The 71,030-nt window shown below is 34.7% G+C and overlaps 5 protein-coding genes and 1 long non-coding RNA gene across 9 annotated transcripts; 2 read left to right on the top strand and 4 right to left on the bottom strand.

Annotated features, from left to right (window-relative positions):
• Positions 1-20,368: 20,368 nt before the first annotated feature.
• Positions 20,369-26,683, bottom strand: LOC132056439 (uncharacterized). Its single transcript, XM_059448647.1, has 6 exons — positions 26,318-26,683; positions 26,141-26,194; positions 25,632-25,705; positions 24,977-25,094; positions 24,082-24,140; positions 20,369-20,899 (listed from the first exon to the last, which is right to left on the bottom strand). The coding sequence occupies exons 1-6, from the start codon at positions 26,414-26,416 to the stop codon at positions 20,821-20,823; spliced, it is 483 nt and encodes a 160-aa protein (XP_059304630.1). The 5' UTR covers positions 26,417-26,683; the 3' UTR covers positions 20,369-20,820.
• Positions 26,684-30,927: 4,244 nt separating this feature from the next.
• LOC132056438 (splicing factor SF3a60 homolog) lies at positions 30,928-40,286 on the top strand. The gene is made up of 13 exons (XM_059448646.1): positions 30,928-31,110; positions 31,195-31,308; positions 31,393-31,500; positions 32,613-32,755; positions 33,018-33,114; positions 34,118-34,282; positions 34,393-34,464; positions 34,599-34,757; positions 34,985-35,062; positions 37,155-37,283; positions 38,059-38,205; positions 39,697-39,877; positions 39,956-40,286. Exons 1-12 carry the CDS (start codon positions 30,937-30,939, stop codon positions 39,841-39,843), a joined length of 1,533 nt encoding a protein of 510 aa, XP_059304629.1. The 5' UTR covers positions 30,928-30,936; the 3' UTR covers positions 39,844-39,877; positions 39,956-40,286.
• Positions 40,287-42,242: 1,956 nt separating this feature from the next.
• Positions 42,243-49,061, bottom strand: LOC132056437 (probable plastid-lipid-associated protein 14, chloroplastic). Of its 2 annotated transcripts, none has more exons than XM_059448644.1 (14): positions 48,906-49,061; positions 48,170-48,488; positions 47,720-47,763; positions 47,552-47,630; positions 47,338-47,454; positions 46,862-47,044; positions 46,682-46,768; positions 45,923-46,029; positions 45,743-45,830; positions 45,589-45,669; positions 44,719-44,795; positions 44,024-44,159; positions 43,499-43,561; positions 42,243-43,001 (listed from the first exon to the last, which is right to left on the bottom strand). In XM_059448644.1, exons 2-14 carry the CDS (start codon positions 48,473-48,475, stop codon positions 42,360-42,362), a joined length of 2,010 nt encoding a protein of 669 aa, XP_059304627.1. In that variant the 5' UTR covers positions 48,476-48,488; positions 48,906-49,061; the 3' UTR covers positions 42,243-42,359. The 2 variants fall into 2 exon arrangements, with proteins under 2 accessions (XP_059304627.1, XP_059304628.1); XM_059448645.1 differs by having other exon boundaries at positions 48,902-49,050.
• Positions 49,062-50,410: 1,349 nt separating this feature from the next.
• LOC132056435 (uncharacterized) lies at positions 50,411-53,123 on the top strand. Its single transcript, XR_009414770.1, has 3 exons — positions 50,411-50,691; positions 52,510-52,690; positions 52,843-53,123. It is a non-coding gene; the product is annotated as an uncharacterized LOC132056435 (long non-coding RNA).
• Positions 51,420-61,573, bottom strand: LOC132056434 (histone-lysine N-methyltransferase ATX4-like). The gene is made up of 23 exons (XM_059448643.1): positions 60,088-61,573; positions 59,955-60,010; positions 59,661-59,874; positions 59,318-59,431; positions 59,142-59,210; positions 58,957-59,025; positions 58,769-58,860; positions 58,597-58,692; positions 57,780-57,915; positions 57,053-57,158; positions 56,704-56,803; positions 56,272-56,396; positions 56,006-56,151; positions 55,100-55,204; positions 54,665-54,729; positions 54,295-54,502; positions 53,559-53,645; positions 53,384-53,440; positions 53,209-53,298; positions 52,884-52,970; positions 52,718-52,792; positions 51,880-51,980; positions 51,420-51,774 (listed from the first exon to the last, which is right to left on the bottom strand). Exons 1-23 carry the CDS (start codon positions 60,913-60,915, stop codon positions 51,684-51,686), a joined length of 3,117 nt encoding a protein of 1,038 aa, XP_059304626.1. The 5' UTR covers positions 60,916-61,573; the 3' UTR covers positions 51,420-51,683.
• A 3,565-nt stretch (positions 61,574-65,138) lies between these two features.
• On the bottom strand, positions 65,139-69,600 carry LOC132056433 (zinc finger protein CONSTANS-LIKE 10). 3 transcript variants are annotated; one of them, XM_059448641.1, is made up of 4 exons: positions 69,285-69,600; positions 66,942-67,421; positions 66,316-66,465; positions 65,139-65,504 (listed from the first exon to the last, which is right to left on the bottom strand). In XM_059448641.1, exons 1-4 carry the CDS (start codon positions 69,387-69,389, stop codon positions 65,412-65,414), a joined length of 828 nt encoding a protein of 275 aa, XP_059304624.1. In that variant the 5' UTR covers positions 69,390-69,600; the 3' UTR covers positions 65,139-65,411. The 3 variants fall into 3 exon arrangements, with proteins under 3 accessions (XP_059304624.1, XP_059304625.1, XP_059304623.1); XM_059448642.1 differs by lacking the exon at positions 69,285-69,600 and adding an exon at positions 68,104-68,538; XM_059448640.1 differs by lacking the exon at positions 69,285-69,600 and adding an exon at positions 67,805-68,068.
• Between the last annotated feature and the right edge of the window lie 1,430 nt (positions 69,601-71,030).

Here is a 71,030-nt window from a genome sequence, read left to right as displayed (position 1 = left end):
TACTAAATTGAGAGATAGGAAACAAAGTTGGATTTATAAAATGAAGTACAATGCAACTACGAGTTTGTTTTACTTTTATGGTGTGTTGATTATGTGAAGTTTGAATTACACATTTTTACTCATATAAACACATTATCTTTTTCATAGTTCTTCACGCTTTTTGCATCTCAATTGACAAAAAATAGAAAAGTATAAAAAGTACAATATTTTACTCTACTTATCCTTACAATTAAAATGTGAATCAGCAAAAGTTATAATTTAACCTTGAAACAAGGGCATGTTCCAATCATTTACCCCTCGTTTGGAGTGAAGTGGGTCAACTCAGTGCTAATTTCTAGTAAAAAAATCATTTTGGGCTTTCTGCAGTAATTAGCTAGCTAGTTTATGAAAAATAATTTAATTTTGATTTCAAGAGTAGAAGGTTAGAATATTTCCTCTACTTACAAACAAAAACAAAACGAGAATCTTGGACGTATAAATTAAACTTATAATTAATTTAACCTTAAAGAAATATAACATGTCCTCATCGTTTTCTCCACCATTTTGGCGATGTGGGTCAAGTCTCTATTGATCTCCAGTAAATATTTCATCTTGGGCGTTAATCTCCAGTGAGTAGGATCAATGATGAGTAGTTTTAGAAGAATGTTGTGATTGGTTTTAAGTCGTAAGAGTAAAAACAAGTATGACTACACTATTATATGAGTAAGTTTGCATGTGCGGTATCGAAAATTCCTGAGTAGGTCGAGGTCTGTGCATATGAGGAGAGTGAGGGGAGAAAAGATTATTACTATATACATATATTGTTGACAAAATAGAAAATGAATTAAGAAATTTCTGTTGTATTGATGTAAAACTGATGAATAGTGCTCTACATTCTACCTCATTATATACAAGCAAAATGGAATCAAGTGTAACAAACTATGCCATGTGACTATTCTCTATTTGCTAAACCATCACTATCTCTATTTACAATTATTGCCTATACACAACTGATTTTGTTATTTATCATAATGGGGCCAATTATCATTTTGGGCCTTTCATTTGACACAATCAGCTGAAGCCCAAATGTACTTTTCAGCCCATGTCTTCTATCTTAGCCCAATGCTAATAGGAGCTTCTAGAATGCCAACACTTCCAAAGCTTTGAGTCAAACACTTTCATTTCAAACTCTCTTGTGTTCTTGACCGGATAAAATGGTGGAAACTTCTCCAACAATTGTTACATATGAATGTGATCTTAAATGATTGTGAATGTGACTAGCAACAAAATGAAGGCTCCTTGGCAAGTTAAAGATATCATTGATCAAATCATCACCCTCTACAGTGAATGACCTCCCATAGCCGGAAATCAGCGTAATCGTCCCAATTTGTTTGCATCTTTTGCACTGAATGTGAGAAACAAATTGATTAGAGATATGTGAAGTAAAATGGGATCCATAAAATGAATACAACCTGGAAATTGTCTTACTTTAGGACGTGATTGACAATGTCACACCCGTAGTAGACCGTCTCGAAATACAAATACACTGCTTTTTCAACAGTTCGTCACAACGTTCACATTGTAGCTGGAACGGAACAAAAATAGAAGAGTAGAGGCAATCAGAATATTTGCTTTATAGCTATTTACAAACAAATACAAAATGAAAATCTTGGTACAAAACTTACATAAAAGACGTACTTTGATTTGGCAAGACAAAGTTTAAAAAATAAAGGAAATTTGAAATGTGTTCAAAAACAAGTTCTTTAGATATTTGTGTAATAAAAATCATCTCATAAAGTTAAATTGTTTTAAATATAAAGGTGTCAATCTTTTTGAGGCTAAAAAAGAAAAGCTATCTGATTAATTTGACCTTACAGATATTGAGCCTGTCCTGATCATCTGCTTCATCATTTGGAATCATTTTTCATCTTGAGCATAGTTTAGGATAAGTGGTTTAGGAGAATACAATATTGTAATCAGTATGAAGTAGTGAGAGGAAAAGCAAGTATGTCTACACTATTATATATATATATATATATATATATATATGGAAAATTTCAGTTATAAACAATTTATGGGTCAAAATTATATATTCATAGCCCATATTTTAAATTACAAACCTACAGCCCAACATTTCATGGCACAATTGAATAAGTTTACGGGTGTGGTTTGAGGCTTAGTGGAGGATCGTTCGACACCCCCCCCCCCCCCCCCCCCCCCCCCCCCCCCCCCCCCCCGTCTAGGCGGTTTACATGGGGTCCGCTATTCCATATAAGAGAGTGGGGGAGAGTTTCCAACTTGAATATTCACCTTTATACAACAATATACAACTTTATACACCTTTTGTAGATGAATGTATACACCTTATATAAAAGTTTATAATAATGTATAAGACTAGTATACAATATTATACAACAATATATAACTTTTTACATCTACTGTAGACAATGTATAAACCTTGTATAATAATGTATAAGACTAGTAAAAAGCGGAAGAGGAAAAAAATGGCTATGGCGGGTAATTTGTAATTTAAAAAAAAAAAAAGAGCTAAAACGGGTAAATATTTTGTAATAATTGGCATACAGTGTAAAATTCCCATATATATATTCGATCTCAAGTTTCATGTCCAAATGAGGGGTTTTTGGGGTTAACTCACCCTCGCGGGATCGCGACCCTTTGTCCCCGCCATTGTAGCACGTGTGTTGCCCAGGATATATATATATAGAGAGAGAGAGAGAGAAAAAAAAATTTACATGTGAGAGATCGAAAACATCATAATTAGTGGTCTAGGTTGGGGTCCGTGCATATGAGAGAGTGGGGGAGAAAAGATACTTTGCTATTACGAGCCCGTTTGGATTGGCTTATAAGGCTTATAGTAAAAACGCCTTTTTTATATCAAAGTCATTTTGTCTTAAAATAAGCTCAAAAAAATAATTGGACCCATTTAACTTAATTTATCTGACATAAAGTGAAAATGAAAAGCCAAAAAAAATAAGATTACCCCAACTTATTTTTTTTTACAATTTTAATCCAAACGGGCTCTAGGAGGTGTCATACATGCACTCGATGTGATATATATGTATTTTTACATATAATATTTTTACGCATGGCAGATCGTGAAGAAAGATATTGCCTCGGTGGAGGCAGACTAGTAAAAACATATATCAAAGCATCTTAAGAGGAAACTAGATCTCAATTATGTCAATGAAAATATAGTTGACTATTTACAATTTTTATCCAAAACAATGTGAAGTAGAATTAAAAACGGTCCATTCTACAATCCAAATGAGGAAATCAGTTTGCAACATATACATAGCAAAAATATCAAGTGAATAAAGGAACTAATTAAACAAAGGGGTCAATAAAAACAATATTTAGTTAGGAAATAAGGTTAAATCAAGATTCTGTGAGTGATGACAAAACTGAAGATCTACAAAACAGGCTAAAGATCACCATACTCATGTTAGTTGCCCACGAAGTTGCCGCCCACTAACTTACCTTGATAATCTTATTGGTGTCCTACATGCAATACAATGATCATCATGTTAAAAACTAGTCGACATAATTAATATTTTTTTCTCTCGAAAATGTAAGTTATAAAACTAACAATGATAAGCTTCCAACCCCCGTTGAAGGAGTAATAATTTTTTATATTTGTGTAAAACCCTAAATTAAGGATTCCCTCTTTCTTGTAAAAGTCATTGAAGGGTCCCTAAATTTAAGCATAATAGCTATCAAAATCAATCACGTTCTTTCCTAAAAATACTCTTTATCTTATGAAGCCTTCTAAAACACAAATTTATATTTTAAAAAGTTTTTTTTTTCCCTAATTAATTTAAAAAAAGAATTAGTGTTTGGTCAAGCTTTTAACAAGTTTTTATGCGTATTTTTTCAAAAGACTTTTCAAAAAAGTGCAATCACATTCTTTCCAGAAAGACTTATTTTCTCCCAAAAGCTTGGCCAAACACTTCACTTTTTTCAAATAAAGCACTTATTAAAAAAATAAGTATTTTGGGGGAAAATCAAACAACAGTGCTATTAGTCTCACTCCCTCTTAACTCCCCATCCTCCTTTCCCAAAATGGAATATAGCAATTTTAGTCCCTGAGTTATAGTCATATTTCAATTTTAATCCCCAAGTAATTTGACTATTTAACCTTCAATTAATATAAACTTGTTATTTTAGTTCCTTAATCTAACACAAGTTAGAAACTTAAAGGAATAATATGTAATAGCCCAATCCGCTAGTGATATTGTCTGCTTTAGGCCTAGACTCTCACGGCTTTAAAACGCGTCACTAAGAGGTAAGGGATGCTTACTTATATACTCAGCACCTCTCCTGTGTTATGCTGATGTGGCGTCTCGCTGAGGTTTGCCCCACCGTATGGGATTTGCCTAGACTCAGCACTGAGGTTTGCCCCGCCTACTCGGGATTTGCTTAAACCCAGTTGAACTCTGACCCACCATCGATAAGGCTGACACAGGAGTGGCTCTAATACCATCTATAACAGCCCAACCCGCTAGTGATATTGTCCGCTTTAGGCCTAGACCATCACGGCTTTAAAACGCGTCACTAGGAGGTAAGGGATGCTTACTTATATACAACCTTTCTCTGTGTTATCTTGACGTACTGGACTTCTTCTTTGGGGTGTCACAAATGTTCAATTTATTAAAAAAAAAAAAAAAAAAATCAAAAGCGAAGAATAGTGATTAGTGTTGTGAAGGTTAGGCCACCATTGACACGATCATTGATGAAGAGTTCGCCAGATTAACTCATCCGTTCCAAATGTAAATCATAATCAAATTAGTTCAAAAATTCTCTTTGTTTTCTTCTGTTATGGTGCCCCTTATTTCTTTAAACTTTGTATTCTTTTGGTCTTCTTGCTCTACCAACTTACAGAACTTACATATCCATGCCTCACTGGAGTTAAAGACTTTTCCCACAAAGAGCTTTCACTTGATAATCATTTGTTCCTCATCCTTTCTTAAAGATCCATCTCAAACTGTATGATAACTTGGTTCATCCATTTATTTTATTCTTGTCTATGTTTGAAAGAACACTACTGTATTTTGTTTTCTAACTTTATATCAATTTATACATTTGACAAATTTAATTGTCTGATTCTTGTTATCTTCACTATTCGGGGGGGATGACTAACATTATATGGTAGACGATCATAACTATCAAGAAGATCTAATTCAACAAAAAAATTTTGACAATTTTAATCTTAAACTTTTCCTACCAGAAGATGAAGATCAAAGCTTATTATGAAGGACCTCCCATCTTTTGAGCATCTATCCCTCATTTCATCTTCTTCTTTTTTAAAATTATTTTTAAATATTGATTCTGTTAAAGCTTTTAACTATCATTAGTTTGAGGGACTAAAATCATATCTTTACATTAATTGAAGGTTAAATAAGTTCAGTCAAATTATATAGAGATCAAAACTAAAATAAGGCTATAATTCAAGGACTAAAATCGTTGTTTTCCCAAAAATTGTTGCTACAGCTACTATGGGTTCGTATTATCTAAGTATATAAACAATGTAGGTAACATTTTTCTACTTATATACATACTACAACATGAAGGTAGTATGTTAGCATTCTCCCCACTTTTTGATTTACTTAAATACCCTTAAAATAAATTAATAAACCACATTAATGAATTGGGTATTTTTGTCTTTCCACATTAATCTTCTTTCCCGCCCAACCTTTCCTGGATTCCCTTCTCTTCTACATCTGCTTTGTATTTTTTTTTTTTTTTCTTCAATTTGTTCCAGGTGAAAAGAAGGTAAGCAAAAATTTGTTCTTATTTTATAATTTTTCGATGCTACCACCTATATCGCAGAAAGCTCGTGAGCTGCTGCCTTGTCTTCAACTTTGGTGAGATTCAAACAAGTTTTGACTTATGAGTAGGCCAATCCAACATAAGAGTCTATCTTTTCAACTCTGTATCTATCGCCACTAGCAAATAAAGCCAAAGCTATACTAGCTTGTTTCAGTTTTAATTTTTAATAGACCCATTTAGATTAAAGCTTATTGATAATCAATGTTTGGTTGATTTTAATTTTTGTTCCTTATTTTAATTGGCGATATATGTTATCTAATGGAGATCTGTTTCAAGTTAAATTTACTATGAAGAGATGAATTGGATTTTAATATTCAGGTAAAAATTATTTAGCTATTGGTACAGCAAGAACGACTAATGGCATTTTAATGGCAAGCCCCACTGGAGCTACTATTCCATCACTATTGAGGGAGAAAAGAAAAGAAAGGAGGGAGAGGAAATTTGGGTTTATATTTTTGGATAAAAAGACAATGAAACCCCTCATTTTAATGTCCTGGAAGATTAAGTAAAGGTACTTAAGTGAATCAAAAAGTGGGGAGGAAGCTAACCTACTACCTTGTGTAGTATGTTAGCAAGACCCATATATATATATATATATATATTGGAATGCTGGCGCATTAGTATATACTTCCTCCGGTCAATTTTACTTGTCATTTTTTTGTGCACACCCCTTAAGAAAACGTTAACTAAAAGAGTAATTTGACTAAATTATCATTATCTATTCTTTGATCTCAATTAATACTACTCTCTTTTTCACCACATTAATCTCTCTCCACATTTAATTAATGAGTAAGGGTAAAAATGAAAACTAATAATTAATTAAATCTTGGTTTTCTGAGATGACAATTATTTTGGATTATCTATTTTTAGTACGGACAACAAGTAAAATGAATGGAGGGAATAGTGTGTGTGTATATATATATATATTAAAATCACGAATGGCTTTAGAAATGTTGATTGAACTTTTGCCCTTCTTTAAAAGACTCTACAATAGACAAAGTTGTCATTTACTATTTTTCCTCAAATTAATATACGGAAAAGGGTCAAAAATACCCCTAAACAATTGAAAATGAATCAAATATACCCTCCGTTAGATTTTGGGGTCAAAAATAACCTTACCGTTAATTAAATGGACCACATATACCCCTCTCCGTTAACAGACTTCCAACTCATATAAAAACCTTTTAAAAATTATTATTTTTGCTGACATGGAGTTTTGGAGTTTCCAACTCAACGTCTTATCATCATTAACAATTAAAGGTCGTAGCCTATGCACCAGAACACACTGTACTGCCTACACACATCAATACATCATATTCATTTCTTCAACATAGTCATCGTTTGCCGACTCCAAATTTCATCAATCCAAAAAATGAAAAGTCCATCTCAATCGTTCCACCACCATAAAATCGCCAAAAAAGTTCCACTCTAAATCCTTCGACCACCAAACCCAGATCTCCCTCAATTATAGACTATCTCGATTTCCTCTTCAACCACAAAAGCGTAAAAAGTTTTCACAGTGTTTATTGTAAAGCCCCAAAAAGGTCGAGCAAAATTCACCAAATTGTTACAAAGATTGCAAAAAAATTCTTTTTAAAAAAAAAAACACAAATTTAGAATTAGATTGCACAAAGAAAATGGAAGTATTTTTCTGTGTGTGAGAACGAGGAAGAGAGGTGAAGCAACATTCGAATCATATACTCGAGGATGAATCTTGTTCATCATCTTGTGTATCTGTTCCGGCTTAAGTTGGGTTCTTTTTTCTTTATAAAGTGCTTGTACAACTCGAAAAGGAGATAGAATCCCCTTTAATTTTTTCTGGCGAGAAAATTGTTGGGTTTACTGGTGAGTGAAGGTAGAGGAACACGAACGGAAGAAGAAATTAAAAGAATTTGAGGAAATGGTGGAGAGCGTATATTATATTACTTGAGAATAGCCATTGAGTTAATCTGAGGAAACTAAACTAATTAATTTATGTGAGGTAATATCACTAGATTATGAAGCTGTGTTGTGCAAGATTTGAACAATGTGTTGGTTTTAAGTTTGGTTTCTTGATGAATTTTGTGCAAGTACCTTAATAATGAGGAGGATGATGATAAATGAAATCTAATCCCAAAAAGGTGAAAAAATGGAAAGAAACAGGGATGAAGAAGACACATTGGTGGAGATCAACTAATGTTGCCCAAGTTGGAAACTTCATGTCAGCAAAAATAATAATTTTTAAAAGGTTTTTATATGAGTTGGAAGTCTGTTAACGGGGAGGGGTATATGTGATCCATTTAATTAATGGTAAGGGTATTTTTGACCCCAAAATCTAACAGAGGGTATATTTGATCCATTTTCAATAGTTTAGGGGTATTTTTGACCCTTTTCCGATTAATATACATAAATATTAATAATATATATCAATTATTTTTCAAATATTTAGGACTTTAAATTCAATTAGAATTCTGTTTGTTAAATCGTTCCTTATTTAATCTATTTTATATCTTTTCTAATGAGAGTATCTATTTGAATTGGAATCACTTTTATATATATTTTGCATAAACAAATATATAGTACGTTAAATGCAGCTAACAAAGTGTACCTTTTCTCGCTTATGTTTTATGACCTTTCCAAAAATTTCTTACCTTTTTCATGCAATTAATAATAGAAGAATATCCTTATATGGAGATTTTATGCAGCACGTTATTAGCGATGATATTACTTCTTCCATATTTTCTCTTCCTTTTTATTTCAGCTACAAATCAGCATGTTCAAGAAGTGCAACCTAAAACGTAGTAAGATACAAAATTTTATCACTACCTTTGTCCGTCTCAATACATTTTTGGTTAATGTTTCAAATTTCTAATAATTTATTAGAAGTAAGTTGTAATTTTTAGGGTAAGACGTTGTTATGATGGTTGATTTATCATATTTTCTCTTCAACTTTTGAAGTACAAGACAACATTAGTTGTTTAAGGCCTCGTTTGTTTGCACTTAATGGAGGTCTGAATCTTAATCATTAAGATTCAGCCCATTAAGTGCATTTGTTTTTAAGGTCTGAATCTTAATTATTCAGATTCAATTTAAAGTGCATTTGTTTTGTTTCCTTATAAAACCTCTTAATGGGTCTAAATGGATCTGAATGAATCAGATCTGCAGCAAAGTCTTAACACCATTCAAACTCATTAAAATATTACTACGTCTTATTCACAAAATTCACAAAATTTTCCCCGCCTCTACTGCACTTCTCTTCTTGGCAAATTTTCACGCGTGTCACTCTTCTTTGATCAAATACCATTCTTTTCCTTCTTCTCGACAAAATCTTACTTATCTTTACCCAGTTCATAATTAATTTTGCAAAAGATTAAATATATGATTATTCATGTGCAATAAAAGTAAAAGTTACTTCTTTTTTTTTTTTTTTTGTATAAATCCACTTTGAGTGATTAATCCTCCATGTTGTGATGAAAACATGCCCAATCTTATTTTTTGCCGTAAGAAATTTTCCAATTTTCCTACAGCGTTTTCTCTGTTGAACAACTTATGGGGAAAAAAAAGACTTTACCTTCTGGGATTAAGGTCTTTTGCAAATATAGCATTGTTAAATATTCGGTTACAAAAATATTAACTTTTTGCTCAATTTATGGGTGATAAGAAACTTTGTTTCTTGTTTTTGAGGTTCATCAGTGTTGATGATTAGTACTGTGATAGAAATTTATGAGTTTGGGATCCATGGAAGATGCACGCAGTTGGGGTCTGGGGGGTTCCACTTTCTGATAAAAAAAATTATTAAAAGATTAACTTATGTTGAGTTTTAAAAAAAAATCAGGTTACCTGGTTACAATAATATTTTATATTGATATATAAATTTTATTTGCATTTCAGATAGTTTAATCTTTTTATCAAATATAAATATTCAAAATATTATTTTCTATAAAAGAATTATTTGTTGAAATGAGATTTTTATAATATTTTAATGAAATAGTGTAATTCCACATGCACATTTAGATATTGAAAACAAACAGTCTTAATCATTCAGTGTTCAGATTTAGATTCTATATCTTAATAATCAGATGTGCATTCAGATTTAGATATCTAGATCTTAATACACATCTTAATATTCAGATGTGTATTCAGATTGTACGTCTTAATCTTAATAGAAACAAATGAGGTCTAAGTAAAGAAGTAGCTCATCAAATACTTGTTATTCTTCTTGGACTTTAATTTAAAGTCGACTATATATGTTTTAAAAATACTAGTATAAGTACCCACGCGATGCGCGGTTAATAGTTAACAAAAGTAATCACAGTATAATTAATTGAGAGCTACCGTAATGAACCAAAATTAATTAATTGTAAGATAAATGTGATAAGAGAATAACATTTAAGTCCTTCAAATTGGTACAATTTAAAATCTCGCTTGAAACAAATCAATACACTTAAGATATGTGTCACTAAACTCACGTCATCTATCATTCAAATGGTACTAAGATAAATATATGCATTTTTGTCTTTGGAAAGTCGCATATCCAAACTTGCTTCACTATACTAATATGCTTCTTAATAGAAAAAATGATAGAGAATAGGAGCAAAACTATCCTGCCATACAAAATTTAGAAATAAATGAGACAAACATGTAGTTACAGTGAAGGCAATAAGTCGTAAGCAAAACCATGTTAGATTTATCTGACAACAGGGCAATAATGCCTAGCATCAGTAAATAATATTAATATTTTAATGATATTTTAAAATAATAATTTTGAAAGGTCCATGCACACATAATATGCTGATTACTTCTCGTTGTAAATCTCTAATGGTCTCTCAAAATTTAACCTATCAAGGACCAAAGAGGTACAGCTAAGATCGATCCATTTTCTTATATGTTCTTATATCCTACTCCTCTGAAATATTCATATGTATCTTGATCTAGCAAGCTTCATATCATGTAGTTAGTAGTTTAGCTCCTTAAAGAAGGTGGGAAATGACAGAATAGTAAATTGTTAATCTTTTTCCTGGTTATCATGTATTTGCTCTTATCCTTTTACTATATACAGAAAAATTATATAATTAAAGGCTCAGTCTAATAGCAAAAACTTCAAGGTAGACATACTTATATGCAACCGAGTATTCATCAATCTCAGCTTCCAATCCTGAGAAGTTATGAAGGTCCATGAACCCAATCTCTGTGCATTTCAAGCAAAGCAAATGAGAACCTTCATGATATGAAATGTGACCTTTTCTCCATTAGGATTTTTGTGATGTATCGACTGTCGTTGAAGTGATTTTTCTATGTGCATAATTTGGTATCTTTTTGTCCTTCCCTTCAACTTTAATCTGCACTTGCCATGGCAAATTTTTAGAAGTTTTATCCTTTATCTTAACAATACGGCCGTAGGTTTAATCTGTTTTATGGCAATCATAATCAATTTATCCATGTTAAAATAATTCACCTAGTGGAAAAACATCAACTTTATGTAGGGCCAATATATTTTCACCTCGATTTTGTATAAAACCGAACAAAGTAGCTAGACTCAACTTTTGCACTTTGATTATTATAAGAAGCTTGAAACAATATGTTACTTCACCATCAATATCTCATATTGATTTTGAAAAAAGACAGATTAATCCTTTGAGTGATTTTGAAGAAGTAAGACTAATACTTTGGTGTAACTAAAAGTTGATGTTGTGCTTGCATAGAAAACCATTCATACAAATAGATTTATGTTGAATTTTGAATACTCATTGAAATCACACCAGTTACTGCACTACACCGACACATACACACACATTAAGAACATAGCGTTAGAGATGAGTATAAAAGTAGAATTCTAACCTTTTAGTTATGCAGAACCACTTAAGTGAGAAATAATTTTCTGATCTCTCTCAATCCGGAAGTTGCCAAAGTCGCACCACACGAACCTTTAAATTCCTTTGACAAACAGTAGTTCCAATAGTAAATTGTAAGTTTAGTAATAAAAAATTACACCAAAATTGTATTCCTAACTAACCAAAATGAAGATTTAAAAAAAAAATCTTAGTAAGAGTAAGCAAGATCCCTTCTTCTCCTTCTAGCTTATTCTATCCAAAAATTGGCCAAGCTTTCTTATGTTGCAGTAGAGGTGATACCCTCCCGTTGTACATCTCATATTCTCAGAATTTTTTTAAATGATTATGGTTTTCAGCAGTCATAACACACATCTACTCGAGAAAATCATATCTTTTGAGAAATAGTCTGCTGCAAGATTCCTTAACTGTAGGGTTGTACATCGAACTACACAATATGACTAAATGTTAGATAATGTGCTTTGTGATTGATCTAAGCACTGCTCTAAGATGTTTCTAATTAGCCAGAAATTTTTCTTAAAGCCACAAACCAAATCTTATCTTTTAATCCGAACTAATATCTAAAATAGCTACTGGATGCAAAGAAAAGTCGATATTTTAAGACTATTGGGAAGGTACTCACTCTTTCGGGAAGTGCATGTGATTTCTGAATATTTAAAGTAATGAAGTCAAAATGAAAAAAGCTACATTGGCTTATAATAGCAGTTTCTGAAGTCGTACGTTTTGCTTGAAACCATTTTATGACTTGAAGAAACTAAGGCTCAATAAAGTGTTGTCAGATATACTCATCTAAAAAATATAGAGTATCAGTAGCTCAGTAGACAAGCATCTATTTGAATCATATGTTCATAGGATATCATACATAATTGTAGGATTCCCATCTTTTGTGTTTGCAATTGGAATAATTATCAGTGAACGTCCTTACTGCAAGGAAGTCTTACTATAATTAAAGTTGAAAAAAAAAGTTGCCTAAATGACTTCAGATCAACAAAAAGCTAATGAAGAATACATAGAATCCTATAAAAGACAACTTAAAATATCGTAAATCATTGTACCAAATATGACCCAATTTAGAAACGGTATAAGATAGTAGCTTAAAAGTATCCAATATCTCCTTCTGCAGCATGTATTCTTCACATTATGGAACTCATGTATGCAGCTTGTAACCTGCAAATTGAAAGATAATATAGTTCCAAAATGAAGCAAATTTTGTTCACAGTAATACTGGATAATGTGAAGAATACATACTGTAGAAGGATCACTATCGGAAAATTCTTCAGGGCATATGCTGCAAGCATCATGAGCATCTTGCATTCCACCTTTCCACAAATGCCGCAGCCGAAGTCATAATATCCTCCGACATCTTGCCCTCCTCCATTGTGAAAAGATAAAACCTTTAGGACATTACTTTGCTTTAATAAGCAACCATTTCAAATTTGAATATCTTATTTAAGCATAAGGTTTTATCTTATGCTATAAGCTTGACCCTCTCCAATTTATCAGTCGATTTAACATGTTGAAGCTGCAACACATAGGCACATAAATTCTTGTGATAACTGTCGTTGTCAGCTTCATTCAGGCCAATCTTGTGGCAAAAAGTAGTGCTTAAGATGTTACATTAATTATTTCCATTAGTGAAAAGTGAATTATATGGGGGGTGCAGATATAGTCCACACCATAAACATCTACCACATTGATCTTTTATCAAATTTCAATAAAGGAGACAACATTTCAGTAATGGTAAGAATTAGGGTATATCAAAACATTCACCTGCAAGATTAGGAAAAATCTAGTAAGAACATAGCATATTTTGAAACTCAAATAGGAAAGGCCGAAATCTCAATCTTCATGTCCCACGTAATCAACTCTAGTGAAACTGATTTCTGGTATCTTGCCACATCTTGTTGCTGATAATGTGCTGATATTTTACTGAACTAAGAAGTACTAAAGGAGAGAACAACTCATGACATGGGTTTGAGAGAGATTCCGGAATGAGGAAATTTGATTTTTGGAAGGAGACGTTCCTTTCTAATGACAGTTATGAGGGAGTATTTGAGAACTGCGTCAAAACCAAACTCCTGTTCAACTTTTAAAATTGTTGCTTTGCATATAAAATTTGCAATTGTATCAATTCTAATGCAAATAATTTAAAATCGTGGGTGATGCGGTTAGAAGACGTGGGGTTAGTCAGGATAATGGGAACATAGAGATTTCTTTTGTTAAATATTTTTTGAATAAAAATTAAAATTTCTAAACTGATTCTTAAACTGTTGCATCGTGAAAAACTGCTACATGTGATTTTGTACCCGTGATAAATGGGGGTGTTTTCCCTAGGAGAGTCCATTGTGAATAAAACGCATCCATCGTGATTTCAAATTGCAAAATTTGATTTTTATTTTAAGTTAAAATTATTAAAGATAAGGTTAACATTTATTGAGCATCTCCAAATTGTCCTATTTCAGTAAATTTCCCAATTTTTAATAATTAATAAATAAATGTTAACCTTATCTTTTTAATAAATTGTGTTTAATACTTTATTGTGTAATTCAAATCATCTTCCATGTTTCAACTTTCAAGGTAAAATATTTATCTTTCTAGACATTACTCAAAAACAGAAACTAAAAACAGATTTTTACTTTTTAATAAATTATTTTGAATACTTTATCGTGTAATTCAAATGCATATCTTGCATGTTCAATATGTTCCCTTAAAAAAGTATAAATTCTTAATTATTTAAAAAAAAAATAATAACTAATAACTAATTATTAACAAATTAATTATTTTTTGTCCTAAAACTACCACTTGTCACAATCTTAGCCAAACTATCCTCTTTTTAATAATATATAGATTGTCCAATATCCAATAATAACTGCCATAGGTATTCAACTTTTGAAGTACAAGACAACATTAGTTGTTTAAGTAAAGAAGTAGCTCATCAAATACTTGTTATTCTTCTTGGACTTTAATTTAAGGTCGACCATATATGTCTTAAAAATATTGTCCAATATCCAATAATAACTGCCATAGGTAAGTATTCGATTTGGTTATTTCGATGGTATGTGGGATTGCTAAATTTTCTTATTTCAGTCAAGAATTGACCTAGGATTTTGCTTTTGTCGTCCGAATTTAGATATGATTATCTAGGAATTTTGTATAAATTCTTTCAATTGGTCATTAGTATACTGAGCTCGCTGTTTGATTAGAAGCCCCTTTTTTGTTTTGCAGTATAGGTGCACAAAGTGTAAAGAAATGTTTGTGTTGCTTTCATAAATTTTTGTGAAGAGAAGAACCTTGAGGTGTGAGTTTTGCTTTATAGTTTTTTTACTGCAACTCTTTCCTACACAGAGTAAGATTCTGAGAAAAGTTACTCCAATACACAAACATGGCTGCTTAATTGTTGTTATGCAGTATATTGCACTGTAGTCACTACTTAATTTCATGGCATAGTAACACTAATCCCAATCACGTTTCCCACCTATTGTGGACTAACTGTTGTATTGCATTGGGTTTTAATCAATTGTTGTTACATGCACGGCATATCGGTCCTCCTTGAGGTAATTTTTTTCTTAATCACATAAATTCTCTCTTAAAACCAAAATTAATTCCATTTATGCATCTCAATTCTCAATATCTACTGCTTCACGAAGGCCCTTAATTAGTAAAATGTCGTTTGCCTTTTTTACCCTTTAAATATATATTTACACTAGACAAAAGAGTAATTTAACTATTTTCCTAATATTAGGATTTTGAAATCAACTAAAATTTTAGTTATTAATTCTTTCCTTATTTAAATTATGTAGGAAGTCCTAATAATTAAATTTCAAAATTCATTAAGAGTTACCTTAATCTTCTGGATTGGGGAAAAACTATAAATACAAGACTTTGTTCTAAATATGGGTTAGAAAGGAGTATATGCCTCCTTAAAAGTATTTTATAATTTTATAAAAGGAGTCTAAAAGATTTCTAAAATAATTTCTTTTTTGAGAAAGTAAAATGAATACTAGCACTAAATTAAATTACTAGAAAGGAAAAACAGAGAAAAAAAATTAGCTTTGCATCTAGGCACTTTGAACTATTGGGAATAACTTTTTCCTTTTCTGAAGCTGCCGAAAGGATTGTGTAGTGATACACATTCAATGACTTCAAACATTTATTATCAATGTGCTCGTTATATGTAAAAGAATTTAAATTTTAGTGAAATGAGCTTATGCATGTATTCCTACTGATTAATGACGAAGCGAAATATTGATTGAACTTTTTTTCTTTCATTAGAAAACTCTATTATAGATAAAACTGTCATTTACTATTTTTTCCTCAAATTATTATCTAATAATTTTTATAATATTTCACCTATTTTCGAGTCTTTTTTGGCTTTGGAAACCCACAGTTATTTTTGGAGTCCTCTTTTCTTTGGTAAATATTTTTTGTTAAAGTAAAAAAAAAATCACCATTATTTTTGGCAAAATAATAACTACCATAGGAGTCCTTTTTCCCTAATATTTAGTGATACATTTAATTATATCCCTAAATATAGGTTTTCTTCCCATACCTTTCAACTTTAGGAGTCCTTTTTTTCCCTCCTTATTGTCGTGACTTCTTTTCAGCAAGGAGATAAATGTTTGGTTCTTTCTTTAAGTAAATAATTTCTTATTGAATAAAAATTGTAATGTCGAACAGTTTACTTATAGTTATAATAGGACTCAAAATTAATCAAGAATTTGTCCACTAGGATTTTAGTAAATCACCACCACTACATACAACAACTATACCTAATCCGTAATGGATCCCTAATTAATTAATGACTCTATATTCTATATAAATAAAAAGGTTTTGCTTATTATGGGTTTTACATAAAATTTGCATCAATTGTTGTTTGATATCGTGATTTCTGCTAACCCTGCCTGCATATCTGTCTTTTTTTTCTCATGTGTAGTAGACTTTTTATGCCTTTGAGAAAGAACAAATTACAAGGAAGAGAAATATAAAAGAACAGAAAATTAAGGACAATGAGACACGAGGAGATTTAATCAATTACAGACATTTAAATTAAATTGCAATGAAATTTTTACCTTAGTAATAATTTACCTTATATGTAATGTAATGAATCATAAGAAACTGAATCCCTTGAAAAAAAAGAATTATAGCAATATAGTTTCGGTCTGTCCCCAATTACTATAAGTGAATATTTTCAACAAAGCTTGTCATTTAGAGCCTGTTTGGATGGGCTTAAAAAAAGCTACTTATACCCCAACTTATTTTTTTGGCTTATAAGTTGTGTTCAGCTTATAAGCTTCTTTAGATAAGCTAAGTCAAACGGGCCCAATTATTTTTTTGAGCTTATTTTAAGCACAAAATAGCTTTAAGCTGGCAAGTCAAACACTCAAAAAAGCTGAAAACAGCTTATAAACTGTTTTCAGCAACTTATAAGTCAATCCAAACAGGCTCTTAGTATAAGAAATCAATTGATACGAGAACTTTTAAGTGTAAAGGAACACAAAATATCAACAAGAATTATCGGATGAGCAAATTAAATCGACTTACCAACGGTAAATAAAAGAATCGGAATTTAGCTATGAGCAATTTAGCAATTGATTAATGACGAAGCTCGTAGCTAAGTCCAATTTTTTCTGAGACATTTGTTGTCAAATGAGGTACGCATTTTACTCACGCGCAAAGCGCGTACACTAAACTATTATACACACACACCAGGATCTATAAAAAGTAATTTTGATGTAGATACAGAGTACTATGAATATAGTAGAAGTTACTTTTTTCCTTCTTCTTATTTATAGATAATATGTAGAGCAATATAATTAATAAGAGTACAAATCATAATTAATAAAAATGATACATTATAATTTTAGGTGAGAGAATATTATTATATATTATTGTAAATTTAATTAGGAGAGATATTTTAGGGATATGAAAGTTGTACACAGTGTAATTAAATGTTAAAAATAGAATAAATTGTACTTATGTACTGAAAGTAATTATAATTTTTAAAATACCTTTTCAAAAGGTTGTGTTCTGTGTAATTTCCTCTCTTAATTTCAGTTGGTATCTCTTTTTAGAAAGAAATTAGAATTGATCCAACTAGTATTGTTTGGCCCAATAGAAAATTGCTTCCTTTTTTATACCATCTCAAGATGTCGTTCAGTGTATGTTTGGTACGGAGAAAAATGTTTTTTTTCAATTTCCATGTTTGGTTGGTCAAAATATTTTGAAAAACAATTCTCTAAGAAAATAAATTCCTTAAAAATTAGAAAAACGACTTTTCTAATGGAAACTAGATGACGGGCCCAGCACTTTGGATTATAGTGTATCTATGTGTATGTAGTTGTGTTTGGGTAGTGATAATTTATATATTTTATATTGCTAATAGACATACATAAGTTTGCACTGTTTTTATATATATATATATATACATACATACTATGTTCAAAACACGATTAATATAACATTGTAGTTTGTGCTCGTATCCAAAACTTTATTATATTAGTGTTTGCTACGGATACAAAGTTTGCAAAAATTTATTACTACTTTTTAAAAGAGAAGACTTGTATAAAAGGAAACTATTTTCCTCTCTTTGAAACAAAACAATAGCAATATTTAAGCATCAGTTGATACTTTGAATTTTAATTCGATTAATTTAAAGGTATAAAATATTCTATTGTTAATATATGTAGATTGGACCTAAACAATACTTATTATTTTTTATCAAATTTTGATTTGGATAATTCTAATTCAAATTATTAAATTAATTTTACATGTTTAAAACGAAACAAATTAGAAATTTGATTTTCTATTTAAACGAAGAACTACTATTTTTTAATTTTTAATGAATATTCTTGGTTTAGCTCATTTTACTTGTCATGTTGTCTTTTGCATGTTTTTTTAAGGAAACGTCAATTAGAATTAGAATTTGAATAATTTACCTTATTTATTATTTGATCTCCATTTAATATTATTTTTTCTTTTACGATATTAATCTCTTTTCACATTTATTAGAGTAAGAATAAAAATGAAAAAGTAATTAAATTCTATCTTATTTTAAAATATAAATATTTTAAGTATATTTATTTTAGTAAACATCACAAATAAATGACATGGCGGAATAGCAAATACAACAGTTAAATATCTAGATTAGATCTCAGGCTAATATAAAAAAAGAAAAGAAATTGTATTGTTTGGCTACTTAACCTTTTGAAGAAAAGCAATAATATATTGTCTACATTACTGCATAATAATTTCAATGGCTGATACGCACGCGCACGAATCCACCATTATCGATTTAACGGGAGATATTTTGAATTACATTTAATATTGTTTGATTTTTTAATATGGGGTGTACTTTTTTTTTTTTTTTTTTATATTGCTTGTTTTTTAATATGAGGTCTACTATTTTTTATTTTTTATTGATATTACTTGATTTTTTTAACATGAGGTTCACTTTTTTTTTTGTTTACATGAATTTGGAGGTGGTGGAATCCACTTTTTATTTTTATTTTTAATATATTGCTTGATTTTTTTAGGGTGGGGTCCACTTTTTTTTTTTTTTTTTTTTGATTGGAGGATGGAGGTGGTCCACCCCCAACTCATGCTTCTAATATAGTATAAATAAATATAAATAAAACACGAGTTTCATGGGGGTGTTTACTTCCTCACTCACCCACCCAACGCCCTCAACCCCCTGCCAACCCCGAACCCTTACTCCCCATCCCATCCCACCCCTACAGTGTTTTGCTAGATTACATATAAATCTTTGTGGGATAATATTTATTTGCTTACTTACTCAACACTAGAAAACAAGTGAGAAACCCACTTGTTTTTCAAGAAAACATTTTCCATCATACCAAACACCATGTAACTCAAAAATATGCGAGACCCAATGTCCTTCCAATACTACTATTTCTCCACTATATTATCTCAAGTTGAATTGATTTCATGTATGCTCATTGAACTTTATTCACTCTTAAGTCTCTAATAATAAAAGTCAGAAAACTCTTTTGCCCCATCAAGGTAACTAAACTTTACCCCCTATAACAAGAAAAACTACCTATCACCAGATAAATTGAGTTACCTTTACGTGACAAAAACTAATTTTGTGACTTTATTATGATAATGAATAAAGTTTAGCAATTATATGTGAAATTGACCCTCCGCCAATTACAAAAAGTCAATACTCGGGCTCCCATGTTCACTAAAATACTGTCTCAAAATGCTTGTTCTCTTTTTCCTTTTGAATTGAATAAATCTTCAGACAAAGTTTTAATACACTTCAAAAACTACAAAAAAAATTGTAGGTCCCCATTACTTCTTCTTAATATACCCTTTCATTTCACAATGAAAAAGGTCAATGTAGACTATCACATTGGCATGAAGATTACTAAATTCTCTGCTATAAGATTGAGACACGCCATTATGGAAGAAGCCAAAGCACTAAACGCTAAAGAATAGTTAGAAAAGAAAAGGTGCTTTCATGTTCGTGTATGGGTGCATTGTGATATTGACTGGATGGATTCACATGAAAACATGAACTAGTGTACCGGTAGAAGTAGCTTTGAGAATGTGGATATTGGGAAAAGATGAATACTCATTTTTTGCATCCTCCTAAGTCCTAAACCTTATGAACAAATTAGTAAGAAACAATAACATATGGCCTTTTTGGTTTCTCAGTAATCCCCTTTTATAGTTTCCAAATATAAGCAACTATATAGGAAAGAACAGATATATTTACTCACAATGCGAAAAGTAACAGAACTTGAAAGACTAAAACAAACTAGAGAAGATATACATCGAGTGTGATTTGTTTCGACAATGGTTTTAAATTTGTTGTGTGAGGGAGAGGGATGAAGTCATTTGTCAATCATGGCATGGGGCGACTATGAGTTGAGTAGGGCAGCGCACAAGAAGAAAGCAACCAAAACTTCCCGAAATCAAAAGAAACCAGATGATACCACCGATCTCAGCATAAAAGTTAACAGTCCAAACGAATTATTCACACTTCACTGAAAGCTGGAATTCCTTTGTCATCAAAGGGAAACAAGAAAGAATTATCAATTTCTTCAAAATAATCAAACGGGGGAAGCAGCTCTTCCAAGTCGAGTAGACTGGAGTCCAGCACTGAAAAATATACTGGAGTGATGTTGCTTCAGCATCGAATCCACTAGATTTCGGTGTCAAATAGGCGGATAGTGACATTTGAAACCATTCTACGGGCAAAAGGAATATAACTTAAACTGTACCTGTAAACCAGACAATAGTAGCAAAGTAGTAAGGATAGCTCTGGTTGGTTCTTGGGAAGTTTCAAACAAATCATTTTCTGAACAATTTCTTTTCTCAATTCTCAGTTTCTTTTATTTTCATGAAATGAATAATGTGCATATATCTGTTACACGAAAAATTTCCTCTTCAACGGCACTTTCTATCAAGTGTATTGGAATCATCTAGCAAGCTAACACCACTTTTGCCTCAAGTGGACCTACAAATCAAGTTAGTGGAATATACTGTATACAGATGTGTCGTTCATTCTCTGGTTGAAGCAGCTTCACTAGAAGTTGGGTTTGGGCATCAGTGGTTGAATACAGTGGGTAAGTTAGTTTCAACTACCAAAATTAGCTGATTCAACCTTATACCTAATTAATTCTATGCTGGGACTGTTAAATTATGCTTGCTAATGGTGATTTTGGACAAAGATGAAATAGCAGGGACCAGTGTCGCCAGCCAGGAGTTTTTCTGTCCGTCTTTTTGGGGTTCATATGATAGACATTGGGGAAGATGTCTTAGGATTCGTTTGCTTCAAAATCTTTTCTGAAACGTAATATCTTTTGGATATAGTTTTAAAAAAAAAAAAAAAAAAAGGAGGGGGGGGAGGAAATGGAGGAGATACTTTCACATGTTTGGAAACAATAAAGTAGCATCTTCTACTGGGACACAAGTGGTTGCATCTTTATGGAGGACTCAAATAGGTGCATCTTTTGGTCCCCATGGCCACAAGTTCTTGAGGAAGCAATCTCTGTTCACAAAAACCACTGCAGAAATGTAGCTCAGAACAGAGGTACATCTTCTCTTGGTTACTAACTTGTATGTTCACTGCAACAGTTCCTCCCCATCATATTTCTGTTATCACTACCCTCTGACTTTTTAAGCATTATTTTTGGTCAAAAGCAACATTTAGGAATTGGTGAAAATCCACAAAAGATGGAAGACACCGAGATTCCTGAGAACTCTTGACTAACTAAAAGAAGGAAAAAAATAGAATGGAGATATGCAACTATACATACTAGAAGTGCTGAGTTTGCCTGAATATGTTCCAGGAGTAGGAAAAAAAAAAAGCTTGTGTTAAGCATATCGGTTTTGTAGAATGATTTGATCCGTCAATGAAAGATAAGATAGCCTCGGTTCGTACCTTCGGAACAACCACAACAGGAATAGTGGACCTAAGCAAAGGAAAAGATCGACCGTGAAGAAGAAGAGGATTACCAAAGGCAATACCCAAATAAGATAAGATCACTTCTAGCGGGACTGAACTCTACAGACTTGATGGACGGGCTTTCCTTTCAAAGGAAACAAAGAAAAGAAAGAGATATGTGACAGAATTTGAAATAGGTGTGGAGTTCAACTGAGATAAAACAGAATCAAAAGGGCGAGGAGCTCTGGCCGGTAACGAAACTAAAGCTTCACATGAGTCTTCTTTTTTTCCAACTTGAAAGGGAATAAATCATGATTGCGAGCTGCAGATAACTCGCTAGCGAGGAATAAATGACTAGCAGTAAGATGAAATCTGATAAAAACGGGAGTAGGCAGTCTTCAAAAACTAGGGTTGCTTTCTATGTTGGTTTAATTCGCCACTAGGTGGAATTAGACCGTCGGCTCTCGATTGTTGCTTGATTACATGTGTCGGTTGCATTAAGCTTTCAATTCTGCACATAGTGCAGGTGAGCACCACCGTTTTCCCCACCTGCCAGCCTACCTTGTTCATATCGAGTCGGACAGGAGAGAGACTCTTTAGTCGTTAAAGTTAATAGAAGCAATTACTTTTATAAGCTTGAAACTAGGTGTTGTAAGAAAATTTATTCAAATAGATACGGGAGTTCCAAACCAGCAACAAGCCCTTTCTCGCCCTTTCTAATGTCCTGGCTTCAAAGCCTTACCATCCCTTCACCGCCTCCACAGAAAGATTGGTCACTTTCTTTTTTTGGATTAAGTCTCTAAACTCAAATTCTCTCTAAAACGGTACAACAGACGGTGCAGCGCTGCCTAAGTGCTAATTAGCTTCCGATGTACTCTATGGCATTGATTTGATTAAAGGAAAGGCAAAGCCTTCAGTTCAAGCTTTGAAGGTAAGTTTGCGTAGTTAGGTGAGGAAAACTGAGAAATGATGAGAGTAGTTTTTGTCCTTTCAAATATAGTGGCATGTGCATAATGAGCTAACCAGATTTTAGTGATTATTTTTCTGATAATTCAGAGTCTGATAATGAACATTCCCTACGAAATCACTGAGAATACCTCAATCTTCAACGAGTTGAAAGCTGAAGTTGAGCTTCAACGAGTTGAAAGCTGAAGTTGAGAATTAACTGAAAATCTGAATACTTATGATTTACTGGCATGCACTAAGAAAACCTGATTCATGGAATCTCAACATTGTTAAGCAGCAACTCTAAGTCTCTAACCATCTATATCTCCGTTTCCCATTCATCGACTACAGGTGGCCTGGACTGCCTTAACAATTCAAACAGCTGGAAAGAAACCCCACCCATGTCCTCCCTTTGACATGTAAGTACTCCTAACATACCAACCTCATTATATCTATTCTCTTACATATTTCAGCGTAAAAACTACCACACCTATGGGTGGCAAGAAATCACAGATGGAGACCCTTTTTTAAAACTTTCAAATAATGACTAGTTTCGGATCGACATGACATACGTATGGCAGGTTTTGGCACCAAAAGTTTCTGAAAGAACATATATTAAATGACTGAAAATAATAAAATCAAGTATCCTAATAACTGAAAGTCGTGAGGTAACTTCAATGGAGAGGTTGAGCAGATCTGAATGTCACCTTTGCATTTATCTGATGCATGCTATTAATTTAACTTCTTAAGAACAATCAAGATTTTAATGAAACTTCCGACACAAATTTGGTTGGCAAGCGACCAAGGAAGATCTATGAACCACAAATGAGACATTTGTTAATACATTTTTTCCTTAGTTCCTTAATGTAATTTGTGCAGCTTAATTTTGAATTTCAACTTCACATTTAAGATGGAAACACACAGCTGTATCCTTGGACTAGAACCCTGTTATCTCCTTTCTTATTTTTGGGCTAAACTGTAACTTACAAGGTTAAAAAGGACGTAGCTTGTTGAAAGACAGTACATGCAAGAAACACTATTCCAGATAGATAAAGGAGATAAGCAACTAACCAAATAAGGGCACAGATCTCGCATATGATTGCAAGTAGTGTCAAAATCTTACTGTGGATCTGCAGAAATACGTAAATGATAAACAGAAAGATTGTACTTCAGATAATGCTGATTAGTGCATGTAACATAACAAGGTAGAGTGACTAGTGATATATATCTTTGATATAGAGAGAAGTCAGACCATGGGAAGCAGCAACAAGACAGTAAAAGGGACATAAATGTTTGCATCACACAGCAAAAAAATAATACGCTTTTACGGTCAAATTTTCAACATCACCGCCTTAAAACTACTATTAAGTAAAATTTATCTCGCTAAGTCAGTCATTTCCCCCTCATATCAACAGAGAGGGTTGCTTGTCAATCTGGACATTAAAAAAAAAAAAAGATAATAATAATAATAATATCTTTCTATTTATTAGATATCTTCCCTCAAGCAGAAGGGAGAGGAGGGATGACCATTACTTTAGCTGATCTCTTATCTATCTAATAAAAAAGGATATTGGGACGCAGAATTAATTCCCCTTGTAACATTGGATTTTTAACAACACTACATTTACCTATAACTACAACTTCCTCATAAAAAGAAGAACTCCTACAGGATAGCCTTCACCTTGGAAAGGAGACTGGGCAAGGAAGAAGATATCTCTGGTGCAGTAATAGATATGATTATCGCATTGTCTTCCTTCAAAAAGAAGGAGAGCAGCTGATTTGCAACATGCCCAAAAGGGATGAGCGCAAATAAAGAAAAAAAGAGTACTGGACTTTCCTAGTACTGTATATCAGAAGAAGAGAACTCTAATAAATAATCCATCTTATGTTATTAATCTAGAAATAAGTATTATTTAGGAAGAGGATCACTCTAATAGATAATTTACTGTATGGCACAGACACTTACCAAGAGTGCACAAATGAGAGCTAAAACAACACATCCGGCATAAATTGATGTGGCATAGACACGAACAGGATCCATCATCATTGAAATTTGCTGCACAGGTCCAATGAGAAAAGCTGTGCTGCCGTGAGAATATCCAAGTTCAGAAACACAGAAAGTGTAAGATGATATGAAATTCAAACGCATGGCTGATATCCAACAACATATATCTATCCTAGATACTAAAAAGGATAGTATAGTAGGAGTAAAAACATTCAAAAAAAAAAAAAAGGCTAGTACAATAATTGAAGGATTGGAAAGAGTTGAGAAATTCCATGCAAAATCAATTTCCGTATATTGATTTGAGAGCCACATTTCTAACTTTTGTAGAGCCTAACCTTCTAGCAACCAGACATGGAGACAGATTGGCTAGAAATGGAAAGGAAACATGGCATATTTCGACTTGAAAATGCAATTCTTCTCCTTTCCTTCCCTTCCTTCTGATTCCACTAAATCAGTAAATCCAGTGAAAGTATTTTCCCTTCAATTTTCACAATGCAAAGTAGAAGTAAAATCGAATACTCTAAAAAATTTAAAATGACAACAAACAACAGTATAGTTAATCAGTTCTAACAATTAAAAGTTCCACATTTCTATACCCAAGCATATTGTAGCATACCTTCCAATGGCCAACATGTTGCCAAAAGTAAATAACAAGGCAAACTTGATGGGCTTGACGAACACAATCATCGACTACAGGCCAAAATAAAATAAAGGCAAAACAATAATCAGCTAAGAAGTTGTTAATAAAAAAAATGCAGTAGCCAAACAACTAATAGATCTGGCCTGTTTGGCCAAACTTTTAAAATCAGCTTATTTTGAAAAGGGTTTTTTCCTAGAGTTCTTTTCAAAAAAATATTTTTGGTGAGAAGTAGGTTGTGTTTGGCTAATTAATTTAAAAAATACTTTTTAGCAGCAATTAGTGGTTGGCCAAGCATTTACAAAAGTGTTCTTCAAAAAAGTGCTTTGGGGAAAAGCTACCTTTTTAGCTACTGAAAAACAGTTTATGTTGCCCCAGCACTTATGTTCTCCTAAAAGTTTGACCAGACACTCGCTTTTTTAAAATAAGCATTTTTGGCCTCCCAAAAGCTTGGTGAAACAGGCTAAACAGTGAGTAGTTAGTCATACCAGGAGCATTAAAATCAAGCCGGCGACCAGACAGGCTGCGAAACCATAGATTCTCTGCACAATCAAAATCCAAGAATTCACGATAAATCAACTTGGGTTTTAGGGGAAAAGAAAAACTGGATCTTGTACATGGGGCAGTGAAATTGTGAGATAAATAATGAGTGAAAATAGTAGTACCTGTAAAGGGGAAAGAGAGCAGAGAGCTTCTTGATCACCAAACAGATTATCTTGTTGCTCTTCATTTTCCCCCAAAATGGATTCGTTTAACTTCCACATTTTTGTTGAGACTGACTTGGGGGGTTTAGTCAGCTGATCATCAATTACCTTACAAATAGCAATCTAACAGGCCCTACTCTTCAACAAGGTTATGAGCATGCACGTTGGTGGATTGACTTGATAAATTTCAATGAATTAATGGAAATGGAATGATCATATTAGCTGAATGATTTCATTCTTCAAAGAATTTTTGCTAAAATAATGGAGTATTGTTTACTTATTATTATAAGAAAAATAAAGTGTTAATGATATTTAATTAAAAGGAGTTGTATTGGCCATGAATAAAATTGGAATGTTTACAAGGAAATTATCTATATTTGTTCTTATAATTTTCGAAAATGTATAATTTTGCTCTTTGTTGAAAATTTAGCTCATTCATGTCCTCATCTATAATTTTGACTTGAAATTGACCTTAATTAATTTAGATATTACTTCAAATATTTGTTTGTTTATCGAATTGACTCCTTATTTTAATTTAAAATTTAAAATACATAATTTGAAAAACTTATTTTAGGAATTTTTTAAATTCAAATTTTAACTTACAAAACTTCAACTCTGTTTCATGCAAACATAATTTCAATTTCCCAATATCATTTTTCAACTTAAACTTCAATACTACTTTCTTCATATCGCAACTAAATTATGTCGAACAACCAATTTAGTATAGTCAAAGGATGAGTTTTCATCTTCTTATTTTAAGGGATAGTGAATACTACGTTATTGGTGGGATCTGAACTCTCTACCTCCGTGTGGAAGGCATGGAGCTCACAAGGTGAACTAGCACTCAACCCCGAGTTTCAATTTAGAAACTGCACTCCACTTCACTTTTTTTTAGAAATTTTCCAACATTTTCTTCTTTTTGTTTATGTAGATTCGTCGCGAGGATCCTCCACTCGTACAAAGGAACATATTGAGTCTGATAGAGACGGAGTCAATGAAGGACAACCGAAACTTACTCGAAAAGGCCCCTCGGGCGACAGCGAGAAGCCCCTTGAGTAGGGAAGACCACTTGTACCATGTGGATCTTGATTGCAACACCCAATAGGGCACTAGCAAACGAAGCCACCAGATCAACATTGCAAGCAGTAGTGTCGTCAGGAGACATTTTGGAATACAACCTTAAGCCCGATAAGAGAAGAACCGGCACTAACACCCTTCTCTTCCTCCATGAGCTCATGTCAGCCTCTAGATTCAAAGGTGTTACGTCACCACTACCACCAAGGTGTGACCTGAAAACTTAACTTCATCGAACAAACTTGTATGAAACAACTAAAGGCCTTTTTTCAACTAGAAGTCGGTGGGGCACGCCCTTCAATATCTCTAACAAGACATGCACACCCATCCCTGCCAGAACAACTGAAAAGTGGAAAAAAAAATAAGCATTAATAGTTAGAACAACGATGAAGCCAATGTGAAGAAAATGAATGCAAAGCCCTCTATTTTATGGACGAATGAAAATGACCAGATAAAGCATAATGGAGTAATTTTTACCTCTTAGAGAATCAAAAGGATGAGACGATTCGATTAATTAACTTGAGAAATGTTCTTAGGATTCACGAGAAATCTCTTTAACTAGAATTATTAAGATCATTTGTTTTGGAGAATGAACAACGCACGATACCCAAAGACACTGTCTCATCAAAAGCCCAATCATGATAACTCCCGGAATCAAGCGGACACAATTAATTTGCAGTAGCACGCTTATCTAACAAACGGAGGAAAACGTGTCCACAAATTTCAAAAGTAATTTTTTTTTTCCTTTTTGCTTTTGGCTGCTTCCTTCCCAAGGCAAATATGATTCGGCGTTAGCAATTGGATGGACTAAGTACTGTAGTGGTAAAAAAATATTCACACCCCAAGCATGTCCTAGACATATGGTCCTCTGACTTAATTCAAGAAAATGACCTAGCGTCTAAACCACATGACCCAGACAGGATGAACCCTCAACTATGACCTCACTTGCCTCAGACAAACCAAGGCTTATGGACCCGAGCCACGCCTCGCATTAACCAATCTTCCACGTAGCAAGCCATGTCACAGATCTCTCTAACCGTTTTGACCGAGTCTCAAGGATTACAATACATGTGTAACAAACTCCATCAACAATCTCCGTGAAAATCGTCCCAGTTGTTGAAACAATTCAATAGACTAACAGAAGACCTGACAAGTTAGCTGTGGACTCCAAACACTCAGATAACTATATATATCGGACAAAGGATACACTTCAGAACTTCGACCAACTCTACTCAAACTTAGTCTTCCCTATTCACTTTACCCGTTAGATTACACTCGTATACAAAGAAAAATATTGCACTTTCCTCTTCGATAGCTCCCAATAAAGGAGATCATTTGTACCATCATCTACACAATTATGGATACCATTTGATTTCAGCTCCCTATTCTTGAATGTTATACCTTACATTACGGATTCAGAGGATACTAATAAGATCACTCAATGCTTTTCTCTATTAATCATTTTCTGTTATTTCAATACTGTTCATCTTTACTTTGCACGCATCATTATAGGTCTTGTTTATAATCGGCTGTATAGCATATATTAGCATATATACTTATCTTTCTTACATTTCAAAATTAAATACTTAGAAACATCCATATAACAAAAGTCCATACAAAGATATTATGCAATATTTTCATTATATATGAAGTTTAAGTTTTTATGCAAATAGTATATTTACAATCGGTAAATTAGTACAACTCGAGAAACAACTAAAATGCAAATTGAAATTGAAATGAAAAAAACATTTTGTAATAAATTTTATGAGAGTATTTAATGAACATAATTTACATGCACAAATTTCAAAAAATTATCAGTTTGAATGGTAAGAGCTCTAAGATATACTCCCTCCGTCTCAAATTACATGTCGCCTTTTTGTTTTACAACCCCTTAAGAATTACTTCCTCCGTCCCCAATTTATGTGATATATAGTTTGACTAGGCACGAAGTTTAAGAAAGAAATGAAGACTTTTGAAACTTATAGTCTAAAATTATTTCATTAAGGGTGAAAAAAAATTAAATTATTTTTATATATGGAAATGTATCTTTTTTTTTGGACAAACTAAAAATGAAAATGTATCACATAAATCAGGACAGAGGGAGTATTAATACAACAACAACAACAACAACAACCCAGTGAAATCCCACAACGTGAGGTCTTGGGAGGGTAGAGTGTACGCAGACCTGACTCCTACCAAGGTAGGACGATCGTTTTCGAAAGACCCTCTACGAAAGCATAAAAAAAAAAAAAAAAATAAAAGCATAAAAAGAGGTCGGATAAGGCCGAGAGATTCAAAGCGATATGGAAACGCAAATAACGAAAGCGACTAAGCCATGATGAAGCAGTAAAGGAGCGTAGGCTATCGCGTATAAAATAAGATAATCAAAGTACATGATAACAAATAGCAGTAAATCAAAGCACAAGAACTTATATCGCGATAATGTGACTACTAATATGAAAGGATAAACGTTACTATCTACTAGCTTTCTACCCTAATCTGAGTCCTCCATACAGAGGGAGTATTAATAATGATGAATATTTGACTATTTTACTCTTATTTATGTCTAAGTTATAATCTTTCCATTAAATATTTACTTTATTTATGTGTCTATTAATGATAAAATTTATTAAAGGTAAAATGGCGAAAAAATAATTAATTATGTGAACTTCTAAAATCACGATAGATAATTTAAATCGGAGGATTAAAAACAAGAGCTTATTTCTACTCTAGTGTAAAAACATTTTTATTTTAAAGGCAAATAGCGAGGATAAATCATTTTTCTCCCCATCTCAAATCAATAATACATAGTAGCACTATCACAACTTTGTACTCCCAACTCGGAAAACCGACCTCCCTGAACTGGCAATTTCTTCTTTGGTGCAAAGGACGAACTCTAAACCCTAATCCTTGCAGAAGGTAAATTTAAGAAGCGGGTTTTATAAAATTAAAAAAAATTCAAACTTTTAATAAAAGTCATTTTTAACCGCTTTTTTTTTTTAGAAAAATTAATTTTTTAGATTGTTTTTAAAAAAATGCCACGTAGTTACCACATAGGCATCACATAAAATAAGTTAAATGTCATTTGGCGTTCATGTCATCCAATTTCAATGACTAGACTTGTTTATGTGGAAATATATTAGAAATGAGGGATATTTTTAAAATTTTGCTAATGTTAGGGGCATATTTGGCCCCAGCTTATAACGAAAGGAGTATATTTGATTACTTTTGGCTGACAGAGGGCAAAGACAGCCGGGGGTATATTTTACGCTTTTCCCTTTTAATAAACACAATAATTTGAGACGAGAGAGACTTTTAATTTAAACTCAAATAACTAAATTTTCTGCACATCTCAAATCAAAATTTGGGTGGGGGCAAGCAGTGTAACACAACTTTTCGTCCAACCCGGCACACGGACCGGCAAGTTGTTCGTTGGCGAAAGGAAGAAGTCTAAACCCTAAATAATCGTTGCAGATAACGTAAGTGGTAGTGGAAATCGAAGAGCAATGTCGTCGACTCTACTGGAGGTGACTCGTGCATCTCACGAGGAAGCTGAACGGCTCGAACGGCTTGTCGTCAAAGATCTCCAGACCGAGCCGCTTACTAACAAGGACCGGCTCTACCAGAGTCATCGTGTTCGTAACATGATTGAGCAAATCATTGACACCACACACAAACTGGTATTTTCTCCTCCTTCATTCCACAATTTTAAATTAAGAGATAATGGCAAGTTAACCATTCCACAATATCCATGTGTGTTATAGGTTGATATATATGAAGATAAAGACGGTGCCAGGAAGGATGAAATTGCAGCTCTAGGAGGCCAGACAGCAACTGGAACAAACGTCTTTAGTGCATTTTATGACAGATTGAAAGAGGTTAAAGCAGTCATCACTCTTATTTTGTGGTTACTTAATTTGTTTGATAAATTTTCTCTGTGTGTTTGTGCTTGTGATATTTAGATTCGTGAATACCATAGAAGGCATCCTGCTGCGCGTGGTATTATTGATACCAGTGACGAATATGAGCAGCTCCTTAAAGAAGAACCTCAAATCGAGTTCAGTGGCGAGGTCAGTCTCACTCTCATGTCTATTCCTGTTGCTTTTTGACAGGAAATTAGTTGCTTCTATTTTTCTTTTTGACGAGATGATAAATTCTCGCTGCATTTAATGTGAGTTTGCTTGAAATATTTATAACTATCAAGGATTTTAAGTTTTTAGCACATTACGTGTTTACACTGTTTAATTATTGGGCATTGGCTAAGTTGTGAACATGGCTTTCTGCTCTGAATATTTGTAGACAGATCTTATATAGCGCCCGTTTGGCTTAGCTTAAAAAAAGCAGCTTATAAGCCAAAAAAATAAGTTGGGCTACCCCAACTTATTTTTTTGGGCTTATTTTAAGCACAAAATGGCTTATAAGCTGTTTTCAGCAACTTATAAGCTAAGCCAAACAGGTTCATATTAACAGTCAGCTCTTCCCTGATAGTGAGGATTTTCTATTATCTGATACAGCAGTTGTGTTGAAAAGCTAATGGCAACCGAACATTCACCAATCCTGTAGCTTTATGATAAGGACATTATCCTAGATAGAAGCCTATGCTCAGCCGTTGGGCTTGTTGACAGTTTGTCGTGCAAACTGGTGTTGGCATTGAACTTGATTAGACTTCCTTTGTATACTAACTGCAAAAGAGACAATTCGAAGTTTATATACCTTTTTTTTTGAACCTGAGAAGTTTATATACTTTATAGCTGATGTTTATGTGAATTTTTCAATAATAGTCTAATGATTCTGCAGTGAGATTATGCTTACGTGTAACTTTGTGCTCCCTCTGTTTCAATTTATGTGAACCTATTTCCTTTTTAGTCTGTGCCAAAATGAATGATTTCTTTCCTAATTTGGAAACAAATTCACTTTATGAAGTGATTTACAGCCACACAAATATTCAAGACTTATTTTGAACCACAAGTTTCAAAAGTCTTCACTCTTTCTTAAATGTCGTGCCCAGTCAAATGGGTTCACATAAATTGAAACGGAGGGAGTATTAGTTTTAACTTTTAAAGCAAGAATTGTTTGGTTGATGTGTCCCTCTGGTGTCTATTGCTTTTTTATGTTTGCTTCTTGGTAATTGTGTGATACTATTTGTCTTATATCCCATTTTGCTATTGTGAGATGTTGACAGGAAGGTTCTGGGCGATACCTTGACTTGCATGAATTGTTTAACGAGTATATCAACTCCAAATTTGGTGAGCCAATTGAATACACAGCTTATCTTGATGTATTTTCCCAACCGCAGAAGATTCCCCGTAAAGCAAAGTCAACAAGGTAAAAATGTCAGTAGTAGTTGGTCTGGAATATTCAATCTTTCAAATCAGATATATCGTTCAGAGTTTGTTTCTTAGTACAGTTAATGAAGTTAGACAGTTTCAGGAAACAACTTTTGAAATAACAGCTACTTCAATAACTGCTTGTTAGCTTGGGAGAAATCTTGTTGTTCCTGTAAAGGATGTAGTAAACTGGTCCCCCCTCTTTATGATCCCTATGTTTTTCTGATACGCAATATTTGTCTTTTTTGCTCTTTTAACAGGCAGTACCAAGAATATTTGCAGAAATTATTGGAGTATCTGGTCTATTTTTTTGAGCGGACAGAACCCTTGCAGGATCTTGATAGAATATTCTCAAAGGTGCTATTTTCTTTTATCAACATGCTGTCTCTCAATCTGATTTTTATTATTGAGTGACAATTGCTTACTTGTTGCACGCTTCTGTCGGATATCACTGTGAAATGTATACAGAGTCCTTTATTCATTTAATATAATCCGCGCTAGCACCGTTGCGGGTTATTTGAAAAGAGCGAAATAGGAGAGCATTTGAAGGGGTGGAACTAGATATTGTAAAGTTGCAAAATGGTCTTTTGTTTCTAGTAGGCTTTTGGTGTTCCCATGTGTGTTTGTATAGAAGATTGGGTCTCCTTTTTTGAGAATCATGTTTTGATGTAGGTTCTCTCTTTTTGGTATACGGCTTGTATGCGGGGTCTTTTTTCCCCAAATTGTTAATAAGATTATTACCTTATCCAAAAAAAAAAAAAAAAAAAAGGGAGAGTTTAGTGAACACATGCCTAGAAGGTTTCTTTTGTCTGTTTCTAGAAATTACTGCAATTTTTGAGATTCGTTTGCTATGTGGAAGTTCTCTTGAGCTGAGGGTCGGCCTGAAACAGCCTCCCTACCTTTCAAGGTGGGGGTAAGGTCTGCGTACACTTTACCCTCCCCAGACCCCACATTGTGGGATTTCACTGGGTATGTTGTTGTTGTTTTTGTTGTTGTTGTTGTTTGCTATGTGGAAGTCACCTTCTCATACGAGACATAGTATAAATTCTCTGTTTTATAGTTGCTTCTGAAACAGTGTAGTTTAAGGATTATATGTTCTGATAAGAGGAGCTTATGCTGTCATACTTTGAATGTGATGTTCAGATTGGCATTTTAATGGTTGTTTTGAAAAATTCCAGAGAAGTCACAGTATTGTCGAGTTTTATCTGTGAATATGATTGATCTTTCATGCTGCTTATGGTTAACTTCTATATGCGCTTATGGAATGATATTTGACTTATCCCTACCCACCCACCAGCCCTCCTCATCCCCAAAAACCACATATGTATGGTTGTTTATTCTAATAACTAATTTCTGACAGGTAGCAAGTGAATTCGAAGATGAGTGGACTATGGGCAAAGTAGAAGGATGGGAAAATAATGGTCAAGAAAATGGAAGTGCTCCAGAGAATCATACTGTGATTGATCTTGATTATTATAGTTCAGCTGAGGAGCTGATGGTAGTGGGACCAGAGAAGTTAAAGGAGGTATGGAAGTTTCTTACAATTGTTTCTTTTCTATGTTTTTGAATATTGTTGCACGACTTTAGTGTGCTGGATGTTGATATGGACCTTCAATGTTGTGGTTTCTGTTGTAGGCATTGGGAGCACTGGGATTGAAGACAGGTGGTACTATTCAGCAACGTGCTGAGAGACTTTTCCTTACGAAGGTCAGTTGCTAGCATCTTTACCCAGAGATCTAGTGTTCTCTTCTATATGGCTGAGGATTTGATTTGCTTCTTTTTACAAATTATTTGTGAATTGGTTTAGACATGCATAAATTTGTTGTTTGATGTTTTGACAGAATACACCGCTAGAAAAACTTGACAGAAAGCATTTCGCAAAAGGCTCGCGGAAACCAGAACAAAACGGTGTTGTTCCAGCTCCTCAAGTGGGTAATGATGTAAAAGAGATTGCTCTTCTGGAAGCCAAGATAAGAAAGCTATGTGATCTGTTGGATGAGGTCGGTGACACAACACTTTATTATTTCTCAAAGGGAAAGATATCTAAGGCAACATGCTCACGTTTAATTAATGTGTAGTAAATTAAGAAAATGGATTCTTTATGCACTACCATAGCTCCAATGTTTTGAGTCATATTTGAGCAGGATATCAAGCATGGTGTGGATCTGCCTTATGTTAAACCCTTGAGTTGGTGGCTAATTTTTCAAAATATTTTATTACCTTGCAGACAATTGTGCGGACAAGAGAAAATGTTGAGAAAAAACAGGCTTTGACATATGAAGAAATGGAGGCAGAACGTGAAGAGGTAATTCATGAGAAACCTGCAACCTTAAATGGGTAGAAAACTCCATTTTAAAAGAAATTGATGTTTTAATTAAAGTAATATTCTAAGTTAAAAAAACAGTATTTCAAGTAAACAAATGGCAACAATCCAGTCATGACTTGCTGTTGGTTCATTTGATCTGACTTACCTTTTGTCCTGAATTGGATTGTTCAGGATATTCGATCATGCTAGATGATGTCTGTCAACCACCCCCCCCGGTCTCCCAACACGCACACACCAAAAAAGGGAAAGAAAGAAGGAGGATGATGTCCATCTTCCCAATAGAAAATCTCACTAGTTGTGATATCATTAAATTTTGAAGTGTCCCATTTTTCATTTCACCTTCTAAATGACAAAATTGTTAGTTTCCCATCTTTAACCTACTTACCCTAACACAATTCATTTTTAAAATTCCAACATAATGAATTGTTATAAAGCAATGTCTTAATCATGTAGAGTAGGTCAAGGGTCTATCACAATGTCAAATTAGTAGTGTAGAGCACTTCATTTCTGGTATCTTCACTATTGTTGGACTTGTACATACTTCAATCTCTTCCAGATGATAAAAGAAAAAATTCCGGTGCACATTGAATTAATCATATAGAGTACACAGGTCTGGGCTCTCTGAGACCATTTTCAAGGTTCATGCCCTATTTATTTGCACTTAATAAAGATCTGAACTTACTTTTACCCAAGGGTGTGGCCTAGTGGTCAATGAAGTGGGTTGAGCACCATAAGGTCTCAGGTTCAATTCCTAGCATTGACATAACACTAAGTGATTTCTTCCCATCTGTTCTAGCCTTGGTGGATAGAGTTACCTGGTACCTGTTGCTGGTGGGAGGTGGCAGGTGTCGCTGTGGAATTAATTGATGTGCGTGAGAGCTGGCCTGGACACAACAATTATAAAAAAGATGTGAATTTGAATTATTCTGATCTCATCTTATTGAGTGCATCTTCTTTTTCTTCCTACAATCACTTATTAACTTAAATATGTTAGAATCATTCAGATCTTGTAAAGAGCCTTAAAACTATTAAGATATTTCCTTAAAAAATGCATGCAAATGAAATATTTTACCACTATATTTATTGGCACCAAGGTTAAACTCCCGACTCAATATTATTTGACACCAAGGCCACCCTGGGTGGACAGAGTTACCCGGTATCTGCGCTGGTGGGAGGTAGCCGTTATCCGTGGAATTAGTTGAGGTGGCGTGCAAGCTGGCTCGAACACCACAATTATTTAAAAACGAATTATTGCCACCGCCAGCAATCACGACCACCACCACCGCTATCATCCACCTCCACAACCTGATACCTCTACCACCAACCTCCACTATACAACTACCACCATCAGCCATCACCACAAATCGCCAGTCACCTCCAATTACTTCCATTACCGGTCACTACTACCACTAGTCGCCACCACCAGCCTCCAACTGCACTACCACCACCAGCCTCCAACTGCACTACCACCACTAACCACTTCTACCATCAACCACCACCAGTGCCAGCCACTGCACATCCATCACCTCTAGTCACCATTAAACCATGCTAGCCTTCATCTTAATAAAAAGCAAATAAATGGAGTCTTAAACTAAGATCTGGCTGTAACTGCAATTCTGTCCTTATTAAAAAATTAAAAATGAAAAAAAAGAAGAAGTTGAGGGACTTGTGATCTATTAGTTAATACCATCCTTTTGCCATTTTTTTTTGCTGACGTCTTGTGCCATCATTAGATTAGTAATTCTGATTAGAAGAATAATCATAAATGGAAAGAAAATGTACAGCACCCTCTCTTTTTGTTTAATAAATATAAACAATGAAGTTTTTTCCTTGTTTTAGTTGAGATCATAGATGGTGAAGTAGAAGATACAACGGAAAAGCCCCTTGAAGTTTATTGCATTGACTAGTAAGAAAGCGGAGTAGAGAATTTAACAGAACCATAAAACATGTCCCTTAGGGACCTTTGGTCACACTTATTAATTGGTTTTAGTTTTTCATTTTAGCATATGTTGCCTGATGTATAAGTTGCCATCCTTTCTGACAACAGTGCTGTTTTGTTTATTTCTGTCAGGACGATGTGCAGGCTGAGTCTGAGAGTGATGAAGATGACCAACAAATTTATAATCCTCTGAAGTTGCCAATGGGCTGGGATGGGAAACCTATTCCTTACTGGTTGTATAAGCTTCATGGTCTTGGTCAGGTAGTTTCTGTGGTGTGTTTGGTCATTTTTCTTATTTTTGACTGTATAAAAATCTTGCGTTGTATTTTACAGTTGCCATTTGTATTTTGGATGTTGACATATATTATCTGCTTGCATAGTTCCAAGCCATGTATTGAAGATTGGAAATCTTAGTTTTTAGCTCTTGAATAGGTATTTGACTTGGAGTGATCTTTGTTTTTTAATTGAAATGGTAAAGGTTCATTCCTCATTGATGTTGGCATCGCATGAGCCCAACCAACCCCAAAAAGCACTTCGAGTAATCTTTGCCTTTGCGCTTGCAATGGTGTTCTTTTTGTTCTAGAGGTCCTTGTTATGGACTTTGCTAGTTTAAGCTTTAGTTCACCTTGATTAAAAAAAGGCTTTAGTTCATCACAGATTTGTTGCTTTGGTACAGTTTGTACTGCTTACAACTTTTCTTTGGAGATGGAAAAGCACCGCTTCTACTCTGAACCATGCCCTAAAAGTACATTCAAAAACTTCCTTACCTGCCTCAAAAAGAGTGGAAAGGATGAAAGGGAATGCTTCCATAGAGAAAGGAAAAAAGGATGAAAAATGGGTCTGCAAGAGGATTAGAGGATGCTTCCATAGGATAATAACCCTTTTCTTTACTGTAATATCTAAATGATTATAGCTGTTTGCTTGTTGGATCAATAGGTGTTATCTGCTGCCGATGGTTGATTAGCTTGTTATTCATATTATATGCCACTTATTTTGATATATGAGCTCTTCAGCGCTTTTGTATGAATGATTTCAGGAGTTCAAGTGCGAGATATGTGGGAACCATAGTTACTGGGGCCGTAGGGCTTACGAGCGGCATTTCAAGGAATGGAGACATCAACATGGGATGCGTTGTCTTGGTATCCCCAATACTAAGAACTTCAATGAGATCACATCAATCGAAGTATGTTTCTTTAAGCTGCAGTTTCGGTTCAACTTTGTCACAATATAATGTTGTTTGTTTAGTTTTCGAGATTTTAAACCAGTAAAAACATCTGCTATTCATAATCAAATGAAACTGCAAAACAACTGCATTATTCATCTGAAAGGCGTCTATATTTAACAACACTGATTATTCAGAATTAAGGGCACCTATTCATGTACTTTTTTGCTGTATATATTCAGCACTCTCAGTGCTTCTGCTTCAATATAATTATACCTTTTTTTTTTTTTTGATGACATGGGATCCTGCAGCCGCTGCCCTTTTGGGTGCGCACAGGGTAAACCCAGCTCCTGTGCAATAGCTCGCAAACCACACAGGAGAGGTAACCCGCACTAGGCAAGCCCGGTGCGACGAGCTCGACCCAGAAGGCAAATCCCCTGCTGTCGTAGGCAGGGGGTTTCGAACTTGAGACCTCCATTATGAAAGCCCCATGCTCAACCAACTGAGCCACCCTTGCGGGTTTCAATATAATTATACCTTAGCTGATCCAAAAAATTAACACTGATCATTCAGACATTAGTATTGCTTATGTTGGCTTGACGAGTGATCTTCCTAAAGTACATGGATGTTCTGGATGAAGGAAAGGGAGAGAAAAGAGGATTTTCACTTTTGCTTGCCTTAATTACTAGCGAGAGAAAGGTTTGTAAAAAGACACATAGTAGTTTTGTTTGGACAGAAGTAAATGAAAGAGACCTATTTTAGATGGAAATTTGTAATGCCAAAAGGACCATAGACTTGTGAACAATTAAAATCTTTATCAGGTATGCTGTGTTGTATGCAATAATTCCATTCCCTTTGTTTCGATCATTCTGAAAACAAAAAATTAACGGTTTCCTCCTCTCATTTCTGTTTGTCCTGGTTTCTGTTCCTCGTCTTCCATTCCTTCCAAAATTTATTTAGGATGTCTTAATTTTGATTGTTTTCCTATTTTAGAGGCCAAGGGATTTTGAGTAAAGTTCTTTCATTGTGTTTGTCATGTTCCTGATAGAGGCTGCAAAAGGGTAAACAGGGTGATAAATAAGTAGGTATAAGCCCCCATTCATAATCTGCTTATCTGACTTTTATACCCATTTTTCGATCCGTATTACTTCCAGCAGAAGATTCTTTCTCTCTTCAAATTGTGTCCTACTTCCATGTTAATTGCGGTCTCAAGTGCGATATTTCTTGTGAACCAAGCTGTTGAGACACGACCTGTAGCTTTTGAGTAGAATTTGCTGGTGATTGGTAACAGTTCGACATGATTTAATGAATTACTTTATTCATCCAAAAAAAATTCATTGTGATTTTAGTAGCTTAAGAACCATTTGACCTGACTTACATGTTAGGACAGATGGTGATGCCTTTCTGCGTCTGCCGTCTAGGCTTAAAAGAGCCCTTACCTCTTCCTTGGATCGGTGTTAATCATGTCTTAGTTTATTTTTGCAGTCTGATGGACTTTTTGTTGTGTCACAGGAAGCCAAGCTACTTTGGGAAAGAATCCAAGAAAGACAAGGGGTGAATAAGTGGCGCCCAGATCTTGAAGAAGAATATGAAGATCAAGAGGGCAACATCTACAACAAAAAGACATACACTGATCTACAACGCCAGGGATTGATTTAAATGAATTTCTGTAGAGCTCTCATTCCATGTGGCGGTATGTTGCTTTATTTGTTTTAGTTGACCTGGGTGGAAATTTTCTGCTCCTTTTGCTTATGCATTTTCTTTTTCCTAGATGATATCGGGCAGACCAGATGTCTTTGTTTTGGTTGAGCAAGCACTTGTTGTCAGTGAGCGACTGTTGATGTATTCACCTAGTAACTCCTCAGAAGTTACTTGGAATTTCGAATTCACTAAGTTCAGAAACTGAGGGACAAGAGAGAGAAACCTCTTTTTGGAATGTATGAAATGTCACGCATTGGTAGTGACGAGGATGTCTTTAGATGGGCTATAGTTGTTAGATTTAATTTTCGAAACAAACTCGTGGTCGTTGGTATTTGATCGTTCTGATGAAGACATCCAAATATTTTTGTATACATCACTGTTATCCATACTTTTATAAGTTATTGTAGTACAGGCATGCTGGCGCATCTTCGTTGCCGGGTCTAGTTCATCAAATTCTTGGAGTCGTATCACATGAATGGTTACTGAATTTTCCATAAACATGCCTGCAACTTTTTTGGGGCTACAAATGTTTGTCGCGTGTTCTTTTAGCCTGGTTAAGGAGATACGTGAAAAAAAAAATATTACGTTTCATTTTAATATTAAAAACTAGATGTCTTGTCTTAAAAGACAAATCTTTTAGTATTAAAATGAAACTAACTTAGATTGATTGGCATGGTGGTTTTAACTTGTTCGAGATTAGCATGCAGTTATCTATCTGTTAGGGGTCGTTTGGTAGGAGGGATAAGTTATTTCATATAGATGGGATTGGGTGGGATATAACGGGATAACTTATCCCACAACCTTGTATCCCGTGTAGATGAGATTGAGTGGGATATCAAAAGGAGTTATTCCACCAACCAAATATGGGATAATTCCAATTACTAATAATGCAATACCATTCTATCCCTCTGACCATTTAGTTACTCCATTCCTTGGTGTGATTAAATTAGCCTATGAAATCATGATCCCTTTAACTACCCCAAGTTTGGGTAGATTATTCTCATTTTGATCTGCCCATTCAGCCCATCTAAAAATTGAATTGGTATGTTGCTTAAATTGATCATGAAAAATCTTGTCAAATATTTTTGGCCAAAGTCATAGATGGACCCCTGAACTTGTCCTGATTTTCCATCTAGACCCCTCAACTGAAACGTTGACCATCTGAACCCCCGAACATAAGATAAACTGTGCCATTTGAACCCCCTCGTGCCAGTTGGCACATGCGTGAAGCTCACTGCTTTAAACAGAGCGTGAGAGACCAATTTTTTTCTTTTTTTGAATTTTTAATCATTAAAAATTAATTTTAACAAAAACTCTATTTTAAAATCTATTTAAATAATTAAAAAAAATTGAAAAACCCAACCCATCCTCTCCGATAGCCCACTTCACCGCCGCCACTGCCGCCGCTGCCTCCTCTGCCGCCGCCTCCTCCTCCGCCGCCGTCGCCGCTTTCTTTTTTTAAATTTTTAATCATTAAAAATTAATTTTAACAAAAACGCTATTTAAATAGATTTTGAAGCGGCGGCGGCGGGGGCGGCGGTGGCGGCGGTGAAGTGGGCTATCGGAGAGGATGGGTTGGGTTTTACAATTTTTTTTAATTATTTAAATAGATTTTAAAATAGAGTTTTTGTTAAAATTAATTTTTAATGATTAAAAATTTAAAAAAAGAAAGCGGCGGCGGAGGAGGCAGCGGGGGCAGTGGCGGCGGCGAGGTGGGCTATCGGAGAGGATGGGTTGGATTTTTCAATTTTTTTTAATTATTTAAATAGATTTTAAAATAGAATTTTTGTTAAAATTAATTGTTTTTGTTGACATGGCTTATTTTAAAAAAAAAAAAAAAAACAGATAACATGACATGGCTCCATGTCACTGGTCTATTTTTTCATGTCACAGCAAGTGAGCTTCACGGGTGTGCCCAGCTGGCACGAGGGGTTCAAATGACACATTTTATCTTATGTTCGGGGGTTCAGATGGTCAACGTTTCAGTTGGGGGGTCTAAATGAAAAATCAGGCCAAATTCAGGAGTCCACCTATGACTTTAGCTAATATTTTTAGAACGATATTTTTGTTTGGTGTTATATAGGAGGATAATCGTAATAGTCTTTTAATTTTCTTAATTAAAACTTAAGAAGAGTTGGGCAGTTCATTTCATCCATAATAGTTATATTTATGGTATTTATCAACTTTGCATTTTAACCCGTCCATGTTCAGCCCAATCTGTTCATTTGACACTCACACCCTCATCAGATAATAAGCCGTAGGATCCGAATTTTCCTTCAACACTTTGTGATGCGCACAGATCTTTTGCTAGAAAGTGGGTGACATAGAGAGATTAAGAGAATCTCTGTGATCTAAAATACACAAATCCTGGCTTCAATTCTTACCAATCGCTTGTTTGCTCCCTGTTAGCAAATACAGAAAACTGAAATATAATCTTATTTACAAAGTGGATGAATAATTTTTTTTAGTCACAATCAACTGTCATTTGTACATCTAGTAAAAACGAGGGCAGATCCATTTACACTTCGAAGCACAAGCAATCTTGAATCTAAATATGTTCCGCAAACGATTTTTGACAGATCAAACATTTCAGGAGGTATTTGAGTGCGTACTTCTTGAAGTGCTTTCTGTGCAACTTCCATGTTTCCACTCAGTGGTTCATTAAGACTCATTGTCACGTCAATTTCACTTGACACAAGCTTAGCTACAGAAAGGCTTGAAGGGACTTCGTTTATCGGGATGGCTTTCCTCCATTTCTTACTGGATAACCTTTTCAGGACGGAAGCTTGAGCATCTGGTGTAGCTGAGGGAGATGTCGAGGTGGTAGTTTCCTCCTTAAGATATAACCGTCTCCCAGCTCTCAATCTGGAAAATGAATTAACTTGCAATTTTCCACCTACACCAGACTTGTCATGAGCCCAGTCCCTACCAGCCATAACAGTGAAGCTAATATGCGAGGCAGCTGAAAATGTTGTGTTAGGTTTTGATACTTTAGATATCGTTAGGTATGCTTCCCCAATGAGTGCTCTAACAGAAGGCTGTCGAAGGGTCAATCCTATATGTCTACCAGTACAGTATAACAGGCGCCACTTTCCAGGAAGCAATCCCAGCCAATGCTGCAGATCAGTAGATACTCATTCAGTTGCAAGCGTAAGCACATTGCTCAAGGCATAATAGGTATCATTTACAAGGAAAACCAATTCTTTCCAATTGGACAAACGCAAGCAACGAATTTTACAAAGAATCAGTACTAAATAGAGTTCAGAATCAGATCAAGTGGAGCATATTTAATTGAATAAACAGAACTCAAACAAAGGGCAGCAGATATTAGGTGTTAATTCAGTTTGCAAAGCAAATTTGTAACAGTTGGGCAGCAGAGAAGGATCACTGAAGAAAGTTAACAAATAACCGTCATACTCTAACATCAGTGCATGGGACCTTGCAATGCAGATTATTGCACAAAAAGAACCAGCATGAAATGCATAATATGTGCGATTTGGAGAAACTGTAAAACAAACATTGTCAAACTGCTATAACTGAGAAACAGATGATGCAGAAGTTCTTCACTAACCAAAGAATGTAAAAATTTGAAATAAAGAAGAGAGATTTTTACCTTTGGCTTTGGATAAGGATTTAGCATCTCCATTAGTTCAATGAAATGAGCAAGCCTACTTCGCTGGAAAAAAGAAGAAACACAGAAAAAAAAGAATAGATTAGCAAATCCTTTAGTTTCTGATCCTGCTGACAGGTTTCACCATGTGAGGACTAATGGGCACGGCAGCCCGGTGCACAAAGCATCTGTGTTACCAAGTGAAGACTGATGACTAAAGAAATATAGTAATGATGAGCTAAATAGAACTATAATTTGATAATGCTTGGATGAAAAAATTTGAGGGGCATATTTTAGCAAATCTAACAGTAAATATGAACTAATACTACAAGACAGAAGCAAGCTTAACTACAGATAAAAGGAGTGAAGACATTCGAAATTCCAGCTGAAATAAGAGGTATGTTTTTCAAATAGACCGTTGAGAAACTAGGAGGGGAGATAGAAGTGATTATACATTAGAAAATCAAACACTTTGTAGTATGAAATCGACAGAAGAACTACTTTTCACGATCAGCTGACAGTTATTACCTGCTGCTGCCCATAAATGTATTCCTCTGCAATTCGAACAGTGGTTGAGCCAAGACTCCATCTGATTAGATCAACTGATGGATTCACACGCCATTTTGGTCCACACAAGAAGGGGTGCCTCAGAGCATTTAAGCAACTGTGAAATATCAGTACAGATCTTCATTAATGTTGATGTAATTATACATTAATGTCATTCACTTAACTATCTATAGTGGTGCTCTAGTTAATACTGCTGTTTTGAGAAGCAAATATCACCACTAGAAATAAAGTATCTAAAATTATGTACATTCAACCTGTCATGCTTTTTAACTTAATGTAAAAATTCTTCTAAGCTACTCTATTAGAGGTCACAATCTCTCTGTTTTACCAAGAAAACTCGTCATCATTAGAAGTTGCTTCTCCTTGATCAGCCCCCAAAATGATTTTTGATGTTCTGATAAGAAGATACATATTTCTCCAAAAAAAATTCAAATATTTAAGTAGCAAGGGTTCTTGCAGAAATCAGTAGAAGAGTTCCAAATGCAGTTCATCAATTCTGTCATCTTCAAGAAAATTTACTCTAACCTCTTGACCATAAATTCTCATCTAATAGACTGGTTTTCATTAATACTGCACAGCTTGTAAGAAATTTAAGATCTGATGCATGCATATGAAGTTTCCAGAAGCCATCATCAACCCACAACGACTCAGTCTACCTTATCCTGTCCAAAGGTTTAGGTGCAAGGAGTACTGAGAGCAAATGCCAACCAGCACCCCAGTTTCTATCGAGTATCTGCAAGAACAACAAAATTTAGTATATTACCAAAAAAATGGAAAGCAAACAGTGAAGAGGAAGGGGAAAGAACTTGTCCTGAAGTATTGTTGGCAATATTCCCAGCGGGCTTCTTATCAGGACTTTAGGTTACTAGATATAAGACGATATCAAACAACATGAAATACGAAAAAAGTTGATAAAAAGGGAGAATTACCTAAATAGGTGAATTACATCCACCTTTACCTAAGTGAATTACCTAAATAAGGCTACACAATAATAAATATTTTACCATGTGTCACAATATTCACCCTTCATTATAGCAAGATGAACCAACCAAGTAACCATGTGATAAAAAAATTACTCATTTACATCCACCTTCATATATTTGAATCTCATAAACTCAATTTTCTAATCTACTAGGGAACAGGACAATCTCATAAGAGTCCTCAGGTTGAGACATGACTTGTAAAACAAATAGAAGAGTGGTTTGAGTTAAGCTAATTGGGCTATGACGCTCTTACTAAGTAAATCTCGGACGAGTTGAGACATAACTTGTTTATTAACTCAACCACTTATAATCTCCATACCCGTCAATTTGACACCTTTTGAGAAATGTGATTATTTCACCGACACTTTGAGCACAAAAGAACTTACATAGTTATGTTCATAGAAAGAAATAGAGGAAGTTAATAAATATATATTACAAAAAGAATTCATTAGTCATAATTGATTTATAACTATATTCAATTCTCTTGACTTTCAGCAAACAACAATGGAACAGTCGACAATAAACAAGGGATCGGGTACTAACTTGTAAACCAAAATTTTCCGCTGAAGAATTTCTTTTTACAGCATGCAGAAGAAACTCGCGCAAACAGGAGGGATCATTTCCCTGAAGATGATGTGAACAAAGTTATTGCATGTGAAAGCATGTATATGGGAAACATCTAAGAATAGTGCACAACCTTGGTGAGGAATGCTTTGAACTTGGCAAAGATCGTTGGGTCCATGAGTTCCCTCAAAACCATTTTTGCCATGATGAATCCAACACATCTTTGCAACAGGTAAAAGCAGATAGAAATTCATGAATAACTTGCTTCACGCTAAATTAAAAAAACATAAATATCTAAGTATGCACGACGTACCTCATGTCAAATGCAATCATCATTCTCCTCCTATCCATATTGTCATCTGATGTGTTATCCGCAGGATCAGCCTCATTAAAGTCAGCAGCATTTCCCAATATACCTACCTGATAAGAAGTGATCAGTTGGACACTCTAAGACAAATAAAAATAGAACTCTTCTTCCCAGATAGGTAAAGTTGAAATGTTAAACTATCAAAATGCATATTTTGGTTTAAATTTTGAAGTATAGCACAATGTTTCCAAATGGAACCATATCAGCAATAAGTATCAGAACCACTAGCCATCAGAAAGAAAAACAAAACGTAGGGATTTTTGTCCTTTGGCAAAACAGCGAGTATCCTAATCTAAGTAAGCACTCTTGCAATATCACAATAATTAGCATCTGGATGAACTAATAGAAGAGATTATATACCAGAGTAAGTATTGATCAAGTATGCTGAAGTATTGTCAAATTTATGCATTATGGCATGTATTCAAGATGTAGTAATAATTAAGACATGGTTCGTAGCTCTGGTTTCACAAAAGAAACATGTCTCCCACCAGACAATTTGGAACCTATAGAGAGTATAACCTATCCGTTTTCATGATAATTGTACATTTTCCTTTATAGTAGAAGGTGAAGGTCTAACCATTATGGTATGCCTATCACAAAATTTAAGCATGTGAAGGCATCCAAGCGTTAGTTGCAGTACTTTGTCCTTAATGTACTAATACCATCCAATCCCTACTACAAACAGGCAATAAGAATGACACTCACTTTAATATGTTTATCCACCGCGCTAATGTGCAAATTTTCAAGCCTCAGCTCTGTATGAGCAAGGCCATGGCTGTGTACATAGTTCACCTGAGAGACGAAAATCAAGGATCAATCCGAAAATAGAGGAAAACTTGTTATCTGGTACCTGTTCAGATAAGAATGAAAGCACAAAGCACATACTCCAATCAAGAGATCCCTCATTAGAATTCGGATTAGTCGCAATTGTCGAGAAATAGCTGGCCCTCCTATAGTATCATCCCCCACCCTTCTAACAGACTCCTGATCTAGAGAAAGAGTAGCTTCCAGAGTTGGAAGCCAATCGGATCGTTGAAGCCAGTGTCTCAATGAAGAACTTCCATGATGCTGAGAGAACAAACCAAGGTCCTCAAGGATGTCAGCTATTTGAAGGTCTAAAATAGGAAACATAGATAGTTTAAATACTAATGCTCACTATATGCAAAGAAGAAAACTCATTACGTTTCATTTAAGCAGGTCTACAGTACTTGTATTTAGTTATTTCTCAAGCACCTGCGTGGAGCTAAAAAGTACTCGATTAGAACTTTTGAGACTAAGCAAGTATAATTATCTTCATTATGTTAAGTCAAAGAATAGTCCCTTAAAAATAAAGAATGAGCTTAACATCGAAATCAACATACCCCATGGACTAGAGTGAATGAACTGTTCTCATCTATCATGGATGAGCAGATATACCCATGCACTTGCATCGAGTACGAATGATACATGAGCTTACGACGTGCCAGTCTCTTCAACACCTAAAACACATGGACTATCAATAATTAATGGACAAAGCACGAGACATCTCCGGAACTGACACACAAGTACAAAAAATAATGGCTAGGTGCAATATACCTCTATTGCACGACGTCCTCTCCGCTTTGCTCGAGCACTAAGAAGTTGTCTAAGTACAACTCTGGTCTTATACAATGGACTGCATTTATCGTTAAAATCAGGAAATGATGAGTTTTACTACTATAATTCGGTCGTCTACTCAAAATTGTACCACAAGGAAACACTCGCCTATGAGGATCATTCACCATTGCTTCAAACACTATTTCATCTCCCTGCCACAAAGCACAAAATGCAACCCAAGATTAAGTATTCTATAACATTTTACTTCCAAACCAAAACAAATTCACTGTTCTAATAGAAGAATGAGTTAATGGTCAAAAATACACCTAAACTATCACTTTTTCGTGAGTTTCATTACTCAACTATTCATTGTTTCCTTTACCTACCTAAACTATAAATCCCTTTGTATTAAAACACACCTCGATCTTTGAGTTGGCCAAATATTTAAAATCAACCCACAATAGGCGTGTGAGGCGCAACTCAACATCGAGTGTGTTTTACTACAAAATGAGTGACAGTTTAGGTAGGTAAATAGAACAACGGACAGTAGTGGAGGTATGAAACTCGCGAAAAGGTTACAGTTTAGGTGTGTTTTTGACCATTGGAAATTTTCATTACCTTGCCACCAAGGCCAATGCTGACACGATTCCGTATCTTAAAATCAGACATTTCGAATTTCGTCACGTGGCTGAACTCATCCTCGAGGGAATCACTGCTAGTTAAGGTTGCATTGTCCTCTGATTCTAATGGAGACAATGTATTTGGCAATGAACAAGTCACTTGTACCCTTTTTCGCCGAATTGAAAAGTTTTTTCTCCCAATCATAGGCCATAGTTTTAGACTAGTCGACGAATTAATAAAACTGAAGCAACGTCCTTCAACATATTCTATTTTTGGAATTGAATATACTCCCATAGCCGCCATTTTACGTCGAATTCTAAATGATCAAAGAGATACACAAAACAGTTGTTAATTCTCATCACAAAGTGCAGAATAGCAAATAAACATAAGAATTTGAATAGAAAATTAGGAAAAAAAAACAGAATATTCCATTTTTGGACTTGAGTATAGTGCATAGACGCCATTTTACGTCGAATTCTAAACGATCAAAGACATACACAAACAATTTCTCATCACAATTCACAAAGTGTAAAAATAACAAATAAACATAAGAATTTGAATAGGAAATTAGGTAAAAACAAAAGAAAATAGATTAAATTGAGCTGATGCAACAGTGGTAGGATCGTAATTCGTAATCATAAAGTCAAATAGAATCAGCTCAAATTTAATAATTTACCAAACCTAGAAAGCAAAAAAGGAAAAAGAAAAAAGAAATAAAGTGAGTTTGACTTACCAGAAAGAGAGAGATAGGAGAAGTGTAGAGAGGAGAGGGAAATATATAAATAGTGAAGAGAGAGTTGCAGAGACGAAAAAGGAAGCTTGTGAGAGTGGCGTGTAACACTAAGTTTCAGGCGTTTCCACACGAGGCTACCGCGTGTCTACGTCCGCCTACCCAAATATCTACTACTACTAGTACGTAACAAGCTCAATTTATCCCGTAAAATTTGATTAGACACAGAGTTTAATTTTAGAAAGAAAGAAATATTTTTGAAATTTGTGATCTAAAATAAATCATATATATATATATATGTGGTCGGAAATCATTTCATTCAGAGTAAAGAAGAAGTTTGAAGTTAAATTATTTCTAAATATATATATATATATATATTTTTTTTATTCGGATTAAAAAAAAAACTGTATAAACAGAGGAGTAGTACTAGAGTCTAGACTAGCAGTAATAAACTGGGAAGAGTTTTCTTTTGTTTGGATTGAGGGAGCAGACAGGCATGGACTCCTCAATTCGCGGTGGCACAGGTGAATTCATTGCTTTTGACTCTGAATTGTTACCTATTCTCTCATTTTCAATTTATGAACCATCGTTTTATGGGACATAAAATTTAAGAAGGAAATAATTTATTTTTACACTTGTGATGAAAAACAAGTCATAAAGATTTGTATAGTTATTAATATCTCATTAAAGATAAATGTAAATAGAATTTAACTATTTTTAAATATAAACGATATTATTCTTTTTGAAATAAACTAAAGACAAGAGTTTCGATATAAATTGTTGTAGAGGAAGTATATAAATGTATATAGAAAACTGTATCCACTTCGTATCCTTGATTCCAAATTAGCAATTTAGCATGTCTCTCACAAATCAAGATGGAAAGCAAAGGAGACGTAACACTGTTATTCCGTATTTGAGCATGTTATCTTTTTCATCACGAGTCCGAATTCCAACAAGGCAAGCTTGATGAGATATACGAATAGTTTATGGAAATTAATTAAAATACATTGAGGACTTAAAACCTACTCCTCCTTCTGTTCACTTTAACTTGTTCATTATGAATTTTGCACACCCTTAAGAAATAATAAATGAAGTGCTTAATTTACCATGAGATCTATATTAATTGATGCATATTTTTAATGAATTTGAAAGATGATTTGAAATGAGTATAATTCATACTATGGGTAAAATAGGAAAAAAGAAATTGTCTTCTCTTAACATGCTAAAAGTAACTAAGTAAAAGTAAAAATATTTTTTTTAAATAGTGAACAAGTAAAAGTAAACGGAGGGAGTAAGAGATACAGTGTAAGAGAGAATATGGCAGTTTAATAGGGAACATTTACTCTTGATTATGGTGTGTTAATGCCCCAATCGAAGTGAATGTTTATCTGACACTGTGGATGGACAAAACTAGGTTTTGGAAACCAAGAAGGACGAATCTGTTCATTTGCAGACACACGAGGGACTAAAATTGCAATATCTCTAGTCAATCATCACATTAATTTCAAAATAAATAAATGTCAAATTATGTACCATTATAACTTGCAACATATAAACAAATTCTGCTTTAGCCCGATCCTCTTGTTACAAAAATGTTTCTCCTTTTTTCATCATATAATCTGTCCATCCGATCTAGAGAAATGGCTGACGTGCATAAAACAACATAGGGGAAACAGAGAAAGGTTGGGCTAGCTCAAGTTGCAGACGAAAATCCTTTCATCTCGAATTGGAAGCTTCAGATTTGGCTATAGCAGAACCCACAAATCACTCCACTGATCACTTGAAAAAGGTACATCTTTTCTAGTCCTCTTACACCCCCCACCCCCACGCCCCCCATCCCTGTTATGTTGCCAACGTTTGTATGAAAAGAAGTGGTAAATGATAATTCCTTTTTTTATTTTTTTATTTTTAGTTCAGATCAATTTGTCCACAACTCGACTATTCTACAGGATAAATTGTATAATAGTCTATAATTCCATAATTGTGTCACCGCCCACCAATACAACGTGTCCACTCGATTATTCCACATAGATTGTATCGCCCTGTAAACGATAATTCCATAATTGTATCACCGCCCACCAGTAAATGTCCACAACTCGATTATTCTACATAGATTGTATCGCCCACCTGTACGTGTCCACAACTCGATTATTCTATAGGTTGTATCGTCCACCAGTACAACGTGCCAACAACTCGACTAGTCTAAATGATAGATTGCATCGCCCATCGCCCACCATAGGTACGAACTAACTTTGCTCATTTTTTTTAATCTCTGCACGAATTGCCTTGCTTCTCATCCAATTGACCACACAGCCACATTTGGGGGTGCAGTAACTTGTAGCTTTTCTTATCTCCTTTTATTCTATTGATTTTTTTTTTTGGTTGTTTTTATTTTATTTTTGTGTGTGGTGGTTGGTGGTTAGGTGGGGAGGGGGGGGGGGTGGCGGGTGAGTAGGGATTCAGATTTCTATGGAGAAACTTGCATCTTTTCTTTTTTTTTTATTTGTTTCATTTGTGTTGCTCAAAGGAGTTTACATTTGTATAACGGCAGAAGGATGCAGAAAAAATATCTGCCTTGTCTGAATCTATACATAATAACTAAGACCCAACTTTCCCAATATTATTGACCCAAATCATCTATGGAAAGACCGCCCTAGAAGAAACGTAACACTAAGAATTACATATATTCTCTAGAATCACTAATTAGCAAGCTGTGAGGTCAGGTGGCAGAGCTAATGGTTAGATCTCCTTGTGGAGGCAAAAATTAATGGGAATGTGAACCTAATTCATGAACTTTCTGCAGTTTGGAGCTTTACACAGGCAAGGAACCTTAAATTCCTCACATTCGTCTGGATCAAACAAGTAGTCATACCTGTCAGTATAGCCAAATAAAATTTATCAGCGGCGGACTTGCCAATATGTAGGCATTAATGTGTGTGCGTGGATGCGTGTGTCAGAGAGAGAGAGAGAGAGTTACGTTAATTCATCACCAGCAGCCACATTTGCCTTTGCGATCAGTACAATCCGACTCTCATCAGCTCCTACACTCATGATCCTTGCATAGCAGTTTGGCATGCACTGTGAAAATAACAAAGCAAAGCCGTGAAAAGAGTCAGTAAGAGGAATCATCAATTAAGGTAACTTGAGAATGAAAATATTGCATCCATAGACTTGCTAAATTTGTTGATCACAGATAAATTATAGAACAAATATGGCTTGAAAGGGGCACATAATTTCTAGCATTGCCAGGTCTAAGGAGTCTGTGCCATGATAGGACGTATATTGAAACATATTAATCAAATTAGGAGTATATTTAAGCACATTTAATCTGGTCCAATATAAGGCTTCAGTCAGACAAATCTTCACTGATATTAGATCAGATTCAGATTACAAACAAGCTTAGATATCCTACTATAATATTGTGCGCTATGATAGATATTCAATTTTTTCCCTGCTGAAACCATCGATGAGGTTAATATGATTAAAGCACTAACCGCACAATGGGATGAAACTGATCTCCTTCAGTTTTAGAAGACGAATTACACCGGTGAATCTTATTTACTTTTTACCTAATTTACTTCACTAGTCTTTGCTTCTTCATTTGCAGGTTTTGATAACAAAGAACAGCACAAAAGTCGATAACACATGAAAAGAAAAAGAAATAAATGATCACTTTTCAAGAAAAAAGAAAAGGAATTAACAAGATCTAAAAAGCATGGTGGAAGGGAGAAGCACCACCATCAAATACATAATTCTAGTTTGATGCCACAGATGAAGAGAAACATCAGGTACAATGAAAGATAAGTGATACTTACTGAATGGTTAATTAAACGTGCAATGTTCCCCTTATCAGTGGCATCCACCACAACTTCTTCACTAATCTTAAATAGCTGCACCAAATAATTCAACGGCATTAATTGGTGCTTGTGACAACGGACAGGTTGAAGACAGAGCACAAAGAAAGGAGTGAAAAGAACCTACATAGCAATCTTTTCCCTCAACACGGTACCGTGCCTCCCTTAAATCTGCAACACTGCGTCTGACTTGCTCGCCCCGATACTCAAGAACCTGAAACAAGTAAATGTATGCTGCATAAGTAACTTCTAGATTTGATGCTGAAGTAATTAGCATTACGAGCACAGGTTATGACTCAAAAATGATTGCCTATCGAGAAAAGCTCCTCAGTATGAAAAGATATAGGACTCCATTTTCATGCGATTACTCGGACTGCCATTTGTTTCTTTTCCTAATATGATCAAAGCATTAGCTAGGGGTAACCAGTTACAACTAAAAAAGATTTATATACCATCTCTCCTTCAGGGATATCTCTACGAGCAAAGAGACCCCATCTATGTATCCCAGATCTACCAAAGCAAACACGCTCATTTTCTGTTCTCTGCAATTGCAAAATAAGATTTAGAAGTTGAGAAATTTAACTGAAAAACTGTTAACTTGATGAACAGAGGTGTTAAAAAGAATGCCTGTAATGCACGAAGCCGCTCCCTAAAGGTAGAAAATGTTTCGGATCCCTCGACTTCCTGTTAAAAAGGGAAGAAAGGAATAACATTAAAAATACCATAGAAGCAAAGAGAATTGACAGGAGAACATCACTTTACATAGGAAGTAGGGATATGGGAGGGAGTGGAAAATATTTACTTTTATATTGTTCAAACTTCGCATTGAACTTGAAGAATGGTGACAGGGTCCCCTCACATGGTGGGCAATGGCCGTTTCTCCAGCTCCCTGACAAGCAAAAGATAAGGAGAGTCATAACTGGCAACCCTCTAGGATGATTAAACAACAGGACACCAGCTACTTAAAAATTTGCAATCAGAAGGCAGATGTGTAAATGTCAATTAAAAACTTAAACCACAAACATAACATACTAGGAAGCGTGACTTTATCAATACCAGGGAGCATAACTAGAAAATTTAAATTAAAAAGCATGATTAGAAGCAACTATGGTTATTGGACTTATAAATAGAACAAACTACGGGAAGATATTAAGCGTCAACAAATAAGCAAATTGTAGTGCTAGACATTATAGCATCCCTGTAGTAGGATCTTGGGGAATGATTCGACTTTAGCTTTTTGCGTAAGTTGTAAAGTTGACTTAGCAGTCTTTGTGCTACACAGAAAATATTGTTACCATTCTCAAAATAAGTATTAGTAGATAGATATTCACAAAAATTTTAGTTCTTATATCTCTAATAATGTGCAACGGATGCTAATAATGAAATCACTCATTAAGAATCTCAACGGTTCAAAAGCCAAAAGGGAACACCAGTTTTCAGTTGCCTAGTGTCATAAAGACGTCAGTAGCTTAAAAAACATAAATCTTTCATTCCTTCCACCAATCCTAACACTGCATATCCGTGACATGGTGTTATACCTTATCACGCGATTGATTATAAACACGGCACCTTGCTGCAGAGAATGGCTCAATCTCTTGTATCTCTACTGCTGGAGCTTCCTCAAGTTTCAGTCTGCTTGTTGAAATTAGACGTGAACCTGTGCGCTTATTGTTTTGAAGAAGGCTTCTGGCAGAGAATACCCCTTTGGGAGTCTGAATGATGAGAACAGTATCCGGATTAGGAGCCCTGTAAAACCACAAAGCCATTAGATTTGAAAGCCCCCATTAGATGTCATAGCTTGAATAATCAAGTATCCATTATTTTGACTGAATCAGTTTTCATAAATGACTTTCTCTCTTTCCTCTTTCTCGCTTTTTAATCTTTAATCCAGAGAAAATGGAGCAGTACCTATGGTAGGCACAATATGAAACCATTCTTGTGACCTGTTTTCCATTTTTCTCCAAGCAGTGCAGCTGCAGGAGGGAATGACAAAGTAAAATGATAGGGGTAAATATAGCTAAAAGTGTTGAATGCATGGACTAAACAGACTGAAAAACGTGCTGGCAGTCAAAATGCCAAAAGGACATCCCAATGAGGAAAAAATAGAAGGAAAAAGATCTGCATGTACACATGCTTGTTAGCCAAATGATGATTCAACAGTTACCATAAAACATGTTATAAATATTTCATACACGAGTTGGACAACCGTGTTTCCTTTCAGTGGGCACTAAAAGGAATGACAGGCTCTGAAACTAAGGCAAGTTGGATATTCTGGAAAGTACCTCCTAAATTTTAGTACCTAAATCAATGACAATAACAGATTAACTAGATAAGTTATCTCACCTCCATGCGATAGCCAGCCCTTGATGCGCACATAGCATGGTAATAAGTAGAGCACTTGCAACATTGTGTGCAGGAACCATGAATTTGTTTGCAGATCACACATATCTGAAATTTACAAAATCAAGCTGATAATATATTACATTATAGATGGCAATCGATGACCATGACAAAGTAAAGTCATATAATTGTATGTTTGTTAATATATATATCAACCAAATAATTTGGTGAGGAGCTCTTCCGACGGGATCCAATGTGTTAGTGTTGGGATATGATTGCATCCAGAGGAGCTCTTTCCATTCTTTATAAGATATCATTACAATGTTTACCTATGCTAGTAGTGCTCTTCTTAACAAGGGCGGCTGATTAATTCAAATTGGCAAGCACCCACCACATAGAATTGCCAATTTTCTTTTCCCCCATGTCAATTATGAGGTCTGAATTAGTAAAATAGCCATCGAGATATCTAAAATATAATATTATGTCCTTTAAATTAGTGAAAGAAACCCGGCACCTAAATTATCGGTATAGATAATGTCAAATTTAGCATGGATGAGAAACAAATATTACTAGAAACTTTTCATTATATCCTGTTACAAAATTAAAATGAATCACGAAGAAAGATGTAAGGGTTATGAACTTCATTTTTTTTTTTTTTTTTAGATGAGGTGAGGAAAAATTGAGACATCTTCAAAATTTCTTGCTTCCCTCAGCTATCCAGGATAAAAATCTCCAAAGCAAATGATCGGAAATGTGATATGTTACATATTTTTTCTTTTTTAAAGATGGTAAAAGGCTAATGCTACATGCTATTGTCTCACTCATAATACAATATTTTCTGCATCACTCAAGTCATTTTCCTTCTGGAACAGTGAAGTGAGGTCACCTTACCCATAACAAAAAACTTACCTTCACAAAAGAATTTGAAGGGATTCTCAAAATTCCAACCGCAGGCTCCATTTTCTCATCACTAGCAAAACAAACTTCAGGTTGGAACCAAGCACAAGTAATATGAACCCACAATTGCTTAATATCTGTGGGCTTCAAAGCACCTCCTAAATTAATCAACAATCTAAGGTTAGTAATAGCAGGTGAAAGGAAATGGGTTTAAGAACAGTTTGGTCGAATTCCGACAGCACTACAATTAATGAAAAACATAGTAACTAGTGACATGCCTTTCACAGGACAAAGACAACACTCCCGTTCAATCTCAGGAGTCTCGCAAGATCTGCAGACCCATGAAGTGAAATCACGAACATTTCTTGCTCCATAGCATTCTTGATGAACAGCAATTTGACACCTGATGGAAAATAGAATTTCAGTACAATTGTTTTCCCTAAGAAAAGAATTGGAATATCATCTTAAGATTAAACAACCTTTGCAAGGAAATCTACAAGGAATCATGAAATTACTTGAGAAATCCACCAAAAAAATATAATGAAGACCTAGCCAATCACATATCCTATTTCAAATCAAAATCTTTTCCAATGAATAGTATCAAGAAATTGGTTTTCAAATCAAATAACAACGAACAGAGTTCGAATACACATGAAAAGTTTCCACTAATCTCCCACCAGGCGGATTAGCTTTTTGAAGTTTGGTCATACCTAATGCATATAATAATTTTGTTGTAGTCCCAATCTTCAACCCATCGACATACTGCACACCTTTCCGTGGTCCACTTCGCATAAACAGGTTCATATTTTTCTGTAGCATTAAAAAAAAGAATTGCCAACCGATCAATGTTTTAGTTATAAAGCCGCACATGTGTACAACTACAGATACGGATGCAGAGGTCAGATACGTCGAACTTAAATATTAGGATTCAGATAGAAATACAAACACGGGTATAGGGGATTCAGTTCTTTAGGCTTCTCTAAATTATTATTTTATGAAAAAGAAGTGGTTACTAGGTATGTCTCTGCCAAAACAGGTAAATTCAAGCAAAGCATATACCTCCGAGAAAGCTAAGCAGCTTTTGTCTCCGTACTTTTAAAGGAGGCCGTTTAGCCGATTTGGTAGAAACAACATTCTGTGCATGATACTCTGCCATTTGCAGCATCTGTGGAGCAAAACAAGATGTTACCTGTCTTACATCATTTCTAATGGAAAAACAGAAGACCATATTATGGCTACAGCATATAATAAGACTGAGCTAAAGAATGTAACTGAACTGTGACAAACAATCTGAGAATGAACCCATGCCATGTAATACTGAGAGCATTGTTTCCCTTGACAACCCCCTCCCACAAAAACAAGAGAGAGCACTTTCCAACAAATCTTCATAATTGATGGACTGTAAGAGTTCACAATTTTTTTCCATAAAAAGCAAATGAATGAATCCCACTAACACATGAAGCAATTTCAGATCAATTCCCAATAATTAAAAACCTTCCGTTGTTTGAGAATATGAATTTCATCAACCCCCCTGGACAGTCAAATTTGCAGTATCAAAGGAGAAAATTTACTCTTTCCAATTTTTTCCTTCATGAAATTCATAAAACTAAATATCATTCCACCAAAATACTAGAAAATATTAAAACAAAAATGAAAGGGATAGAATACTTTTAACTTAATGTGGGACTAATTCGCAAAGCTGTAACATCAATTGTTGATAGTTTCCAATAAGAATGAGTAGTCCATTTCAAATCACAAGCAGCATAAGAAATTGAAGAATACAAACCCATTGTTCTAGAGGTAGCATAGAACCCTTCACCCTGACACTGGTCTTCCAGTTTTTTATTTTAGAACCTGTGTGCCGCTCCCATTCACTAAGTGCCTGTTTTTGTGCTCCACAATATCCACACTTGCAAACAACTCTGGAAAAAGAAAGACGGCCTGAGTCAATGATAGGCAAATCCTTGATCTCTTAATGATCGACATTGCCTTGAAGAGAACGTAAGTCCACCCAGAAAAATCACATGTAAACAACTGGATAGATCAACTTTCCTAACAGTGACTTGCATTCATGTTTGCTGTTTTGCTTTCCACAAAGATTAGATAGAAATTCTTTTAGTAAGACAAATTAGATAGAGTTAATTCCAGAAGTTAACATCTAAGTGTCTGAACCTCCACTTGATCATAAAAGTAAACACCTAAGTGTCTGAACCTCCACCTGACCATAAAATCTGAGATTTTCTAAAGGAAACACTAACAAAAAACTTCTTTTTTTTTTTTTTTTTTTGAAATTGAAAACACTAACAAAAACTATGCTCCAGATTAAACATAAGAATCCAAAAAAGTGTGCCTTTCTTTGGATTGATTCATTCGTTAGTGTCCACTTGTGATTTGACCTACGGCTGATTTAAGGATATATCACACACAACTACTTTCATTGAATTAAGGATCCTACTCGAGTGCAGTCATTCATAAGTGCAAGGTAATATTCAGAAGTATGAGAGCAGACAAACAACTTAAAGGAAGTGACGCACAGCATCAGACAGCCAACGGCTGATAAGTGATAAAAAAAGTGCACATAACAAACGCCCATGTACACTTACAGGTGAAGCCTTGGGAAATAAACGCCTTCCACTCCTGAACAGATAACAGAAACCTTATCTGGCAATGCTACTGTCTGACAATCATTTTTGTTGTTTCTGAACCAGGAAACAGTAACTCTTTAGTTCAAACCACAAGCTGTCAACTTAAACATAACTGATTGATGGGACTTACTTAGCCTTAGAATTCATGTTTTCTGAGTCTGACAATTCAAAGTTGAATCTTGCTCTGCATTCTGGACAATAGTAATCAGAGGTACTCAGCTCCTGTAAATATACGAAACAGCAGATTATGTTATCAAAAGAAGTAATAAAAACATGGATATTGAAAGGGAAGAAAAACTTTCAGCAAGATTGAGATACTTTTAAACTTCTGCTTGAAATTTTGTCGCACTCAGCATGCACCCACACTTTGCAACCATCACAACGTACCTAAACCAGCAAAGAAATTATAGCTGCTTCTATGAAGAAATATCACCATAATTAATTTCATGGAAAGAAGTCGAAAGCTATTACAAGCGACCAGCAAAAGATAGCAAATTTCTCACCCAAGTTCCACTATCTGAGGGATTCCGAATCTTCTTGCATATGCCACAAAAATGTTTTATCTTCTTTAGCTGGAATACAAGTCACAAATTAGTACTATTTACGACATCAACATCTAGATCTTCCATGAAACTTAGTCAAAGAAAGCTAGAAAGATAATTTGAAAGCTGTAACAGACCCTCGCACAAGCAGTACACAGTCGATGACCCTCGTTCAATTTCCTGGATGGCTTAGAAGAAAGACTTGATCCACAAGCATCACAAGAGTCAAGTTCTTTCTTCTTCAACAATTTCTGCACAGAGATTCCACACATGATAAACTTACTGGAAGTACCTATAATCTGAGACATTTGTTGTATCTCTTGGTTTTAGGGGTTGTGTGTAAGGGAAAGTACTGCAATGAAATTTTAGCAGAATCTTTCCACCCAGATCAGTATAGGAATGCTAACTAAGCAAAAGTTACTAGAAGTCCCTTGATGATAGTATGCTAGAAAAAGCAGGGTAAAAAAATTTGAAACGTGCCTGGCTTGGAGAGTAACACTCTTGGTCCTGATTTGAGTCAGAGGCCTCAAATACTCCTCGGGGAAGAGACCGGAGATAATCTAGATTGCCAGCTGCTGCATTTATTTCAACCATCAACATCTCAACAACGCCATTTTCGGCAAGAAATGCCTCTTCTATGGCAGCGCGAAGATCAGCGGGCGTGCTGTCGTTCAAGTCAGTCTGGCCCTGAAACCTAAATGAAGCAAAGTTTCACCACACCCTGACAAATACTAAAACTTTACATCAACACTAACATATATAACCGTCACAAACCTGTCTACATGTTCCAGAAATGGAAACAGCATCCCACGCCTAATCCATGCATAATCCTGCTAATTAAAATGTGTCATCATAATAGATATATCACTTTGATACTTTTGCATAACGCACAAAAGATAAGTCTTACCCTTTGAGTGCCATTCCCAGAGTAACCAAAGAACATGACACAGACTGTTCCAGCAACACGATAATTCAGAACTTGTTGAGGAGCTTGTGTTTCCGAATCAAGAACAATAGCAGGCCAAGCAGGACAATGTCTTCCAGATATCGCCCAAACTATATCACCTGAACTAAAATCCTCACCACCAAACTTATCACCTCTCTTCCCTCCCTCCACCTTCACCATTCCATCATCTATATCTTCATCACACTCCCCATTAAACGACGTTAATGTACTACGTGAACTAGAATACTTCCTCTTCGACCCATTACACCCGATTTCTACTGTTCCATCGGGCGAAAACACACGACATTTCTTAGTTGTTCCAATTTCACGTTTAGCATTTCTCAAGCTAACCTTTTCTCTATAGGGATTAAATTCAGGGTCCAAATTCGATTCTTTAACAGTAGTTTTACTCTTCTCTTTCTTCCAATTATCAAGAACCGAATCATTAAATCTAGATGGAAGTACCTGAACACGGCCACGTGAAGTCCTCACTAATGGTGGCCGTGAAGCCTCATGTACTGGATCATTCCTCCTCTGTTTCGGCATAGAATTTAACGCCGCCGTAGCTCCGCCGTTACCTCCACCGTTGGCGGCTGATAAAATTCTCTGAAAACCGAACGGAATTAGACCGGCTGCCACGTCACCAAGTAGATGTAAAGGGTAATAACCACTACTACTACTATTACTCTTCCTTTTCTTTCTATTAATAGAAAAGTCGTCGTCATCTTCACTTATACGACACCGTTTCAAACTCGGCATTACCGTTTTCAAGCTCTTCTTTATAATCATCAGACAAAATTTCCTCTATTCGAAACCCTAATTTTGACTGAAACAAATCCAGCAATTTGTTTTTTTTTTTTGTTCACACCGAAGAAGTGAGGAATACAAGAAGAATCATTCAATCGAAGTAACAGAGATAAAGAAAAATTGAAGTAGAATTATTTTTTTTATTTAAAGAAAAAAAAAGGATAAAGAAGGTATAAAGAGTGAAATCGAGAAGAAGATCTGATTAGCTGAAAGAAATAGGGATCTCTGTTTCACCAAAGTTTTCCCCAAAACTGTTGATGAGAGAGAAATATAGATTGAAGGTAACGATTTTGTATTTATATTAAAAGAAAATGTAAAATGTGTGTGACAAATGTCGAATTTGACGGGGAAAAAAATAAATTTAGGAACATTTTCGTATATATAGATATAGGTTGTGTGAATGTATAGATAGACTGCAAGTTAGAGAGGAAAGGGAATAAGGATGAATGACATGGAGAGGGGTGGGGTGCGGGGGTGGGGGTGAGTTGGCGTTAGGAGTAAAGCAAAGCAATATAGTAATGTTACAGAGAGAGCGTGAGTTTTGACAACTTGACCAGACGTGCTTGGAGTCCAAGATTTGCATTGAGATGGTTCGAGACATTGGCTAAATTGACGTTGGTTTTTTTTTTTTTTTTTTTTTTTTTTAAACGTCAGACATGGTGTTTTTAATTTTTCCGTTGCAGAGGTTGTTGTTTTTGTTACAAGAGTGCTCTCCAAGAAGCTTGGAAGAAAAAAGTGAAATGGATAATTCATGTCTTGTCAATTTTAATTTCTTTTATGTTTGTTTTTTATTTTTTTAATGGGTTCAGAATTTGGAAATCTTGAATTCGATTCTCTGGCAAAAGACAAAAGGAGGCTTCAATATCTGCAAGGAGTAATTACTTTGCCAATATCTGCAAGGAGTAATTACGTTGAATCAAGAAATTTTTTTGGAGGTGAAGGCTGCAATATTCCGATTGAAGAAGCTCCCGTTACGTCCTTACCATAAAAAAGAAGAAAAGAAGCAGAGTGGGGTTGAAATTGATTATTGATTAATTTTGTAAATCTTAATTCATTATTTAAGTAACTTGCCCGAGAAAATAATTAAGAATTGGTGGTGAATAAATTCACGGGTCTAAATGGGTGATCGAACTCCCACTGTGGAAGAGCAAGATGGAATACGAAATTTTGTGAATAGATTTTTCTTTTTATTTAGTCAATGGATCGAATTGGGTGTTTGAAGAAAGTGGAGATTTTTGGTAAAGATTAGTCTTTCTGTTGGCCCTCGTTCACCGGAGTTTTTGTAGTACTTCTACCTGCCGGACGAGGGAGTGGGAGAAGAAGTTGCAAATGATATTTGTGGTACTTCGAGCTATGAAAAGGAAATGTAGACTTGGATATATTTCACTGACAATTTAATTAGTAGTGCTTTTGTTTTTCATATTTTTGGCCGGCACTCCGCTGTAGAGGTCTTCGTTTGTGAAAGAGTTTAGTTTGGGACGTGTGAGAAGAGAAGAGAGAACTTTGTTTAGTGACGATTTGCACTGTTCGTCCTTTTTTTTTATAATTTTTGGTACCTTTTAGTTATAAATAGGCACTAGTAGGATGGCAATTTGGAGAAGGGGGGTCATTGTGGCTTTGTGGTTGGGGGTCTTGTCAGTGATTTGTGTGGTGTTGCATAAATAATTAGTATTTGTAAAGAGTATTTTCTGGACAAATAATTATTCTTCAGATACTGTTGCCATGCGAGGCATAGAAGAATGGTGTTGTCTAGTACTAATCTCCTATCTGCCGATGAATGGTGGTGGTTTTTATTTTTCATTAACTTTATTTAATAGAAAAAGAAATTCTTGTTTGTATTCCCTTGCGATTACTCTCTACTCTCTTTCTGATTTCTTTTTCCTTTTTTTTTCCCTTATAATAATTGCTCTCTTTTCATGAGGCTGCTGCTACTGTAATTGTGTGGATCTAGATCTGGCTTGATTTATGTTACATATGACAGAAAAAAATGGAAGTCTTAAGGTTTCAAAGGTCTTTCTGGTACAAATTCTTCAATAATAGGGGGGACGACTTTTCTTTGTTTTAGGGTGGGTGGGTGGGTGGTGGTGAACCTGGTATTCTTTTAGTCAAAAACTGCAAGTACGATTCTATTTATATTATTTTATTTTTTGGTGGGTGGCGGAAGTTGGAATATGGTAGTTGTAGACTGAAAATCGGAAAGGAAAAGATTCGATTGTTGGAAAAAAGCGCTTGGGCAGATTAAACTGATTTTGTTATTGGAGAAATTAGAAGAATTAGCAGGGGGGGGGGGGGGGGGGGGGGAAAGAGAGAAAATCTAGGAAGGTATTGTTGTATACTGCTGGTCTTCTCAAATTCTGGCAGGGTTAGAAACACCACAAAAGGACTATGGTTTATAATTGCAGAATGTTGGAAGCTGCATTCCAGCTTTACTACACGATGAATGAAATAAGTTGTTCGTTTGGAAATAGTTCAAGCAACAAAATGAGTTCCACAAGAATCTCAATTTTTTGCAGTACGAAAGGGAAAGTGGCCCAAATATTTCTACAAGAGTAGAGATGATCTTGGACGCTGCCGGCTGACTAAAGTACCAACCAAACCGTTGTGGGTAGTCTGGAAATCTGACTCTAGGAATCCAAAGAAGGCTACAAACAATGGCAGAGGGGTGTTAATTGACACTCATTCATCGGGAAATTACTTTGTATAACTAGGTAAAAAAAATCTTTTCTTGTGTATATATATACTATATATATTATTTCTCTTCGACATCTTAGGTAGCTTACTCATTTATATTTTAATGACTCGCTTAATGAAAATCACAATGTGTATAATGCGGACTAAAAACCAATAATAGGCGGCATTGAGATTCGAGTTTATTGTAATACTAGAACGAATGCAAGTAAATGAACTCCGTAGAAGACAATAAATGGGCTGATGCTATTATAACATTTTTATGGAGTATTTTTATGCTTCCTTATGAAGCGTTTACTGCTATGACTTTAGCAGAGACCGTATTTTGTCTGTTCTTTTGTTGGGTCTTTACCATTTAACAACCATTTCCCTTCGAGAAGTGGACGCGGACTTCAATGAATTCAACATCTATATCTCGTGTAATCGAGGGGTTTAAGAAGTAGCGATAAAAAGAAAAACGAATAAATTTCATAATCCACTTCATTTTCATGAAAGTACGGTTAAGGTTTCCTAGTTGAATTTGGTAATCCTGTCTATCGAGTACTCATATTAGTCCAAAACACACGATGGCTCAATCCCCTATATTTAGAAACTGGGCTGTGTTTTGCGCCCACAAAAACAGGATTCGACATAGGAACTGTTCATGGTTTAGCTAAAAGTATTGCAGAGTTGTCCAAACCCCACTCGAAGGTCATACAGGATAAAACGGCTGGCCCGTAGGCTTTAAGGTTCTCCAAACAATCGGCCAGTAACTTAATTATGATCTATTTTAATTGATTATCTGAACACATAATATAATGTTCCTATTAGACATTTTGGATAGAAATTCTTGAAAAAATTTTGCGCTTGGTCTCTAGCGTTTATTAGGTAGTTAAGTTGACCACATAAAATATGTCATTCTCATTTAATTTTACACATTGGCTTCAATTGGAACATGCTTGAGATTTTATGGCTTATATTTGCTAATGTTTATAAGTAAAGAAAGTGACATTTTAAGTAGCTTACTTATTTATATAATTGGCACTTGAGAACAAGCGTAATTTTTTTTTTGAAATTTGAACCAAAAGTGTCGAATAAGAACACTTTATCACGTATTTAGGTACTCAATTAAAACTTGCCGTAGTTGGAATGTCTAAATGAAATTTACTGACAAGTTTAAAAGATTATCAATATATTAAAGTCTTTTTTTTTTTTTCAACTAGTGTTCAGTACAGACATTGGGGCCCCACTAAATCCAAATTCGTATTGGGAAATCCCACATTGAAGGGTATAATGTTCCCTAACAAAGGCACCTATATGTTGAATATGAAAGTGAAAAGGATCCAAATGGAAGAAAACTAAATAGCAATGATTCATATAATAGACTCAACTAGTTTGGAATTAGAGCATAATACAGCTGTTGTAGGCGGTGGCGGCGGGGGGTGGGGTGGGGCAGGGGAGGGGAGTACGATACGGCGTAGCATCTCTATAAGTGAGCCGCTACTCAATCCTAAGGTGATCAATAATGGAAAAAGGTGGGCAGCATTAATAACAAGGTTTTATTTAACAAACACTATATACAACACTAGTTGGTTTGTCTAATCTACAAAGATTATTGCCGCTACCCAAAGATTTTTAACAAACTTGCAAAGATGTTGGATGGATCCCCCAGCTTATTTAAGCAGATCCTATCTAAAGCTAGCTAGCTTCCATTTGCTATTTATATCAGCAGCTAATATAACCAGTGAATACATTTCCCCCCCATTACTACCTTACTATGTAATTCTTCCAACTCATAGACAGTTAATCAGTTAATGCTTCTTCGATGTGTCAATTTCTTCGGTCTTGGCGAACCTTCCACGGATCCTAGGTTGGCTATCAGCCAATGCCTTTCTGCAAGCATACTGCAAAAACATATAACAAACGCATAAGTCATTTCGCCTTTGTTGCTCTTCACTACATGCATACCTCACTTCAAGTATAACACTAATGTAACGATATCATAATTTAGTAAGCGGTGTCAATATTCTAAAAAATGAAACAAGTGAATATATAGCGATATCATAATTTAGAAAAACACATTTCAAGTACCCATAATGCACTTCATAACGAGTTTTCATCTTTTGAAAGGTACCCATAATGCACTTCGTTTTCTATATAAGCCACAAAACAACTACTTGAAATCTTCTCTACATAATAAATTATTTTTTGCACAAACACAACCATGATAGGTGCTGGTTCATATTGTTTAGCTACCTTTTTAGGGTACGAGTCAAAAGGATCAAAACCTGGTGGCTACAGTAATTTTTGGAAGAAAGCTAAAAAATTAAAAGTCAAAAGGGCTTGCCAGGATTCTATCCCTTTGACCTCAATGGTAAAACTGAGCCCTTACCCAATGGAGCCATTGTTGACAAGCGGTTTCATTTATCTTATGTAGTAACTATTTAGGTTCGCAGATTATTTACATATACATAAAAGTCTAAAATATTTTCTGCCAAGCGGTGTCGGATGACACCGACTGAATCAACGTGCCTCCGCCCCTTGCCATAGATTTCCTAAAAATCAAAGAGAGAAGTTCTATGGGGGTCCCTCTTCTTACCAAATGTTTCATGAACAGATGGTTTCATTCAAGTCAATTTCACACTTTCAAAAGTTTGGAACTGCAGCACCAGGCTAATTATTAGAAGTAAAGAGAAAAGAAATTGTTGGCAATACCTTGATTTTTCTGCCAAAATTCCTTTTATTCTTCTTGTTCCGGTATCTGGAGAGCTGTTCCTTGCGAAGGGTTTCAGAAGTGGAACTTCCGACAGTCTGTGGTTGACCCCGTGGAGAATGGATCAGATTTATGTTGCCATTACCCAGAGTCTGCAGTACAAACTCAGTATCAGTAACCTAATCCCATTTTGTTGAATAGGCCAAAAATATCTATACATTTCTCAACTATCATTTACACCTCAAATCATCATTTAACCAGTTCACTTAGTTAAAGGATTACTGAGAATATCATTGAATTCAATACCTTTTCTATAACCATACTAAAGGCACTTTTACGTTGCTAAAACATGGATCTTCCAACTATCTTGTTCTCACTCTCAAAATTCAATTAATGACTCTCGATCATAAATCTATATTATCCTGATGGACAGAATGACAGTTTATCTCTGATTCCTTTTAGATATTAACAAGAAAACATTGATATCAAACTATAAAGAAAAGGGACTTTCATTGTTTAAAGAATAAAGAATACTAATTCAGATTTAGCAGAACAGATAAAAAAGGACAAAGATGGAACACAAATAAATCATAATAGAAACAACACATGAGAGTAAGTAATGATGGACCTTTATGTCTCCTTCACTGAATGCTCTTCGCATACCATAAGCAGCTCCGAAGTCCATTCCACCAAAATCTATAAAATTTGGTCTCATTGGAGGTCCATGCATCCAGTCCATGGAGCTTAGACACCCTGAACTAATACTTTTCTGGAAAGATCCCTCAGAATCCAAGTTTTCATCGGCCTTCACAATAGGAATTTTCATGTCCAAGACTTCAGAAAGCGGCATATCAAATGATGCATCTTTTCCAAATAGATCGTTTTTGCATTCATAAAAAACTTCACTGAGGAGTTGTTCATTCTCAAAAGAAGTTTCTAGATCCGAAACTTGGAGTCCCTGTGGGGAGATGGCATCTTCTGAACAAGAAATCATAGAAATAGCAGCAGTCATAGGATCAAGGCCCATCAATGGTTCTTCAATAATTGGTTGTGGAGCTTTAAAGAGATCCCCTTCTCCCCCAAGATCATATTCTGATATGTTCGATCCCTGTTGAGATTACCCACATAAGAATTCAACATCGAAGCTATAAAGAACATGGCAAACAAAATGCTTCAAATTGTCATCTGGGGTACACATATTTAGCACAACAAAGTTCAAAGGCATAGATCTGTCAACTCATCATGGCATTTAAATGTCATACTTGATGCTTCACGGCGAGGAGTTTAACTTAAATACACCAACAATAAAGAAGTAGAGTAGAAAAAATGATTCACTCAAATGCAATCAGACTGTCAAGATCACTCAAACCTGACATATATTAATGAAGTACACCATCACTTTTAGCAAATCAAAGGGACTTGACATTTGTGTCATGGCAGAAGCACAAATATAAACCACATGAACTTTTACATAACTTATCATCAGCTCACCATCAGGTATTTCTGACAACTAGAGCACACGGATTCTCGTCTTAATGGAAGAAAAAGGAACAAGGATTCTTGTGACGAACAGATAATTAATTGAGTAACAATGACAGACAATGGTAGCACTTGTTTATCTCTCTTATGCATACAAAGTTAATAAAAGGTGAAGTAAAAGAACCAAACAACTTTCCAAAAAATTCAGCCTGCATACACCCCTAAGAAAGAAAAAGGGGAGAGAAGGAGAGAGATAGAGCACATTCATACAGATAGTGGAAACTCAATAATGTCCATTAAGTTAAACAAACCTGAAAAAGAACAAAACCAACAACTAAGGACAAGAGAATCGACTCTTGTCGTTGGTACATTTCAGGCAAAGATAAGATCCGACCGAATCAACCATGAATTCGATGTTTCCATGTAAAAATAACTTAAACTAAGTGGTTTCCTCATACTAAATAGGTTCTCTTACTACCTTCCGAAAGGTACTAATCTTTAACCTTTATGCCCCCAAAGGCATTAGAGTTAGAAACTGCCCAAATTCTTATAAGAGAGTATAGGACAGACTTAACAGAACTCCTTATCCTCTAACAAGAAAGGTGAAACTTAACTTCTACTTTTCTCTTTTTTCCAACTTTTCTCAATCTTTCAACTCTTTCAAGTGGGGTGAAAAAGTGAGGCCTTAACGACAACTTGGCTGCCAAAAAAGGAAATGAAGAATCAAGAAAAGGGAATACATGGGAAGTAAGTCGTGGCCACTTATGTGTTTTTTTTCTTTTATATGAAGAAGGTAAATAGAATAATGAACACGGAACTTGATGATTTTGATATTCTGACTTCTTTCTCTTTGTTCAATATACAGATCCAGCACATGCCATGAAACTCACATGTTATCAATTTGAACTCTATAATACTAGCATAACACATCAAAAGATTTTTCCAAGCAATAATCAAACATTTCTTGTTCTTCTTCTCTTAGTCAATTCTGATAGCAGACAAAATACTGTCTCCATTAATAATTCAACAACTCCCATTTAATTAACAAAATCAAGCAAAAACAGGAAGATTTTAACACAAAAAACTGATTTTTTGTCCTTCATTTCTCCAATTACTGAGGAAAAATTTGGAAAAGGGAAGCAAAATTGGTACTTTATCCTTCATTTCACAAATCACATGTAAAAACTATGGGAAAAAAGCTTAAATCCCCACAAAAAAAATATATATAGTTGGAGGGATTTGGACTCTAAAGACCAGATTTTTTTCACCTTAAAAGATTAAAATCAGTAACCCTAAGTTTACAGCCCCATACTTAAATCCAAAACTGAAAACCTACTAACCCTAAGTCTACATCATCTCACATTTTTCAAAGTTCAAATCTTTTGCAACTTCAAGAATAAAAAAAATGCCTATGAAAATTTTTAAAAAAAGGAAGAAAACCCACAAACAAGACAACAACAAATACTACTAGAATAGGCTTAAGGCTAACTACCATTGAGACATTTGGTTCTTGAGAGCAACAAAAATCTTCAAGTTGTTGAACTTCTGATGGGAAACTCTGAAAATAAGGAAACATTAACCCTGTCTCTGCAAACATTTTTTTTTTCTTATTTTACAGTCTTTTCAAGAAAAGCTTAAAACCCCTTTTTTTCCTGATGTGTCAATAGAATAAATAAGGGGTATTTCAATGAAGAAGAGGGAGAATTTATAGGCGTCAAAACAGAGCAAAAAACAAAAGTGAGTTACTATAGCATAGCAGAAATACAAGCAGCTCAAGAGAGAGAAAGAGAGAAAGTAAAGAAAGGGTTAAAAAAAGAATCTAATTTTGGCTGGTTCTTGGAGTCTTCATTCATGAAAAAGAATTTTAGCAATTAAAAAAAATAGAGAGAGTTTCTATAGGGAATTAAATAATGATGTAATTACACCAAAAGCTAGTAACCTACAAAAGGTCATTTTCTAGGTGTTAGTCCAACTTGATGAATTAAATTCGCTACAATTATCAGTGATTTGACAGATTAAAACTGATTAAATAGGTAGGCTTATCTTTGGGCAAGTCTAAACAAAATGATGTACCTCACGACTTTGATTTTGTATAGTCCCACATGACAAAATCTTTGTACTAGTACTACTTACCACTACAAAATTACTACTTACCACTACAATATTAACTTCTATAAGGTCGTATACATGCATAAATACAAAAACATGTGAATGAAAACAAGGACGAAAGAATAAATGTTAGTTACCGAACAATTTATTAGCTATTACCCTATTATTAATAGATTACATTAGTTTATTTACAACGGGTTGTCTTTGGGAGATTTCTCGCCATAACATTCATTTTCTTGAAATTTCCATATTCTGTAAAATATTCCCCCTTTTTGTAGTGTTTGAGTATCAAATCAAAATAATGTGCACGCAGCCGTTATAATGACACACACCCTTTGGAATAATGTAATTGCTCCATTTCATTTTATATGATGTGTTTGACAAATAAAGATTAAAACAAGAATAATTTGTTAGCATATCAAAGTATTCTTAATAACTTTTGTCTTAAACGTAGACATTTTTATGTATAAGAGCGTGTCATTAACGGTAATGAGAAATAAAAAGTCAACTTAAATTCTTAAAAATGTGTCCTTCTTTCTGAAACATAATAAAAAGGAAATACTATCATATAAATTGAATAACAATAATAATAAATAAAATTAAAAAAAGTTGAAACCTGGCGAATTTATTTGATAAAGATATTGCACTGTGTATGATATTGACTACTTTCTAATTACTCTAATATAATATATACTAATAGTTATTTCTAATTATTCTATTGTATAAATTACTTCATCTTCTATGGCTTTCAAAAGCTTGCGAACTCGAGGACTTTTTTAACCTTTTCTTTTTTAACGTTTTATTATCCAAATGAAAATCTGATCAATTCAAGCTTTAAAGCTCCAGGTCCACTTAAGGGAAGCTTAGAGTGAATTCAGTTCTTTGACTACTAAAAAAACACAGGAAGGCAAAAGTAAATATCTATAGAATGTTTTTAGGTTTTAAGGAAATGAAAAGAAAAAAAAAAAAAAAAAGGAAGGAAGAAGAAAAACATTTTTTCTCATCCGGCCTAACACCAATGATGAAGGACGAAAATCATGAGACACTGTAGTTTTTATTTTAGCGGAGATAAAAATTGTTAGAAATTTTTTTTTATCTGTCATAATTTTAATGAGCACAATTACCAAAT

This window comes from Lycium ferocissimum, chromosome 5, assembly GCF_029784015.1.
Source record: "Lycium ferocissimum isolate CSIRO_LF1 chromosome 5, AGI_CSIRO_Lferr_CH_V1, whole genome shotgun sequence".
Taxonomy (NCBI): domain Eukaryota; kingdom Viridiplantae; phylum Streptophyta; class Magnoliopsida; order Solanales; family Solanaceae; genus Lycium; species Lycium ferocissimum.
This window is presented reverse-complemented; position numbering and strand designations above follow the sequence as displayed.

Excerpts from the sequence above, each read along its gene's own strand:
- LOC132056439 (XM_059448647.1), bottom strand. The coding sequence starts at position 26,416 with ATGTGGAAGTTAAACGAATCCATTTTGGGGGAAAATGAAGAGCAACAA. Across the intron at positions 25,095-25,631 it reads AACATGTTGGCCATTGGAAG|CACAGCTTTTCTCATTGGAC; the intron begins GTATGCTACAAT and ends TTCTCACGGCAG. Across the intron at positions 20,900-24,081 it reads GAGATCTGTGCCCTTATTTG|GTACAGTTTAAGTTATATTC; the intron begins GTTAGTTGCTTA and ends TCTGGTTTACAG.
- LOC132056438 (XM_059448646.1), top strand. The coding sequence starts at position 30,937 with ATGTCGTCGACTCTACTGGAGGTGACTCGTGCATCTCACGAGGAAGCT. Across the intron at positions 31,111-31,194 it reads TTGACACCACACACAAACTG|GTTGATATATATGAAGATAA; the intron begins GTATTTTCTCCT and ends TGTGTGTTATAG. Across the intron at positions 31,309-31,392 it reads TTTATGACAGATTGAAAGAG|ATTCGTGAATACCATAGAAG; the intron begins GTTAAAGCAGTC and ends TGTGATATTTAG.
- LOC132056437 (XM_059448644.1), bottom strand. The coding sequence starts at position 48,475 with ATGGCGGCTATGGGAGTATATTCAATTCCAAAAATAGAATATGTTGAA. Across the intron at positions 47,764-48,169 it reads GCATTGGCCTTGGTGGCAAG|GGAGATGAAATAGTGTTTGA; the intron begins GTAATGAAAATT and ends GCTTTGTGGCAG. Across the intron at positions 43,562-44,023 it reads ACATTTATGGGCAGCAGCAG|CGAAGTAGGCTTGCTCATTT; the intron begins GTAATAACTGTC and ends TCTTTTTTCCAG.
- LOC132056434 (XM_059448643.1), bottom strand. The coding sequence starts at position 60,915 with ATGATTATAAAGAAGAGCTTGAAAACGGTAATGCCGAGTTTGAAACGG. Across the intron at positions 51,981-52,717 it reads CACGTTTAATTAACCATTCA|TGCATGCCAAACTGCTATGC; the intron begins GTAAGTATCACT and ends TTATTTTCACAG. Across the intron at positions 51,775-51,879 it reads GCTGCTGGTGATGAATTAAC|GTATGACTACTTGTTTGATC; the intron begins GTAACTCTCTCT and ends CTATACTGACAG.
- LOC132056433 (XM_059448640.1), bottom strand. The coding sequence starts at position 67,945 with ATGCATAAGAGAGATAAACAAGTGCTACCATTGTCTGTCATTGTTACT. Across the intron at positions 67,422-67,804 it reads GTTGTCAGAAATACCTGATG|GGATCGAACATATCAGAATA; the intron begins GTGAGCTGATGA and ends TAATCTCAACAG. Across the intron at positions 66,466-66,941 it reads TCAGTGAAGGAGACATAAAG|ACTCTGGGTAATGGCAACAT; the intron begins GTCCATCATTAC and ends TTTGTACTGCAG.